This window comes from Eublepharis macularius, chromosome 16 (assembly GCF_028583425.1).
Source record: "Eublepharis macularius isolate TG4126 chromosome 16, MPM_Emac_v1.0, whole genome shotgun sequence".
NCBI lineage: Eukaryota > Metazoa > Chordata > Lepidosauria > Squamata > Eublepharidae > Eublepharis > Eublepharis macularius.
The window spans coordinates 2,602,127-2,673,942 of NC_072805.1; the positions used below are offsets into that span (position 1 = coordinate 2,602,127).

At 46.0% G+C, this 71,816-nt stretch overlaps 1 protein-coding gene across 2 annotated transcripts; it reads right to left on the minus strand.

The window, feature by feature from the left end:
- Positions 1-2,161: 2,161 nt before the first annotated feature.
- TTLL1 (TTL family tubulin polyglutamylase complex subunit L1) lies at positions 2,162-52,086 on the minus strand. Of its 2 annotated transcripts, none has more exons than XM_055000316.1 (10): positions 52,035-52,086; positions 46,998-47,114; positions 43,591-43,799; positions 31,529-31,709; positions 24,865-24,999; positions 20,965-21,073; positions 14,067-14,210; positions 8,388-8,474; positions 7,783-7,946; positions 2,162-2,648 (listed from the first exon to the last, which is right to left on the minus strand). In XM_055000316.1, the coding sequence occupies exons 2-10, from the start codon at positions 47,108-47,110 to the stop codon at positions 2,519-2,521; spliced, it is 1,272 nt and encodes a 423-aa protein (XP_054856291.1). In that variant the 5' UTR covers positions 47,111-47,114; positions 52,035-52,086; the 3' UTR covers positions 2,162-2,518. The 2 variants fall into 2 exon arrangements, with proteins under 2 accessions (XP_054856291.1, XP_054856290.1); XM_055000315.1 differs by lacking the exon at positions 52,035-52,086 and adding an exon at positions 47,882-47,999 and having other exon boundaries at positions 2,163-2,648.
- Positions 52,087-71,816: the final 19,730 nt, after the last annotated feature.

Consider the following 71,816-nt stretch of genomic DNA (forward strand, 5'->3'; position numbering starts at 1 on the left):
CAATAGTAGTCCCTTAACTAGGGTTTCCCTGCCCACATCTGGCACCCTTGGAGCCAGGCCGGGCACATTTTTTGTAATAGGCTTTCCCTTAACTTGGGGTTTAAGGGCCAGCTTGATTCCTGAAGAGGAATTCAGCTGTTTGGTGTAGGTTTAGATTCACATACATAAATAGGGCCCTTTAAAAAGATTGAAGTGACCATCTCCAATGACAGAGCCCCCCCCCAAAAGTTTAGAAATAGGCAGATAGGCGATAAATTCATACTTTGGGCTAGGCTTTAGGGTTTATTTTTAAATCAACTTAATAGCTGGTAGTTAGTGTAGGGTCAAGGGGGGGAGCATGAGTGAGAGGAAAGCTGAGAGGGGCCCTGGGGGAAAGGCTAGCGCTAAGACCAGAGGGGTGGAGGGGAGGGGGAGTGCTGCGGCTATCCCCCCACCTGAGGAGGCCCCCCCCTGCACTGCTGCCGTTCACCAGCCTGGCTTCTGGTGACAGCAAGAGGGCTCGCAGGGCCCTCTTTGCTGAGGCAGCTGCTGGAGAACAACCCTCAACCCAGGTGTCTGAGGCAGGAGCTGGCACTGGGCGGGGGCCTGCTGCTGAGGCTCCCCCTTCTCCAGCAGTTGAGACCCAGCTGCTGGAGGAGGGGCAGCATGTGGTGTCTCCTGGGATGGACATGGGCCATATGACTTCCAAAGCTTGCCACTTCAGAATTCACTTTATTCTGATTTTTTTCCCCGATTTGGGTAAACCAAATCGGGAAAACCAAATCACCCTGGCACTGCACACCCCTAGTCTGAAACATCTATCAAGAAATTTACATAACATAAAAGAACATAAAAGAATCTTGAATCAAGCGATTACAGTACAAGAGATCAATTCTACAATAAAAAAATTTAAAGTAGGTTAAACACCCATCCCGGGTGGACTGACAGCAACATATTATAAATGTTTTGAAGATATATTAACAATACTCTTGCAAAAATTAATGAATGAGATTCAAGATAGAAAGAATATACCAGCAACATGGCAAGAGGCGAACATAACCCTAATACATAAAGAAGGAAGTGATCCATTAATATCGCAATCATATAGGCCAATTTCTTTACGGAATGTGGACTATAAAATTTTTACAATACATTCATGCCCAAAGCCTCTCTCACAGCTCAGTTCTCCAGGCAGAGAAATGAAACAAAAGGGCTGCCCTCATTGGCTCGTGTTGCTGCGGCACGTTTCTGTGCTTGTCACACCAGCTTTCATATTTTGACATAACAAGAGCTGGAAGAATCTCACACCCTTGCTGAGTGACCTGATGGCTGTTTGGATTGGACCTTGTTTTAAACTAGCCTTTCTGTAACATCCCTTCACCCCCCGCCATCACTTTCTGTTGTGTATATAAATCAGGCCTGATGGATTTGTACTTCATGCACATGATGAAGTGAGCTCGGAGTCATGCACTCTTATGATGGAATAGACTTTGTTAATATTTAAAGTGCCACTGTAGTCCTGGTTTATTTTGCTGTTACCTAACATTGCTTACCCATCTGGAATTCTCATCCTCTTATGTAATTGCTGAATCTTTCCAGATTTATATATTTAAGAGCCATATGTGGCCCCAGAATGCTCTTGTTGGAAAGGTCTTAAGAACTAAGCAACACGAATTTGTGTGTTTACAATATTTATGTGCCACTTGTCTCTTACATTACAGAACTCAAAGCCACTTGTGTATAAAGTGCCATCAAGTCACAACCAACTTAGGATGACCCTCTCCCCCCAATATGTTTTGAAGGTGAGAGATGTTCAGAGGTGGTTTGCCATTGCCTAGCTCTGCATAGGGACCCTGGGCTTCCTTGGTGGTCTCCCATCCAAGTACCAATCAGAGTTGACCTTGCTTAGCTTCTTAGATCAGATGACGTTGGGAAAGCCTGGGCCATCCACTTACAAACTTTAAAATAAAAACCCTATTCAAACCAGACATTTAAATCAGCAGAAATCAATTCCATTTGTAGTTGAATTATGCACGTTTACATCAGAGCACATCTGCCTAATTGATAAAAGGCAGCATAACTAAACTCTTCTTTAAATGCATCTGATAAATACCAGTATATATTCATTAAAAAATATGTACATCAAACACAAGTTTTTCTTTTTACAGCCAACAAACTTGGCGTTTCCTAACAGAAGAGACAGAAATGCAAACTTGTTTTGTAAAGGTTTAATCAGAATCATACAGCATGAATTAATAACATAGTTTAATACTACATGTAGCATAACAATCTGACAGTAAAACCTAACACACTGATCAATAAAAGATGTTTATATATGCCACTAAGTCAATTTTGTTCAGACCTCCACTGTACTTGTCACCACAGTACAGAAAACGTTTTTGTTTGTTTCAGCAACATTACCTTCCCCTTTCAGGGCGTTCAGCAAAAGAGAAGAGAGTCATCCAAAATCATTTCAAAAGAACTACCAAAACCACAGCCCTTAATTTCAGGAAGTATCAGCCTCTAGTTCATGCTGCAATTACTTCCATGTAGTAGGCCCGGGTTTCCCAAAGTCTCTGGCTCGGTTTCCTTTAAGTCCGATAGACTGTCCAGAGCGGCTTCTTAAATCGCGATCTGGCCCTTCGCTTTGGGCCATCTCTTCATCATATCTAAGAAAAGACAGACAGACAGCTGTTGGCATCTAGACGTTAGCATTTAATCTAGAGTGATTAAATTCAGGCTTCAACACAAGGTATTTATGAACACAGAGGTTCCTTTAGTAGCTCACTTTGTGGAAAAACAACATAGGGAAACAGATTTCGCTTTAATGTATTGTCGAAGGCTTTCACGGCCGGAGAACGATGGTTGTTGTGGGTTTGCCGTGGTCTTGGCATTGTAGTTCCTGACGTTTCGCCAGCAGCTGTGGCTGGCATCTTCAGAGGTGTAGCACCAAAAGACAGAGATCTCTCAGTGCTAGTGAGAAACCATATGGATGCCTGAAATTGGCTTGATATTAACAACTTACTACTCCAGTAAGAGGCATTTGGTATCCACACCATACATACAACTCAGAAAGCTAAATGACCAATTACATTTCCCTCCATTATAAAGTGATTCATCTCCTAAATAAAGACTACATAAATGAGCCCTCAGTGTCCATCATAGCTCTTGGTGTCTACTCAAGGTGCCTTCCCTCAGCCACTCAAAGAAGTGGTTATTTGTCCACTATAAAAACAATTCCAAGGAAAAAATGATGTAGATAATTATTGCCCCATCTCTAATCCACATTTTCTGGGAGAAGTCATCAAGAGAGCAGTAGCAGGCCAATTCCAGGTCTTCTTGAATTATTCTGGTGCTCTGAACCCTTTCCAGTCTGGATTCAGGCTTGGCTATGGGATAGAGATGGCTCTAGTGACTCCATCTGAATGTAGACAAAGGCCGTGCTTCTTTGTTGCTCCTCCTGTACCTATCTGCAGCTTTTGATACTGTAGACCATGCCATCCTGTTGAGGCGTTTGGGGGCAGAATTAGGTATCAAGGGACATTCTTTGGACTGGTTTCAATCATTCCTCGTGGAATGAATTTAAAGGGGTTGCTTTTAGAGACTAGCCATCTTCAATGTCAGAATTATCTTGCAGGGTCCTACAGGGTGCAACCTTAACCTTGTGTTATTTAACTTCTATGTAAAGCTTTTAGGAACAATCATTTATTGCTATGGAACTGGATGCCATCAGTATGTGGATGACACCCAGTTCTATATCCAAATCCTGTGGTGATACAGTAAAGTCACTACCAGACAGCTGTGGTTAAGTGGCTGAAAGCAACAAAAAAAAATATGAAACTGTGCCCAGACAAGATGGAAGTGATGCTGGTTGTGAAGGCAAAAATCTTGAAGGATATTGTGCTTCCCACTTTTGATGGGGTTTGGTTGACCCTAGCAGATTTGGTTAAGAGCCTGCTTGAGAAGAAAATCAATGCTGCTAGAGAAGAAAATTAATGCATCTTCTTCCAACTCAGTCAAGCACAAATTATGGTACCCTACTTTGACATGGCCAATCTGGACACCAAGATACATCATAGTAACATAGAGATTAGAGTACTATACATAGAGTACAGGTCCATAGGTCCCCCCCTCAAAGTCCATATGGAGACTCCAGTTGGTGCAGAACACCACAGCTCCATTATTATCAGGAGCTAGGGGGAGCATGCATATTACTCTCATTCTGCAATCACTTGACTGGGCTCAATTCAATGTTTTGTCTATAACATACAAAACCCTTCATGGCCTTGGTCCCTTATATCTACAAGCCCACCTCTCTCCCTATGTTCTGCCATGGCAGCTTCGCTCATCTCAACAGGGCATTCTGCAGGTGCCAACCTGCTGCCCACACATGTGCATTTTATGTGGTGGCCCCCATCTTATGGAATGGTCTACCTGAAGACACCAGGAAAGCACTCACTTTTCTGGACTTCTGCAAACTATGCAGAACAGAATTATTCAAGAGGGGTTTTTTTACACAGGTAATAGGGCTGTGCTGTAAGGAAATGGTTCATAGAGGTGCTTTGATAATGGACTGGGATTGTAGACTATACTACTTTATACCATCTGATGCTGTAAGTGTGTTCCAACTGGGTAGTTTCCATGTGATTTAATATGTCGTGTCAAATTGCTTATCTTTTGTTTCAGCACTGTATCATATTTCTGCAATCCATACTCTATTGTATTGTTTACTGAATGTCCCCACATGTTGATCATATTGACTTCCACTGTGTAATCCACCTTGACTCAGTGAGAAAAGCAGACTATAAATAACTTAAATAAAAATAAAGAAATAAAATAGTTATTTGCAAGCTACTGATAAAATATGCTCAGCTGCTGGATCATGGCTGCAGCCTTGATGGAAGTAAATGTAGATGTAGATTACTGGATGTAATTTATTTATTAGTGCAAATACATAACAAAAATAAGAAGTAAACAAGAGAAAAAACAGGAGAAAGAAAAAAGAGAAAGAAAACAGTGCTGGCTAAAAAAAACACCACTGGAAAATCTATGCATAGATATCTATATGTTTTAATCATCATACATTTATGTAAATCCACAAATGAAAAATGCAGATATAATTTCCCTTGGTAGCCAAAAAGCCTTCGATAGATTGGAATGGCATTTTTGAAAAACTTTAAATTTGGGACCAAAATATAATTTGAAAATGATTTATTGTATCAAGCAATTATATAATTCCCAAACAAAATTATGTATCAACAGCTTCAGCTCATTATTCTATGTCTAGGCAGCCTTTAGTTCTGGCTATCAGAAAAAATAAAGGCATTATTGTTATATTGTCGAAGGCTTTCACAGCCGGAGAACGATGGTTGTTGTGGGTTTTCTGGGCTGTATTGCCGTGGTCTTGGCATTGTAGTTCCTGACGTTCCTGAACCACGCACTTCAGGCAAATGGCTACTCCAGAAATGAAATCCGAAGAGCAATCAAACCCAGGATGAATCAAACAACCAAGGAAAAACAGTCTCCTACAGGAAAAGTGTTTTTGCCATATATCAAAGGAATTACTGATCAGATGGGAAAGCTTATGAAAAAGCATAACCTTCAAGCAGTATTCAGACCCACCCGAAAAATACAACAGATGCTACGATCAGCAAAAGACAGTAGAGACCCCCTCACCTCTGCAGGAGTATACCGTATACCCTGCAGCTGTGGACAAGTTTACATCGGGACCACAAAGCGTAGCATCCAGACAAGAATAAAAGAACATGAAAGACACTGCAGACTAGGACAACCTGAAAAATCAGCAGTGGCTGAACATAGCCTAACTCAAACCGGGCACAGTATCTTATTCCAGGACACCAAAATACTGGACAACACTTCCAACTACTCTGTCAGACTGCACAGGGAAGCCATTGAAATTCACAAGCATAAGCAAAACTTCAACAGGAAAGAAGAAACCTTAAGAATGAACAGAGCATGGTTTCCAGTTCTGAAAAACACCAGGCTAACAAAACACTCTACACCCGACAATAGCCCTGCAGAGAAGATTAGCACATCAAGCACCAATCCATATGCAAAAGAACCTCCTCAGGATACAGTGAAGCCTCCTGCCATTAGCATTCCATACCCTGGGAAACTCTTACAGGATGACTCAGCTCAACCCCACCCCTCCTGAGTAGATACAAATGACCTGCCAACATCTTTTCCACACTGTGAAACTGAGAGATCTCTGTCTTTTGGTGCTACACCTCTGAAGATGCCAGCCACAGCTGCTGGCGAAACGTCAGGAACTACAGTGCCAAGACCACGGCAATACAGCCCGGAAAACCCACAACAACCAAAGGCATTATTAATTATTATGAGGATAAAATTAATCTATATGCTGATAATGTTGCAATCTTCATATCTAACCCAGGAACTCCCAAAATAATTCAGGAAAGTTTCATGGTTTAAAAGTAAATTTATGGTGCAATCCTAAACAGAGTTATACCAGTCTAAGCCCATTGATTTAAGTGGGCTTATACTGGAGTAATGCTTCTTAGGATTGCATTGTTTGACCCATCTAAGATCCTAGAATAGACACACTTTTAATAAAGGAATTTCTTAATAGAACAAGGAAAAGGAGGTTCAGAGTTCTGTTTTTATTATCAATCATTCCACAGTACTTGCACATAATCTTCTTGCACATAATCCATGTTTATTCTGAAGCCAGTATGCACTGGTACAGTATAGACTACAAACTATTCCAATTACTGAGCTTCCTCTTCTCTAGATACCTGTTAATAATTGTATTGGTAATCCGTTGCACTTTCAACACTCAACCTGTTGAAAATAGGCTAAAATATTAACTCCTAATTCATCCAGGCCTGCACCTTTAGAAATATCCTTAGCAATGGTCAATGTAATCCACAAAAACACACTTCTAACTAAACTAGGTGGTCAATATATAAACTGGTGTAAACATCTACAAATACAGTACTTCATTCAGAATTCTATTTCCATAAATTCCCAGGGACCAAATTCCTTCTGAATTAAAACTGATCCTAGTTGAGGGGTGGGGAGGTTGGAGGTCCTCATTATATCATTTACCATTAATTCTGAAATGGCATAACTCAAAAATTGTTTTTACAAAGTGGAGAAAAGATTTAAATATATGTGTTGATGAGAAAGACTGACAGACCTCCTTTGTCAGTGGAAAATGGAATCTCTGTCAACTAGGGAACAAACATGTAGGACTATAATGTGCTGGTACCTCACTCTTCAAAAATGCAGCAAAACATTTAGAAACACATTCAATAGCCGTTGGAGTAGGTATCAGGAAATTGGCACAATGGTTCATGCATGGTGGATCTGTTTGATAAGAAAACATTTCTGGCAATTTGTATTGACTGAGATCAACAACATTATTATTCATTAGTTGTTACACTTTAAAAAATCTTATAAATAAAAGGATTTTTAAAAAGGAACTCTGGGTGAAGCTATGTTATTTATGATATAATATCCACCTATGACAGTGAAAACATCTCAAGACTGTATTTCACGCGTCTCTTCTTTTCCACCTCAAGATGACTACCTCGAGTCACTCTATGGCAGAGTTCCGCACACATTCTGGTTTACAACTGGAACAAATGTAGTCTATCAACAAGCCAACATAGTTTAAGGGACTTGCACACACTCTTTGTGTTGGCTTACAATCCAAATTGGTACTGAGTCGTAACACCACCAGGATTCTGACAAATCTTTGTCACAATGTAACCCCAGAATGTAAACTTGCAGCAGGACAAACAGCTGTCTGATACTTACAAAATCTCATAATTTCCAAGGGCTTCTTTTGGGGGTGATTTATTCCATTTATTATCTGGAATTTCCCCATTGGGTACAGCAATGTTAAGAGTGTCATTAATAAGATTATATTTGAGAATACGGTCATTCGCAGTACTGGAAGTAAGAGATGGAGAAGCATTGACCTATGGAAGGTGCAGAAGAGAAAAAGAAGTTGTTCGCATCTGTTATTTATCCTACAAATAAATAAATGGTTGTTGAAGCAACTCTGAAAAGCTGCTCCGTGAGGCTGACTACCTTGTGTGGTTTTACAGCTTGGTCTAATACATCATATGCTGCTTCTTGGAATGGCAACATTTAACATTGAAGTTGTTGCCAAAATAAATGGCTATTATTTGTAGTTGTTTATAAACATTTATTTAATCATTATTTAACCATTAACGAATTTATTTAATCATTAAAAATCAGCTTCATATGAGTATTCCTCAAATACTAAATTATTAGAATTTCTAACTGTTTTGCTGTCCACTGTTGTTCTGAAAAGGGGAATCTTTAGCTTTCAAGAAGAAGGACTCTTTTCCTTGCACTTTCTTTAAGAAGAAACCTGCAGAGCACATAATGTTTACCTCAATAAGCCAAGGCTTAAGCTTGTCATCAATTATGATGTCATATCCGTAGCATTCAAAGCAGTGTTTATCATTGTTCATTACAGGCTGAAAGAGTTCAAAGTACATCCGTCATCATACATAAAGTCAGAGAAGAATATTTACTGCCTACTGAATACTGACCTCAAATTTACTGCTTATTGAATACCAACTATACACACAATTTCCTAGGCATTGCAAATTCAACGGGCCACCAGTCGGCCACCCCTGATGTGCCATTCCAGCAACAGTACTGGGCCCACATATTTTGTCTGGCATTGGCTGCCGGTTATACTCCAGTGGTCCTAGGAGTAGGGCAGTCTTTCTGGCCCTGTCTCTGAGCAGGGCATCTTCGACTACACTCCAGAGAGAGCAGTGGTCCCGGCATTTCTCGGACGAACAGATAGCAGGGAAAGCCACAGGCAAGACCACAAGGGACAGAAGAGCAGCTGCCCCCCCTCTCCAATTGCTTTGGAAGCAAAGGTGAGCACCAAGCCAACAGCCCTAGGTTCTCCTTGGTCCAAGGCCTCTGCAGACTTCAGCTGAGATCTCCAGCCTTTGGGCTGGGAGAAAACCTCACACCCGCCCCTCTCTCCCAATCTTAGAAGAACCTGGATGTGGAAGAATTTGCGGCAGCCCAACATGGAGCAACAATGGGGCAAACAGAGCCTACATCAGCTCTGACGAGCCAATAGAGGGCTCCTACATTCTAAGGAACATTGCCAGTCCCCTTTCAGCTGACAGAAGCGCAAGAAAGACCCGATGGGGGATGGGGATGACGTAGAAGTAAAGGAGAAGCCCTTTATCTTTGCTTTCGGGATGAGGGGGTTTTCTCTCAGTTTGGGTGGGAATGGTAGTCAAGACAGGCCTTGCCGCTTCCGCAGGCCTTGCCGCTTCCGCAGGCACAATCTGTGGATTAGACCTGCCCAATTCTCCAGCACCAGCCTGCTCCCAACAGTCCCAACAGGACAAAGGGGAGAAAGCCCCTGAGGTGGATCTTTCAGGTGAAGATCAAATCTGCTGTCATGGATTAGATCAGAAATTAAGGCGGATTTTAAAGAGATCCTCAGGGAGCAAAACCAGAGTGGAGAGGTTTGTGGACCTCCAGGTAAGAAGGGAAAACCTCCCAGTTGAGGGTCTGGGTCCAAAAGGACCAAAAGGGTTGATACCTCCCCTTCCCCCAGATCAAAGAGGAGAAGGACAAAGGAGCCCAAAAGCCACAGGGAACACAGCCCCCAGACAGACAGACAATTGCAAGATTCTGGTCAGATTCCTCTTCAATTAAGGAAGAAGGGGAATTGCCAGAAGAGGAGGACATGGTTTTCCCAATGCAAACAAGGCTCTTCCCACAGGAAATTTATGCCCAAGGTACTAAGGGTAGTGGAGATCTCCCACAAGTCCAAAGGGAAAGAAGAAACAGACCCAGCTTTCCCAGAAGGATCACAGAGAGCCCTACCTAAGTTGGGAGTAATTCCTTTAGGGGTTCCCCTCTCAGCAGCCTTTTACAATCTAATGAAGGCTGAATGGAAAGCCCCAGTTAAACCAAAAGCTAATCATTCCATTTGCAGTAAGTTCTACTCACTAGTGCCAGAGGCTCCTAGGAAACTTAAGTTACCATTGGTGGATGGCCTGGTAACCAGCTTGGCGTCCAATTCAGTGCTACCAATGAGGGTCTGCCCAAGGATCCCTGAGATAAGAGAATAGAACAGGCCCTCTCACACAGAAACTCTGAAGCCTCATCTATCTCACTTAGAGCTTCAGCAACAGACTCGCTCGTTGCAAGAGCAGCTTTCTCCTGGGCTTCGGATCTGGCGGCAGTGGAAAGTAATATTCTCAAAGAAATAAAGGACAAAGTGAAGAAGATAGCCTTGGCAACAGCTTTTGCAGCAGATGCATCCTTAGACGCCTTACAATTATCATCCAGAGCCATGGCCTTTAACATGACAGCCAGCCATAACACATGGCTGAGGAACTGGGAAGTGGATCCCTTGGCCCAAGCTAAAATGGCAGCAATTCTTTTCAAAGGTACCAATTTATTTGGAGGGGCCTTGGATAGCTATCTGGTGGAAGACAGAGAGAAGAAGGTCCTTCCATCCAAAAAGAAGGAAGTGAAAACAAAAAGGAGGTTCCAGTCCTTTTGTGGTTTCAAATGCCCTCCCCACTTGGGGAACTCCAGACCATTCGAGGGACAGTGGCAGCCCAGAACCCGAGGGGAGAACAGATTTTCCACCTTCACAAGACCAGGTCAATACACCAAAGGACAGAGAAAGGGAACCTCAGCATGACGATGTCATGACAGCAGAAGTAACTGGAATCGAAAGGCGATTACCAAAATTTGCAACCGGGTGGCAACAGACTGTAAAGGACAGACGGGTTCTGGATACAGTGACTAACAGGTATTCATTGGAATTCCATTCTATGCCACCCAATAATTTCCTGAAGATTCCAAAAAATCCATTGAATCAAAAACACCAACTTCTAAGAAAGACCATTCAACATCTGCTAGAGATAGGGGCCGCAGAACCAGTACCAGAAGTACACAGAACCCGAAGGGTCTACTCAGTGTTCTTCATAGTCTCGAAGTAAAACGGGGATGTAAAGGCCATACTGGACCTAAAATGGCTGAACAAATATATCAGAACACACAAATTCAGAATGGAAACGTTAAAAACTATCATAGCAACAATCTAGAAAGGAGATTTCTTAGTCTCCATCGATCTCTCGGAGGCTTACTTGCATAACCCAATAAAAGAAGCCCATCAAAGGCTTCTTCACTTTGTGTACAGTGAGAAATACTTCCAGTATTGTGCCCTACCCTTCAGTCTAAAATCATCACCCAAAGTGTTCACCAAGATACTGGTAGCCCTGATAGCACTCATTAGGCTGCAGGGAGTATCATTGTTCCTGTATCTGAATGGCATCCTAATCAAGGCTCCATCGCTAACCTAAGGACTGGAAGCAGTGAATCAAATGACGGAATGGCTTTGCAATAATCAGGGGAAAGAGCAGCCTCTTCCCAACCCAGAGGATCGTACACCTAGGGGTTGCGACAGACACAGTTCAGGATACACCAATAAACTGGTGGATCCTGAAGGGGCGCTTACTTGTTTTACCCATAAAGGTGCCAGTACAGTAGATTACTGCCTGGCACCGGAAGAGGTGCTAACTAGGATCTGCGATTTTAAAGTGAGTAACTTTCTTGGGGGTAACCATCTCCCCTTTATGCTAACTCTACCTGTAACAAGCAGTTAAGCTACCATCTCCACTGCGTATGTAGAGAAGACCAACCAGAGTCTAAAAATAAAGAAATGGACACCACTGGTATCACAAGAAATTGGTTCAATAAGCCCTTCAAAGAATGTCACCTCTTGCACAATAAATGTGCCTCAGCGATCGATGTGACATCTTATTATGATCCTTTGAATCAGATAATAGATCTTTGTAAATCTGTATAACCAGCTACCTTGCTTTAATTGATCAAAGCAAAGGAAGAATGATTGGTATGATTATGAATGCTGGACCCTCCTAAGAAAAGTGACAAACTATCTCAAGGAGTTTAGACTGAAGAGATCAGAATATACTTTAACCAGACTTAAGATGGCTAAGGAGAGATGGAAAGGACTAGTAATCTATAAGAAAAGGGTAACTTTGATGAAAAAATGGAGAGCTTTGATATCGGCTACTTATGATAGAAATAACAGGCAGTTTTGGTTTATTGTAAACAACAGTGCCAAGAATGTTTCATTTATCCCCTTTTGCATCTCCTTGGATGTATGGCTTACTTCCTTTAGTCGTCTATGTGACGGGGATAAAACCAGTAATAGAGAAGAGGAAATTCTGGTTGAGATCAGGGAACTAGAATCGTGGCCACCAGTCAGTTGAGACCATTGAACATCTAATAAAGAAAAGCAGCAGGAATGGAAGGAGTAGTGAAACATCTATTACAATCAAACCCAAAGTGGTGAGCAGAAGTTTTGAAACCCCCCCTCTTTTCTATGATAAATGATTTGAGATGTATTCCACCTGTCTAGAAGAAAGCTCTGGTGGTACCGATCTTCAAGAATAAATGGAAAAGGCAGGATCCACGGAATTATTGCCCAATTACCCTCCTCTCAGTAATTGGGAAACTATATGAAGCATATTTAAGCATGAAAGAATGGATGGAGAAGCATGCATCTGATGAAGAGAACTGTGATTCTCGAAAGCTTATGCTACAGTAAAGTTGGTTAGTCTTAAAGGTGCGACTGGACTCTTTTCTATTATGTCTGAATTAAGAGCATTATCAGTAGTCAGGGAGATCTGCATTTTCCAAAACAACAGAGTGGTCTTCCAAAGGTAAATTCCACCTTTCATAGGAGCAAAGAAATAGTTCTACCAACATTCTGACCTAATCCAAAACATAAAAAAGGGAGTGGCATTGCCTTGATGTTCATAGAGCCTTGAGCTTCTACATGGATAGAACAAAAGTCAGAGATGCTATCTGTGTCCTGTAGAAAATCCTCCCTGGGTCAGAGAGTATCTACCTTAAGTAGGTGATCCACCTTAAGTAGGTGGATCAGAGGGTTATCATTCTGGCATACAAAGCCAGAGGTCTGGAACCGCTAAGGATATTACAGCACATTCACTTAGAGGGTGGTGAGTTTGGCAGCATATAGGTCCTTCCCTTCTTTAAAGATGATCTGTAAGGCAGCCACCTGGAAGTCGGAACATTCTTTCACCAAGTATAGAATAGACAAGATAGCCTCGGCTGAGGCGGCCTTTGGCAGGAGGGTACCCACTAACTCTGAGCCGAACAACCCCCCTTTGGCATACTGCTTTTCTATGTCCCAAACATGAGGATTGCCCCACTCCTAGAACTGCTGGAGAATGGAAGATCTGAATCTCACTAACCGTGAAGCTTCCTTTCTTGGTGGCCCAGGAGTGGGGCAGTCCTACTCACCCTAGAATTGCTTTGGGAAGTGTGGGGTGTGTGCTAACATGGTAGTAGTGACTCCCTAAGATTGCTAACTGGGAAAGGTTGGGAACTCAGACTAGATCTGGGAACAGAATTATGTATATAGTTAGTTCTGAACGGTTCAAGAAAGTTAACTTGATTGCGTTTAGCCAAAAGCTTTGATTGGTAGGTTGGAAGAGGGTGGTGGGGAATTTTGGTGTCCCTACAGAGAATCACGGCTTGAAAATGGACTAGTGATCTCAGGGATAAGCATCTCTGGGATCAAACAGATGGACTGACCCTGTCTCAGAGAGGAGCTACACCCCAAACGTGAGGACTGCTCCACTCCACTGGACCACTGAGAAAGGAAGCTTCACAGTAAGTGAGACTCAGGTCTTCCATTACTTATGCTGGTCGCCAGTCATGCTCTTCTCTTCCCAAGATGAAATTAGTGGCTCACCAAAACTCAAGAATATGGTTACCACTGGAGATCAGTAAATATATCGGCAGGGCCTTGGTTATAAACAGATTCAAAATGTGGAAAAATATAAATAAATAATAAAAATCTGTTGAATATACACAAACTCTTATATTTCTTATATGTATACAGTCTGTTCTTTCTCAGTTTAATGAACTGGGCCCTGACAAAATAAGGAAATCATTACAGCATGGATATTTATGACAAGGAGGTAGGAGGCCTTTAAAAGGTCACTTTTCTCTCTACTTACTGCAACAGCCTTCAATGACTGCACAATTATCCAGTGTATTTCATCGAAGAGCTTACTGGTGACATCTTTCCCACGAGTGCTTTCTAGATACAAGCGCAGGTTGCTTACAGTCCATTTGCCACCGTGGATATGATTGTAATCATCCTACAAAGTTAAGACATCAAGTCAAAGTCTACAGATCTGGTACCATATGCAAATGTTGCAAAAAAACAGGTCACGTTTGGACACATTAAAGCGGGTTAACCAACAGAAGATTAATTGACTGTGACGCAAGACTTTCAAGACTATGAAGCAAACTGCTCCTTCCCACAGCAATCCTAAGACATAAAAGGCAACGACGACTTACTTCTTATCCCCGTGCAGGTGCGGTACACGGAGATAAGAAGCGAGTCGGGGACAAAACATTTTGCCTCCCTGCCTCCTCAGGGCTTCCAGAGGCCCAGAAAGGCCCAGCACAGCTGCTGGATGGTCCAACGCTGCTCAGGGCTTCCAGAGGCCCGCAAAGCCCTGGCCGAGCAACGGGAAGGCACAGTGTGGCTGTGGAAAGGCCCAGCACTGCTCAGGGTTTGTGGTGGCCCGAGAAGCCCCAGCCCAGCGATGGGAAGACCCAGCGCCACAGTGCTGGGCCTTCCCACTACCTTGGGGCTTCCAAGGAGCCTGCCACCGCTGAGAAGCCCACCACCAGAGCCCAATGAGCCCGCTGCTGCTACAGGAAAGCTCAGCATGGTGGTGAGGCCTTCCCAGGGTCCCACAGTGGCCAGGGGGGTGGGGCTCCCTGCCACCTCCTTGGGGCCTTGGGCCACGCCAGTGTGGCCGTCCCAAGGCCCTGCTGCTATAGTACAAGCCAAGCAGCGGCAGAGAAGCCGGAGGAGGCGGGAGCCTCCCCCAATCTCTTCCCCAATTTCCCCCCTTGGCTAATGCAGCAGGGGAGGCGCAGGGGAGGATGCTGCTGGGGCCCATTGTATTTTTCCAAACCATGGGCCTGATTGCTATTCCTGACATATTTTAATCAAAGGTTTGCTTGGGCCACACTCTTTAGGAAAAATCACTTTCAAAAGCTGCAAAAGAAGAAACAGACTATCAACAGGACATCTCTCTTTAGGTTTGGTATGTAACACCCCAGCAGACTGTTAGCTGGATAAGTAAAAGGATTCCACACAAGGATTTTGCCCCACAAGGCCAGCGGGAGGCCCCTGCTATCTGGGAGCCTCCACATAGCATCTTGCTCATTCTGAGTATGACTGGCTGTTCCCTCCTGTACTCCACCTTAAAGAAGGATGGGGGGGTGGCAATCCCCACCAGCCTCCACCCCATTCATTACAGCTTCCACAGTGGGGATACCCACAGTGACATCAGACCCCAGTTCAGAAGTCATGGCCAAACCATGGCTTGTCCACTGCAGAATGTTTGCTTAACAAGACACTTGCCTAGTTACACAGAAGAGCACTCACCAAATATTGGATAGCCCCCACTTCCTTGCTGGCTTGGTACCTTCATTGCTGGTTTTGTTGCTTAAAGGTTAAGTGGTAAGAAAGGGTGCTTACCCAGGTATGCAGAATCCAGTACCTGGAAGGCCAATGCAACCTACATCGCCCAACTCTAAATTCACGCAGAAGCTTCACTTGTATGTCCTTTATTTGCCTCTAGGGTTGTCTCTTGTTCCCCCGTCCACACTTAACTCCCTCTGCTTGCACACACCCCACACTGCTGTCTGATTTCTTGGCCTCTGATGAGTTCTGTGCACAGCTGGGACCAATGGCTCCTCCTGCAAAGCTCACGCAAACTCTATCAGATTACTCAGCCCAGTCATCAGAAGGCCCTACCACTGGAACCATGTGCTAGAAGCAAGCTTCAGGAACCCCAAAGAGCAGAAGAATAAACAGGTATCAAAAGGAAGAGGTCCAGGGGGAAGGCTACAAGGGGAGGCCATAAGTCCAGCAATCAGGGTCTTGCATTACAATGCAAAGAACAAATGAGAACACAATCCACTAGTCAGAGAGGAAGTGGACCTTTCTCAGCAGGTGACAAAGTGGCAAAATAAGCGGCATAATATTCATCAACCTCTAGGAAAGGATAATTACTTTCTAGTGTGAGCTACCCCCACCCACCATCATGTCTCCTGAAGGAATACAACACATTCCAACACATTCAGTGCATAAAACTTTAGATGAGAGGTACAGATTGGGGCTGTGCACGTGCAGACCAACCACAGAGATTTCCAGAGTTTTCTTGAATACTATGAGCGCCCCTTCTCCCTTTGGCACTTTCCCGCCAAAAACATCACATGACCCGGAGGAAGGCGCTATTCCCTCAGTTCTCTCCATGCCACCACTGGAGACCCCTCTCCAAAACTAATGTTCCAGAGGGGCAGGAGGGAAGGATGCATGGCTGCACAGAAGATCACCCAATGAACAACAGTTACAGGTAAGTGCAACCCTGTTTCATCTTTGTGGCTTCTGTGCAGTCCCACATTGGAAGAGCAGCAAGCTCACTCACTGAGGGAGGCAAGTGTGAAGCTCTCAAGTAAGAGACTATGGAGGACCACCTTCCCAAGAGATGCTCAGCGTCTCATTGACATTCCCCCAGAGGTGCTTCTCAACAAGCACCTCTTAAAGTATTCCTACCAAAGTACAAGCCGGAATGCAGCAAGGAAAAACAGTGCTCTGGTGAGGAGAGCTGGGCTAGGTAAACGGCATTGAACAGTCATGCACTAAAAAGAGTGTGTGATCGCCTCTACAAACACCCACAAAGGAACCCACTGTGACACTCAGAGATCTCTGTCTTTTGGTGCTGCACCTCTGAAGATGCCAGCCACAGCTGCTGGCAAAACGTCAGGAACTACAATGCCAAGACCACGGCAATACAGCCCGGAAAACCCACAACCACCACCACAATGGAAGGGTTGTGTGAGGACACTGCCAGGTCTCTCTTGGAGCCTGATGCAGAGGAGTTAGCCGTGTTAGTCTGTAGTAGCAAAATCAAAAAGAGTCCAGTAGCACCTTTAAGACTAACTAATTTTATTTTATTGTAGCATAAGCTTTCGAGAATCAAGTTCTCTTCATCAGATGCCTGATCCGAACTGGTCAAATACAGAAGAGGAGGGGAGGGGGAAGAACAGGACATATATCACAAGAAGACAGGATGCAATTAGTGTGAAGGCAATCAAAACATTCCTTTGCTTGTAAATGTAAACATCTCCTTTTGGTGTGGAGTCAGTTTGCCGCAGTGAAAGTATACAATTCCTATGTAGTATAAGCCCTCGATAACCACAGCTCTCCCTGCCAGCTGCATCTGACAAAGAGAACTGTGGTCCCCGAAAGCCCACAGGCACTCAGGCTGAGATAATTGAAATAAAATAAATAAAATAAAATAAAATTTTAAAATAAAATAAAATTTTAAATAAAATACAATAAAATAAAATTAGTTAGTCTTAAAGGTGCTACTGGACTCTTTTTGATCTTGGAGCCTGAATGACTAATAGTGGTGTGAAACATGAGGGCTGGAAGCCAACCCCTGGCAGGATATCCTGAGCAGGGCATTGGACACATTCATACTGTGAAATTCTATGAATGAGGGGACATAGGTTAGAAACCGCAATGTCCTTATTCCACAAGTGGAAGTGGTGCACACTAAAAATGAAGCACCAGGGAGGTGCAAAAAGTAAACAAGGGGTTACACCGTGACTTAGGTCTTTGGAAATCTCCTAAAGAAGAGGAATGTTTAGAGTGTTTGAGTCTCAAACATTATCAATAGAACAAGGAGCAGGATCTAGGTCCTGCTATAGTCTCAGTAGAGACGCTTATCTACTTAGAGGTGCAAAATATGGTAGTCAAGGAGTAGAGTTGCCACTCAGGAAAAAAACAAAAACCTGAGACGACTGCTACAGTGCAGGAAAAGGAGCAGACCAAAACTGCCAAAGCCATCAGTAGGAGTGAAAACACAGCAGATCCACACCAGAATAATGAAAACAGTGAAGCAGGTGTGATGGGGCCAAAGAAAGGACAAGCAGTATGCACCATCAATGAACTTTGTGCTGTTAGGAGTATCTAGGAGTTGGCGCCAGTAAGAGGGGGAAACATAATTGCAATGCACTGTAATGACATGGAGCATTATTAGTAAAACAAAGGAAAGGCCACGTATGTCTAGTACTCTTGGTAAAAAATAGTAGTAGTATGACAAAGCCATTTTGCAGAAGATCAGGCGCCACCTGGAGGCACTCCCTCAAAGTCGAGCCCCCACGGATTCGGTTTCGTTTTCGCAGCCATGTCGGACGCTCCTCCCGGCAGGTCCGAGAGGAAGCGGCCGAGCCGCCTGGCCGGGCGGCTGATCTGCAAAGGTTAGCCCCCAGACTCTCAGGCAGGGAGTCTGAGTCCGGGACGCGGCGGGAAGAGCCCTCTGACAGATCGAGGCAGGGGGTAAATCGCCCGTTTGTCCCTATGGAGGCCGGCAGACGAGCGCGGCACCCAGTGTGCTGCCGGGCTATGGAAAACGACAAGGAGCAGGATTAGGCGAAAGCCTGCAAGTAAGCGAATCCCTTCTGTTACTACAAGCGCATGCGAGGAGTAGTGGGGTCTGAAGGTTAGAAGACTCGGATTTTCCCCCCCTCATAGAGTCTCGGAAGATTGGCGGTTCCCCCCCCCCTAAAATGGCAGCGAAAAAGCAGAGTCCTTCTCTTGGCAAGTCAGTTACGGCGGCCTTGCAGAGGGGCGAGACGCTTGAGGAACTGGTTAAAAGAGCGGTTATGGAAGCCATAAAACCCTTTGTTGACAAGCTGAATGAAACAGATCAAAGGGTGGGCTTAATTGAAAGCGATGTGAAAGCCATTAAAGAAGCAGCGGGGGGGGGCAGAGAAGTCTGCCCGGGAAAGTGCGTCACTTACGAGAGCAACGAACAGGGAATTAAAGTTGGTGGAAAACAAGCTGATCGGACTGCAAGTGGAGCGAACACAAACCATTTTGCGTCTCCAGAATGTTAAAGAGGAGGAAAAAGAGGATTTATGGGATCTCGCCTCGGAACTTTTAGCGACACCCGCGAGGGCAACTAAAGAAGAAGTGAAAAGTGCCATTTTGGGAGTCCGTCGGGCATCTTCAAAATATGCAACGAAGCGGCAGCTGCCTCGCGAGATTGTTATCGAGTTTTCATCTAGGAGGGTCCGGGACAGTATCCTATATAATTCATACAATGCGGAATTGGACTTTCTGGGAAATAAAGTCAAGATATTGAAGGACGTTCCATTTTTAGTGCGGAAGAAAAGATTTAAGTACAAGATGTTGGCAGCTCTTTTGAGGGAACGGGATATAAAGTACAAATGGCTACTCCCGGAAGGAGTCGGGTTTAGTTATAAAGATAAAGCTTACAAGATTAATTCGGAAGATCAGCTAAGGGATTTTGTGGATAAAAATCCAGAATTTGGACCAGACACCAAGCAAAAAGAAGAGGATCCGAAGCCTGAAGGGAGGGGGGAGGCAATGAGCGCTCCAGCGGTAGCTGCGCAGAGGGAATTGCGCCCGAGGCCCAGGGGAGGGAAAAAGATTTAATTTGAACTGTAATTTGTAATTTGTATGATCAACCACTCCGTCACTATTTTATTAAGCTATTTTTTACTATGGCAGTATGAAGGGAAAGCATTGAAATGTAGTGTTTAGTGTTTGTAGGTCACCTTCCCCTTTTTTCCACCCCTCCTTCCCTTTCTCTTTTTTTTTCCTTTCTTTCCCATTCCTTGTGCTATTGTAGTCTTTTGTAGTTACTGTCTTGTAGGTTATGTATGTATGTAGTAGTTTTGTATGTTAGACATTGAAAAATAAAAAATATTATAAAAAAAAAAAAAGTCGAGCCCCCACATTGCAGAGGCAGCAGCCCCTGAGATGTCACTAAATCTCAGAGTCACAGCATCGTGAGAGTGACCTGGGAAGAACAGAGCACTGAGAGCATGAGAATGGGGCACAAATGCTCTTGTCTAGGAAAGAAGGAAATTTGGGTATCCAATGAAGTGTGAAACTTAAACCAAAGACCACATTCTGCCAAGGTGACACGTACAAGTATGTAAGAACACAGAGCTGCAATTGTGAAAGTGAAAACACTGAACAATCTTAGTAAAACGTGAATTAAGACTGAAAAGGCAAAAGAAACTCTTTTTCAAATAGCAGGACAAAAAAGGGGAAAGGATCTGTAACCAACCATCAGCGGACCAAAAGAAAAAAACGACATTGCAGCCTCAACTGGGATACCCTAGTTGTCGTGCATTTCATAAACATCCAAGATGTTGGAATTCTGCCACTAGCAGTATGCACCCCCAACAGCAGAGAGTCTCTCTGCAGGAAGGGTAGAGAGCCAGTTTGGTGTAGTGGTTAAGAGCGGCAGGACTCTAATCTGGAGAACCGGGTTTGATTCCTCACCCTCCCAATTTTGTCCACATCCTTTTTGAAGGGAGGCCTCTAGAACTGCACACAGTACTGCAGGTGTGGCCTGACCAAGGCAGTATAGAGAGGGACTATGCCCTCCTGCAATTTCGATGCAATGGCCCTTTTGATACAACCCAAGACTGAGTTTGCCTTTTCTGCCACCGCATCACACTGACTGCTCATATTGAGTTTACAGTCTACTCTTACTCCAAGATCTCTTTCGCATACACTACTAGCCAGAAGTGTATCCCATATCCTGCATTTGTGCTTCCCATTTTTGTGGCCCAGATGTACTACTGTGCACTTATCTATGTTGAACTGCATCCTGTTCACAACCGCCCACTTCTCCAGAGTGTTCAGGTCTTGTTGAATTTTAACTCTATCTTCTCGGGTGTTTGTCACTCCTCTCAGTTTGGTATCAGATTTCATTCTGTAAGTTAAGCTATATATTCATTTCAAATCATCTAGGTTGAAGTTATTTAAAAACTTTAACTTACCCCATGCTTCTGAATGGCAACATTTGTAAGATGCACAAACATGTTGTCTAGTTCACTTGTGCTTGGTGTATATTTGACTGTGCAAAACCGACAAAACCCAAGTTTATACCTTGAACACAAGAAAAGGGAAATTAATTTTAATTTAAAACAGGTATGAAAAAGATTCTTTTTATGTACAATAAATGATTTGTGCCTTAGATCAGTTAATCATGGAGCCAAAAAGGAAGATGAACTCAGATTCAACCCAATATCCTAGATGTGTCCTTGACACAGTCGGTGCATTCTCTAACTGATCCTGGACAGTGACCCAGATTAGGATCTTTACTTCCAGTTTTTGTAACAGGGAACATCAGAATCAAACTTGGGCTCAATGGCACCTCAGGGGACAAGGGCACCTATCACATGGTGTTCCAAAGTTTGCCCTTCCTTATCATCGGCTGCTGTGAGCCCTTTACTTACTCTCTTTTACATACAGTTACAAGGCTCCCTCTACTGAATGAGCCTTGAATTGAATTAGGCTCCTCCTCACCAGAGGCACATCACAGCCACCTGGGCTCTGAGAAGGAGCAGGAAAGGGACCTGCAGCTAGAAGAGCACTCTTGGAACATACGTGGAAGGAGATGATGTCGACAGAAGGCCCCTTTCCTGTCTCCTACATGGAGTGTGCCATGTTTGTTTTCCTCCCAGAAGGGAAGACAGACTTCATTTGTCAGAAGTGTAAGCTGGTCAGGCATTTGGAGGAGAAGATTCAGAGCCTGGAGGAGAGGATCAGCACCCTTCAGGAAATCAAGGAAGGGGAGGATTTCATTGAGAAGAGCCCCCCGGGGCTCTGCACAAGCATCAAGAAATAAGTCCAAGAGAAGAAGGAAGAGTCGATCTCCCTTCTGAGCCTCCTCTCAGTTCTGCAATACAAACCAGAAGACGTGGACTAAGGCGACGCTCTGGTCCACTGGAGCTCAAGAATCGTTTTGAGGTCATTGAGATGTTGACGGAGATGAGAGTACAAGAAGAACCATAAAGACCTGGAGGAGGGAGTGAAGAAGGCATGGGGCCACACAGAAGTGGAAGAAAACGGAAAGTGGTGGTAATTGGAGACTCTTTGCTCAGGGGTATGGAACGTCATGTGTCCAGGCCAGGTCCCCGACTCCGAAAGATATGCTGCTTGCCAAGAGGCAGAATTCAGGAAATTACAGACCAACTGCCGAAACTGATCAGTCTGACTGATCAGTACCCCTTTGAGCTGATCATGTGGGAATGAATGACATAGCTGCGAATACCATCACAAGAATTAAAGAGGCCTATGAAGCTCTTGGAAAACAGTTGAAGACAGTGAGGGCACAAGTGGTATTCTCTTCTATCCTTCCCGTCAAAGGAAAAGGAATTGGAAGGGAGCAGACCATACTCGAGGTGAATCGTTGGCTGAGGTGGTGGTGCCGGCAGGAGCGCTTTGGGTTTGGGGATCACGGGATAAGTTTTCTCAGAGAAGGCCTTCTAGCACATGATGGGCTTCACCTCTCAAGGTCAGGGAAGAAAATGTCTGGAAAGAACCTGGAGAGCTTCATCAGGAGAGATTTAAACTGATGCCGCAAGGGGAAGGGGACAATCAACATGGGGATTTCAATGAAGAAGTGATAACAGTGGGGGCCCACCTGAGTAGGACAGATCAAACAAAGGTACAAGGCTACAAGTGCCTATATACCGATGCCCAAAGTATGGGTAATAAGAAGGAAGAGCTTGAGCTTCTCTTGCAAAAAGAGGGCTACGATATAGTAGGAATTATTGAGACTTAGTGGGATGATTCCCATGACTGGGATATGGTAGTGGATGGGTACGAGTTGTTCAAGAAAAAACGTGAAGGGTAGAAGAGGAGGCGGAGTAGTATTGTATGTGAGGAGAAGGCTTGATTATCAGCAAGTTCTGGAGAATGTGATTGACAGCCCAGTGGAAAGTATATGGGTGGAAATAAGGAGAGGAAGGACGAAGGGTATTGTTGTAGGAGTCTGCTACAGACAGCCTGACCAGGGAGAGAAAATGGATGCTGCCCTCCTTGAACAGATTGGTAGAGTATCCAGACATCAGAACCTTATAATTATGGGTGACTTCAACTTCCTCGATGTGTGGTGGGAGACAAGCTCAGCAAAGCGTCATGAATCATGCAACTTCCTGACCTGCCTGGCTGATAACTTCCTTTTTCAAATGGCGGAGGAAGCTACAAGGGGCTCGGCCATACTAGACTTAATATTAACCAACAGGGAACAATTGGTAGATGGGGTGAAGGTGGTGGGGACCTTAGGGGGAAGTGACCATGTCCTCCTTGAATTCCAGTTGCTGTGAGGTGCCAAGGAAATTCGTAGCCAGACTTGTAGGTTAGATTTTCATAGAATCGACTTCAATGAACTCAGAGGCTTGATGAGAGTCATTCCGTGGGGGAGTGTGCTGGAAGGGAAAGGAGCGACTGAAGGGTGGGCTCTTCTCAAACATGAGCTTTTGCAAGCTCAAGCCCTCACTATCCCAGCAAGACAGAAACATGTTAAGGGCTCCAAGAAACCGATGTGGATGAAAAGAGAGCTCAAGAATAAGCTAAGGGAGAAAAAAGAAATGTTCAGGATATGGAGAGAAGGACAGACCTCTAAAGAGGAATATATGAGGGTTACTAGGTACTGCAGATCAGCCATCAGAGACGCCAAAGCTCAGTGTGAGCTGGGTCTGGCCAGGCGGGCTCGCTATAGTAAGAAAAACTTCTACAGATATGTGAGAAGCAAACACAAGGTAAAAGAGGCAATTGGACCACTGTTGGAAGTAGAAGGAGTTTTTCCCGGTCAGAGTAGTTGAAAGGTGGCATCAGCTGCCTAGGGAGGTGGTGAGCTCCCCTTCACTGGCAGTTTTCAAGAAGAGGCTGGATGAATATAGGCCAGGGATGCTTTAGGCTCATCCTGCACTGGGCAGGGGGTTGGACTAGAAGGTCTGTATGGCCCCTTCCAACTCTGTGATTCTGTGAAAGAGTGCTGACCCTTTTGTTTGAGTCTGCAGTCCCTTCCCTAGGTTTGGATCCTACTGGTCCTACTCCACCTAGGAAGTAGCTCTACCTGATATTGATCTCTGCTTTCCGGTCCTTTTAGTCTTCAGTCCTGGAGCCTTTCCCTTCCTTGAGAGCTGCCTCTGCTCCTCCCTCAAATGAGCCACCTGCAAGAAGTCTTCCCTTGGCGGTCTCCTTTCCTTGCAGTCCTTCCTCCGTTCTCCCAGCTACACCCGTCTTCTTATCAGGTCCAGTCTGGGGAAGGGGAAGCTGCCCCACCAGCTGCAACCCCACCCCAGCTGCCCCACTCAGCTGGCTGGTGGTGACGCAGACTCAACACACAGCTCTCCTCCCTCACACCGGTTTTCACTGAAGGGAAGCAGACACCACATACTACCCCTGTCTGAATACATAACTATTTAAGTTATTTATAAATAGTCCAGTTAAAAAGCAGGGTACCCAATATTTCAGGTGACGCCAAATTCTTCAAAAGCAAGGTTTTGCAAATACACCCAGCTGTAGAAAGAAGTCAGCAGAATACTGCAATGTGAGGATATCTTTAACTATTGGGCCACAAAGGTTTTCCCCAAGGGAAAAATAAACTTTTGGTAAGTACATAAACACTTCATCCTTGTTTAGTTTTGTTAAAGATCTGGCCTGTCTTTAGCATTTGAACAAGAGCACATCTGAATACTATTGTTTTTAGCATTATCAGTACATACGTCAACTGTTAACAGAATTGTGCTTCCCTCTTATCAATATGCCATGTAGAATCTAGACAAGTTCAAAGGTACACATGAATGAAGAGTACTCTTCACCCACTTTTATACCCAGAGTAATACAGAGAGGCCTTATGAGAAACCAAATAAAAAATGCCAACTTACATGTAACACCTCAGAGGACGATAAGTAGATACTAATACATACAAACGCAGATCAAATTTCTTTCCTCCAATCAGTAGTGGATTATTGATATACAGAGAAATCACATATGCTTCTTTGGAGGACTGGGATATAAACCTAGGGAAACGATATTTTAGTTTCTGGCATGCATTAGTTGTTATAGGGTATTTTTTTCTCCTTCTAAACACAGCTATAGAAATGAAGTAGGTAATGGTAAAGGTAGTCCCCTGTTCAAGCACCAAGTCATTACTGACCCATAGGGGGACGTCGCATCACAACGTTCTTTTGGCAGACTTTTTTGTTATGGGGTGGTTTGCCATTGCCTTCCCCAGTCATCTACACTTTACCCCCAGGAAACTGGGTACTCATTTTACCAAACTCGGAAGGATTGAAGGCTAAGTCAACCTTGGGCCGGCTACTTGAACCTGGCTTCCGCCAGGATTGAACTCAGGTTGTGAGCAGAGCTTGGACTGCAGTACTGCAGCTTACCACTCTGTACCACGGGGCTCTTGAATAGAAATGAAGACAAACACAAATTACATTTTGGTGCTAGTATGCAGACCAAATGAACAGAACCGCTTAAGACTTTATGAGAAAGCACTTTTCAGGATTAGAAGCAAAAATGGAAGATTTAAATGCACTTACCGTGAAGCTTCCTTTCTCTGTGGTCTGGGAGTGGGTCAGTCTTGACTGATGGGAAGTAGCTCCTCCTCTGTTTCAGGGTCGGTCGAATCAGACGATCCCTTAGGGGAGGGCTCTTCCCTGGCGCGCCATTTGTTTTCTAAGCCCTATAACTCTGCTGCCTTCAAATCATTTTTCCACGATTCTTCTTCCATCTGCAAACAGAACTTCAACACTAACATAACATTTAACCATTAAACAATAACTCATAACCACTAACTTGGGTGGGTTAGACTGACCCACTCCCAGACCACAGAGAAAGGAAGCTTCACGGTAAGTGCATTTAAATCTTCTATTCTCCTGTGGACTGGGAGTGGGTCAGTCTTGACTTATGGGATATACATCTAGCAGTACCCCATAGGGCGGGTCCAATTAGTTCACAGAGTGTGCTGCAGCACCCTCCTTCCAAACGCCGCCTCAGCCGATGCTATTTTGTCTACCTTGTAGTGTTTAGTGAAAGTATGCATGGACTTCCATGTGGCCGCCTTACAGATCTTATCTAGGGATGGGAAAGCCCTGCACGCTGCCGATGTAGCTGCCCCTCTCAAAGAGTGAGCCGTAATACCTCCTGGGGGCATCAACTGCCTAGCCTTATATGCTACTACAATGCAATCTCTGATCCACCTACTCAAAGTGGCGGCCGTCACCCTGTCCCCCAATGAACACTTCCGAAAGGAGATGAACAAATTTTCCACCTTGCGAATAGGCTTAGCTCTATCTATGTAGTAGCTTAGAGCCTGTCGAACATCTAGCTTATGCCATTCCCTTTCTTTGTCATGTTTGGGGTTACTACAGAAAGACGGTAGTACAATATCCTCTCCCCTATGGAAAGCCGAATTCACCTTCGGGATGAAGGCTGGGTCAGGTCTGAGTACTACTCTATCATTATGGAAAACGCACAACTCTGGATTTATTGGCAACGCCCCTATTTCTGAAACCCTTCTAGCTGAAGTAATCCCCACTAGGAACAGGGTTTTGAGTGTTAGTTCCTCGAGTGGACAAGTTGCCATAGGTTCGAACGGGTCACCGGTAAGTGGCCTTAGTACCACATTCAAGTTCCACGTGGGGAACCTATGGACCTGAGGGGGATTGATGAGCATGGTTCCCCTCAGAAATCTCCTGATGTGTGGGTGTCTGGTAAGCGATATTCCCTCATTAGACCCCCTGATAGCAGATATGGCTGCCGTTTGTCTCTTTAACGTACTTGTGCTAAGTCCCTTATCCAATCCCTCATGGAGGAATAGAAGGATTTCCTTCACTGAAGCGAGTAAAGGATCAGTGTCTCTCTTTCTACACGAGTTGTGGAAAGTTTGCCACGTTTTACTATAACTCTTATTCGTAGACCCCTTCCTCGAGGCTAACACAGTAGCTATCACTCTGTCCGTGTATCCTAATCTTGATAGTTGCTCACGCTCAATCTCCAGGCTGTTAATTTCAGGGATGCCGGATCTGGGTGCAATATCTCTCCTTGTGACAGGAGGTTCACTTGCTGTGGCAGACTCCATGGATCCGATCTCGAGAGCCATCTCAGTTCCTGGAACCAGGACCTCCTCGGCCAGAATGGAGCAATTAAAATAACTTCCGCTCGCTGTTGTATAATCTTTTGCAGTACTCTGTCCAGGATCCTTACTGGGGGAAACGCGTAGAGCAGAGCGCGGGGCCAGTCTTCGTTTAGAGCGTCCATGCCAATCGCTCCTTGTTCCTTCTGTCTGGTGAAGAACTTCGGCAGTTGTGTGTTCCTTGCTGTGGTGAACAAGTCTACTTCTGGTTTCCCAAATTTCTGACACACCTGCAGAAAAATCTTACGGTTCAGCTTCCACTCCGCCTGGTCCACTCTGTTTCTGCTCAGCCAGTCCGCAACCGTGTTCTGCACGCCGGCTACATGTATCGCCTTGACTGATCTGACGTTCTGCTCTGCCCATAGCATGATCTCCCTTGCCTCCTGGTTCAGCTTTTTGTATCTGTTTCCACCCTGTCTATTCACGTATGCTTTTGCGGTCATGTTGTCTGTTTGTATTAACACGTGATGACTGGACAGCACATCTTGGAGTTCCACTAAGCCCTTCTTGATGGCCCTCAGTTCCAACCAGTTTGTGCTGTTTTCCTTTTCCTGTGGTAGCCATACGCCTTGGGCCATGACGCCCTTTACATGCGCTCCCCATCCTGTTTGACTCGCATCTGTAGTCATCACTATCCTTACCGGTTCCCTGAGGGGGAACCTCTTTGAATCTGTCCAGCATCAGCCACCAGTTCAGTTCCTCCTTCAGAGACTCTGGGATCTGTACACGTCTGTGTCCCTTGTTCGCTATGATCCGTTGAAAGGGTCGCAACAGACTCTGTAAAGGGCGGGTGTGGAACCTGGACCACGTTAGGTTGTCCTGGCAGGATACCATCATCCCCAGTGCCTTGGCTAGTAGCATGACTTCCACTTCTGTGTTTTTTTTTTAAATCGCTCTTATCAGAGACACGATCTTCCATTGTCTCTCTTCCGAGACAAAAGTCCTGTCCCTGATCGTATCTATCGTCACTCCTAAGTGATTTATTCTCTGTGTAGGTACCAAGCTGCTTTTCTCCCTGTTGATCACGAACCCATGACTCTCCAGGCAGTGAATAGTCATTTGGATTGCCGTCATCCCCTCCCCTGAGGTGGGGGCTTTTATCAGGATGTCGTCGAGGTACAGAAAAAGAGCAATTCCCTGCAATCTGAGAGAGGCTATCAGAGTGACTGGCACCTTTGTGAAAACTCTGGGAGATGACTTGAGCCCGAAGGGCAGTGCCTTGTACTGAAAGTGTTCCCCATTGTATGCGAAGCGGAGGAACCTCCTGTGTGTTTCCCTGATCGGGATATGTAGATCGGCCTCTGAGAGATCTATGGAGGCTAGAAAGTCCCCTTTCTGTATCGCCCCCGTGATTGACCTCAGTGCCTCCATCTTGAATTTGCATGAAGTGATGAACTGATTTAGCCAGCGCAGATCCAAGATTGCTCTGATGCCCCCATTTTTCTTCGATATAATGAAGAATACTGAGTACACGCCTTTGTTCCAGTAAGGTGTCAGTACTGGCTCTAAGGCCCTTATAGCCAGAAGGAGTTGAATCGCCTTGGTGATCTGTAGATGTTTTGAGTTTATGGAGTTCTTTTGTATGTGAACAACACGGTTTGGGGGTCTGTTCTGAAATTCCAGTAAGTAGCCCCTGAATACCGTCTCCAAGGCCCACTTGTCTGTAATTGTTGCACGCCACTGGTTCGAGAATTCTTGTAGCCGACCCCCGATTAATATGATTGAGGATCGGCCATAGTCATGCTTGATGAGTCTTCTTCTGTCCCTTGGGCTGTTGACCAGTTTTACGAAAGGTAAAGGAGCTGTTGTCATTCCTGGGTCTGCTTTGCCATCTGTTCTTGTAAGGTCTCAATGTGCTCTGTCTGAAGGAACGCTTGGAGTCACGAAAGGAATGTCGATCCTTAGCTTTAAAGTCCCTTTTCTTAGATAGAAGCACCTTTTCTGCATTCTCCACCAGATATCTGTCTAGGGCTTCTTCAAACAGTTTGGCTCCGGTGAATGGGATCGCAGCCACCTTGCTCTGTGCTGGGGGGTCCACATCCCAGTTTCTTAGCCAGGTGTTTCTTCTTGCCGCTACATTAAAGCCCATCGCCCTCGAGGACATTTGGAAGGCATCGAGCGTCGCGTCAGCGGCAAAGGCCACCGCTAGGGCTATTTTCTTGACCTCGCTCTTCACTTCCTTTGGCACCTCTCTGCCCGCTGCCATCAGGTTTGATGCCCAGGTGAAAGCTGCCCTAGGAAACAGAGAACCAGTAGCCGAGGCCCTGAGGGAGGCTGCCGACGCCTCAAAATTTCTTCTCAATGATTGTTCTATCTTTTTATCTGATGGATCTTTGGGCATTCCTTCTGAGTCTACTGGAAGCACTGATGTGGTAGCCAGGCTAGTAACTGGATCGTCTACTACTGGCAGTCTGATCTTCTTAGTAGCTTCTGGAGCTAAGGAATAAAATTTGCTAAACACGGACTGGTACACTTTAGGTTTAGCTGGGTTTTCCCATTCTGCTTTTAGAATGCTGTAAAAATTAGCAGGTAGGGGGACTCCAGATTGAGAATTCCCCACCTTAGGGAGAGCTTTCTCTAGTCCCTGGGGAAAGGCCAGGTCAGGATCCTCTTTCCCTGTGTTTGTCTGAGCAATTTCCAATGTTCTCAGAACCTTGGGAAGCAATTTGGCATAGATTTCCTGTGGGAAAAGTCTGGTTTGGATAACACCTGTAGTCTTCTCTTGTTCATCAGAGAGTTCCCATTCCTCACTTCCAGAATGTTGTTCTGAGATCTCTGAATCAGACTGTGGTTGTTCAGATAGACTAGAGTCTTCGTCAAAGTAATCCACTCTATGTCTGCGTCGCTTGGCTCTGGGGGGAGTAGCAGGACGGTGGGCTCTAGATTTCTTACTAGGCCCAGGCCTAGGTTCTCCCTTTTTCTCTGTTGTTTGATTCTTACGTGTGTTCCTGGTTTCCTTCAGGACCTTGTCAAGTTCCATTCTGATCCAGGCCAAAAGGTTGTCCTTTGCCTCTGGTCCTGCAAGATCTAGCTGGCTACCCCCCTGGCCCCTTTCACAGTGGTCCTGATGGGACTGATTAGAGGCAGGAGAACTGGAAAGGTCTAGGTCTTCAACCATTTGTGACATAGATGTATGCCCCTCCATTCCCTCTTTGGCCACCATTCCTGCCAAGTGCTTTCCCGCCTAAAAGAAGAAGGGGGGAAGGGGGAAGGGAGAAAGAGAGAGAGAAAGAGAGGGGGGAGGGAGAACAGAGACAATGCAGGGGTCTAATCAGGACTAATAACTACGCCCTTCCGAATGGCCAAGACCTCCCCTGCCTGTCGTTACATGCGAGTAAACCCCCTCCTCACCCAGGGCCCCAAGGGGCCGCTTACCGGGCTTCTGTAGGGCTTGATATTCTCCCTGCCACCGCTGCTGCAGGTGTGCTTCGGCAGCGCTCTCTCTCTCTGTGTGGCCGCGTTGTTCTCCCCGCCGTTTGCCGCTTGGATCTCTCTCCTGGTCGCGGCCACTTGCCGCGTAGTAAAGCAAATGGCGTCCTCTGTGTGCCCGGAGCACACTTTGCCGCTGCCGCGTCTCCACGCTTGCCTCGCTGCCCCCGTTCGCCTCCCTCACCACAGAGCGTTGTCGGCATTTACCTCATGCCAACAGTAGCCTTCCTGTTGTGGCCAATGGGTGAGGTGGAGGGGGGGGTTGGGGTGGAGGGACAAGCCCTTCCTTTTCCCTGAGACCTTCCGTGTCTCAATTGCCGGTTCTTCTTCTTTTCTTTCTTTCTGTGGTTTTTTTTCGGGGGGGATTGTTGCTCAGAGGAGAAAGACGATTTGACTCCCTGCTAGAGCAGAGCCAGTAAAAAACTGGCGCGCCAGGGAAGAGCCCTCCCCTAAGGGATCGTCTGATTCGACCGACCCGGAAACAGAGGAGGAGCTACTTCCCATCAGTCAAGACTGACCCACTTCCAGTCCACAGGAGAATGATCAATATGCATCTAAGATACTATAATGAAAAGTTGTAAGTTTCATGAATACAGAGATACATTTTAACCATGATTTCTTTTTGCCTGCACCTGTTAAAAACCAGATTATGATCTTTTCTCCCTTATAATGGCCATCTGATGCTCGCCATAGGGAAGAAAATTTTCCTTGACGAATAATACGACTAGGAACCTATGCAATTAAGATAATTAGCGTCAAAACAAATAATAAATAAAATGTAGTATTATTCTTAATACTAAATTCTTTTTAATCTTACACAACAATAGGTGCCTGTAACATGCAATGGTTACAAATGGCTTTCAAGGGAAGATTTAAAAAATCGCTTCTTTAATGGATGTGACCAAGTCACACAAACATGCCAGACCATAAAATGATGCCAAAGAGAGAGAAATTATTCCTTTTTTACAGAAACTTACGAAGATGTTTTGCTGTCTCGAGACCACTTTTTAATTTGTGACAGTTTATTGATAAGGAATATCCCTTTCCCTTGAGCTTTTCCACAGGGTTTCATAATCCAGGTACTGGATGGGTTTTTACGGAATTCTTCGACAAATAGATTGTAATCCGCTGGGAGCATAAAGGTGACAGGCACAAAGTCTGAAAGGACAGCATAAAATTGTTGAATATGTCAACATGTTTAAAAGGTCCCCTCCTTGACTTTCCATTTCTACCTAGTTACAACAAAGACAGCGTGCCCCCCCGCCCTCCAGGTCAGTGTTCCGCTTCAACACGGGAGCAAAGAGAACTTTGTGCGTAACTCAGTAAAAATAAGGTGGAGGAAGAACCTTTTTATTCACTGTTGTATCTTGCATTAAATTCTAGTCGTTCCTGTATGGCAACTGAGAAGCGGCAGAGTTGTGACTCAGGAGACACAGGCTGCTTTCAGTTTCTTACAATGCATCCAAGTGTTCCTTTTCTTTACACATTTTAAATCGATTGGATCTCGTATATAGTTTACTTTGTAAATAAATATTGCATTCTCACAACACAGAACTTAGGTAGACTCAGCCCTTCTTACTGAGTCACCTGGTGGATTACAGGATAAAGCTATGCAACCAGAAAGCATAAACCAACAATGAACAATACAACAGACTAGGAATTACAGAATTAGAGAACAACGCGAACAACATATCTAATGCAGAGGAGTTAGCCATGTTAGTCCGTGGTAGCAAAATCAAAAAGAGTACAGTAGCACCTTTAAGACTAACCAATTTTATTGTAGCATAAGCTTTCGAGAATCAAGTTCTCTTCGTCAGATGCATAGTACAGAAACTGGTCAAATATAGAAGAGGAGGGGGGAGGAGAGAGAAGATGCAGTTAGGGGGGGAGAGAGAGGGATGCAACCAAAACATTCCTTTGCTAGTAAATGTAAACATCTCCTCTTGGTATGGAGATTAATTAACATATCTAAGGCAAGGTATATTACCCAACAATATAGAATGTGGGTCACAAAGTGTAAGATGATACACAAGTGATAGATTGTGGCAGAGCACGCTCCTGTTCCATTATAGATGTGCCCTCCCGGACTGTCCCATTCTACTACAGTTCTGTTTTTTAAAATGCACCATTGAACATTACTGTTTTTCATATTCTGCAGAATGATGACAGTATGGGAGCCTTCCTCACCTCCCCAAGTGAGCTGTTCCACAAGTTGGGAGCTACCCCGCCCCCGCCCCCCGAGAAAACTGCTGATCTCATCCATTTGCATAACAGCACTTTTAAAAGACTTTGCTTAGCTGAGCGAAGACTGTTGCAGTCTTACATGTGCGTGCATCCAAGGCTATAAATGATCCTAAAAGCAACACTGCACATAGATTCATCCCATGGAGGGCAGTAAACAATAGTCCAAGCTTTGCCTATGCTAAATGCAACTGCTGTGGACATGGAGAGCATCAGTAGGAACATGGAAGCTATCCAGAAATGAAGCAGGGATACTGTAAGCTGTAAAGATCACATTTTCAAAAAGTGCTTGTTTTTAAACTGCCTCTAAACAACGCTGCTTTCTTCTTGAACACTGAGAAAGTATTGTTAAGTGGTTGTGCATTGTGAAAACTGCCCAGAGAAACTGAAAAGGACCATGACACCCTGCAATGTAGACGACGTGCCCTGGAGAGGGCAAACAGAGAGCTTAAAACAGACTGTAACATTCCGGCCCCCCTCCCCGAGCAAAGCCTAAGCAAGGGGGTTGTTGCCATTCCTCTGACTAGGCCTGGAAGCTAGAGGAACCCCTTGTCTCCCCCTTAACAAGCAGTGTTAAAGCAGTGCAACCAGAAAGCGTAAGCCAACAATGAACTATGCAATAGAACCAGGAATTACAGAATTAGAGAAGAATGTGAACAACATATCTAAAGCAAGGTGGGACCCTAGGCCAATTATAGCTTTCTGACCAGGGTTAACCAATAGGAAGGTCAGCTTCTGGTAACTTTCACAGTAGTGCTCATCCCCCTTCCCAGCACTGCAATTAATTAATGCCCCTGTTTTGGCAGATCGGCTGATAGCTGGAAGAGAACAGCTCTGTCCAGGTGCACAGGGCTGGTAGGACTGAGAGCCAAGCTACAAGTGACGAATGACGCTTGAACGGCAAGTGAACAGACTCACGCGTATTCCTCCCTGTTCACTTGCGCTCCACTTGCGCTCCACTTGATCACATAGTGATCACGTAGTGATCAAGTGGATAGTGATAGTAAGTTAGGCAACGTTTACACAGTTCTGCACATGTTAAGATTCAATGAAAAGGTTTTATTTTTTAATACAGAAACATTAAACAGCAAACATTCAAAACAGGACTGTGGGTGTTTCCTTCCCTTTAATAACAGCCCTCCCTCATTTTGAAGTTTCTCTACTGTGGGGACCTATTTTAAAATAGCTGCAGTTATCATTTCCCTCAATGACGGACACAGTGGCATATCTCATGTGGCTCTGAGCATGGCTTCTGAACATGTGTTGGAGTACTTGCTACTAGAGCTTAATCTTGAGAACGCTCAACCTTGAAATTCTTGACCCCTAAACACTACCACTTCCCTCTACAGCAGCTGCCTGGCGCCTCTGAGATGGAGCTGTACTTGGCTGCAGTGCATGTCAGGCAGCACTGGAAGTCTGATTGTCATCGTGGGCACTCCATCGCTGAGAATTTTGAAGCAGTAGTTCATTGAGTGTACTGAACTGCACTCTGAATAACTGCTACATGCTATGTCATTACCTCCCTAATCATTTCCATGTCCTGCCTAGATATCTGTGCCATCCCTCGATGGCAGATGTGCTCTGCTGTCATCCACTCAATGTGCCTCTGATTTTTCTCTCGTATTGTCTGCAGGTGTCTGGTTAGCCTCTGAGTCCTCACGTGCACAATGATCGATAATATGCTCAGCAACATCATGCAGAAGAGCAATGTGACGCTTCCTGTTCCTGGCATCCATCACCCTGGTAGCTAGTGAAAGTCCTGCTGCCGACAGGTTGTCCCTTGAAGCTGGAGGTGCAGAGCTGCTATCTGCTGGAAAGACAGAAAGGCTTTAGAAAGTGTCTCCCACAGACTCAGCCCTTCATTAAAATTTCACTAGTCACACTTCTGTGAAACTTTTAGGTAGTTAGCTGTGCAGGTCTGCAGTTGAACTGTGGCATTCAATTCATGTTTGAAATAGGAGAACTGCTGATTTTTCTTGGCGTAAACTTTCTATAGCCAAAGCTCCATTCTTCAGATATTGGGTGTGCGTTCTGTAAGTGACGGTGGAAGATGGTGGAAAGCCTTTTTCACAGAAAACAAAAAGAGTCCAGTAGCACCTTTAAGATTAACCAGTTTTATTGTAGCATAAGCTACATGCATCTGACAAAGAGAACTTGATTCTCAAAAGCTTATGCTACAATAAAATTGGTTAATCTTAAAGGTGCTACTGGACTCTTTTTTATTTTGCTACCACAGACTAACATGACTAACTCCTCTGCATCTTTCACAGAAAACAACTCCAGTGTCTCTTTATTAATCCAATTTTGACCAACTAGTAGTTCAACACAATCAGGGTTTCAATCGTCTGTGAAGCCATACGTATGTAACCATTTTTTACCATTGCAATGTGACCTCATTTGTGTGCTCTGCAGGAATCCACACCCTCGGGTTCTCTGACTGAAAGAGACTCTCCATGCCATCTGGAACGCCCCATTAACAGCACCATCGCCCACTGATTTCATGTACTAGATGATGTGCTTGCGATAATCTGCAAGTTTGGTATGTTGATGGGCTGTCCACAAGCCACAGCCCCAATCCTCTGCTGTGCAAAACTGCCTCCCTCTTTCTGCAATATGCCTGGTTAGAGACAGACCCTTTCCTTGTGCACACAGTTCAAGATCGTATGTGAACACAACTGTAAGTGAGACATTAATAGGATTCTACTTCAAACATCCCATAGATAAAATTTCACTTACTGTGAGAATTTCCCTGAGCATTTCCAGGTTTGCGCATCTGCCCATCCTCTAACACATCTGTGGTCCTTGCTTCAGGTTCTCCATCTGTTGAGTAAGACTGCATGGAAAGAAGACATTGAGGAAAAACTGACAGTAAGGTAGGGTTAACTTACAACAGCAGTTTGGATCTGGAAATCAATATTGTCACTTTGTGTAGGATGACATTTTAAAAATCAAAAGCTGTGTTTCTCACGGCTACATTATTCCAAGAGCTCACACTGCTGTCTTTATTGCAACATTAACCACACAATTAGGATTGGACATCAAAAGACAGGAAGAAAACATTTTTGTGAAAGGTGGTGAGGGTGGTAAGCTGAGACACACAATGTAACAGTGAGAAAACTTCACTTTTGGTGTAATACTAGATTTCATTCCTGTTTTAATAGACCGCATTATGGAAAATCATGTCTTAAAGTATGTGTTTCGTAAGGCATCGGCAGTAGCATCTGTGGACATTTTTAAAGATGAGAACAGAGCATTCTCTGTCAATTTACTAACCTTTCTAAGTATCTTTACAACATTGGTCATCTATAGAAATAACAACTGAATATACACTAACCAATAACTTAACCTTTATCAACTTCTCCTGCTGAGTTTTCCCTCCTCAAAACCAAGGCCAGGCATGCTGTCGGGGTGCTGATTCGTTCTTCTGTAAAGGCACCTAAAAATCAACCTGAACCTATAAATCATCGAATAGGAAACACATGCCACATTCACAGCATAAAGTAGCCTGGAAATCGCTAGCAAAGAGCACTTTACACGTACATTTCTTACCTCTATAAATAGGCATTGCCTGTTAAATCTCAACTCACCTTGACCGGGAGGAGGAGGAGGAGACAGGTCTTGTACATTGATGGTTGTGAGGTGTTGTTTGAGAAAAGTTCCTTTGATCCTTCGGTCACCTCCAATTGCTGTCTTGGTGAGACTAGGATTGTTCAGAAAGGCAGGCTGCTTGCAACTTGTCATGGCTTAATACTGGCACCGCCCCCAGCATATGATGAAGTTGGATGAAAAGGGCATTGCTGCTGGAGAGCTGTGAGACGTGCTGCTATGAGCCACAACCCATTCATATTCCTGATGGGGGGATTTTATCTTTGTACAGCACTCTGCTGTCATCCTCCCATGTCTCCTTGCATTCATCTGTTCTGCAATCCTCAAGAAGACGTCTGTTACGGACAGCACTTTTTCTTTCCCCCCATAGCTCAATTAAGTAGAGAGTTTCCTTTTCTCATCAAGAGACACCTACTCCCGTTCTGTCCATCCATTGTCTCAGAAGTGCAGCGGCTGAAATCTCAGAGCTGAGAATTCAAAATTTGCTGCCCACAGTAACTCTTCTACAAGAGTACCAGCAGTCAAAAGTTGAGTCAAGGAACAAGGGAGTGGGGGGCCTGATAGTATTCATATCTGTTGATGTTAATGCTGATGTACAGACCTTGGAAGGCGGGTCTCAGGACTATTTTCAGGTTCTATTGATCCAAGGCCAACATATTGGGTCTCTCCTTTGAATTCATGTCTACATTCCACCTAAACTCTTAAAACACAGAAAATTCTGGGGATCTTCTGTCCATAACTCTAGACAATAGAACTTTGATTTCCCAACTCTTTCCTCATGCTATGCAGAGATTTCACTGCCAGAGTAGGTCCCAGTTTTTCAGATTTATCAGCCCACGTTAATAACCAGGCTGGCGAACAAGCCTGTTTCCTAAACCGGTTATCACAAGATGAAGTTATAAACAAGCCAGGCTGAAGATTAGTAGAACTGCTGTAACTCCTTCAGCTGCACATTCTCCACAGCACAAGGTTGGTCTCTCTGGGAGTATGTTTACACATCTGCCCAGGAAGCCCGCACATTAGCTTACTCAGCAGTATCATTCTCACTCCTGCCCCAGGCCCTTTATTTTGGCAACAGAGCCCAGAGTGATTCCTGCCCAGTGTCCACTGAGGCTTTTGCTTCAATTCAGGGGTAACATCTTGCCTAATCCTGCCCACGAAACCCACCCCCCCAGAGGGATCTCAGTCTTGCACAAGGAGAATCGAGAGGTCCATGCAGCTACACTGCAGCTTAGCTCAATCTCTGGTGAAGGACGGACTCTGGCCTCTGCGCCAAGAACTAATGCAGGACGGTTCTAATGCCAGCAAGTGGTTTGAAGGCAAAACCCAGTTCCTCGAACTTCTGTCCTCTATCAACAGACCCCCCCCCCCCACAACTCATCTTGGCAGAAGGCAGTTTAATCAGGAATGCAGAACTGCCAGAAAAAAGGCTAGTACACCCCACTGGACAGATTCACCATCAAAAGAAAGAAACACCTATCAATCATCTCATCTCTTCAAAGGCAGCTTACAAGAAGTTCCTTAGGCAGAAGAAGTTTGACTTTACTAAACTGTGATGGCAGAAACTGGGTCTGGCAGCCCAAGAAAAGAGGGAGTTCCAGTTCTGGGAACTTGTTTGCTTCAGTTCAAGCATATCCCCTCTTTATTGGAAGCTCAGATCTCAGCAAAAGAGTGGCATACTCACTACAGCCAGGTATTTGGGGACCTCCTTATTCAGGGGAGTGAGGTAGTGAGGTAGACACCACTTTTAGATTTGTCCACCTCACCGCAATGGCCTCCCGTAGCATCATCTGAAATAAGAGGCCTCCTCTCTCTCCTATGGGAAGTCCCCTAGCAAAGACCTGATCTCTCCCGAGTTGTTTAGAGTGGACTGGTGGGTGCCCATCTTTGCAAAGTTGTTTACCCAATCGATCAAACTGGCATTTTCCCCTCGGGTGGAAACAAAGCACTGACGTCCCAGTATTTTAAAAGGGCAGCAAATCGGTGCCCCCCAATTACTGACCAATTAGCCTGCTGGACATAAGCCTCCAAGTTGCACAGCAAATCTTTGCTGCACACACCGGAGTACTGGGAGACCCTCCAACGACATTATCCGTCCTGAGCAAGCAGGGGGTTTAGGCAAGAGGTGGGCACTATCGATCACTGCCTGACCCTTTACCAGCTGGCTCAACGAAGCATGAAGGGCCCCACAAAGGCTATGTTTGCAGTGTTTGTGGATCTGACTGCTGCCTCTGACTCAGTAGATTGGAACCATGGGCAAAATTAGCAGGCACGAATACCAATAAACTGCTGTTGTTCCCGATTCAGGAACTATATTCCAATATACCTGCTAGAGTTAAGGTAGGCCCCACAGGCTCTTTAATAGAGGTGATTCATACAGAGATGTGTTTTGGCCCCCTTATGCTTCACTCTCTACTTAAATGACATAGTTCCAAGCTTGTCAGTTCTTTCCTCCATCTCTGGCGGGTGGAGTAAGACAATATCAATTCCCATATATGCACATGACAGGGTCTTGGTGTCTGTAACTTGTCTTGGTTTGAGGAGGATGCTGAACAAACTGGGCAATTTCCGTAAAGTCAAGGCCTTAAACATCAACATTGCTAACGTAATGGTCCTCAGGAAGAGACCTCAACAATTTAAATGGTCAACAGATGGCAATCCCATTGGACAATACAGAACCTTTAATTATCTTGGGGTGACGTTTAGTGAAACCATCTTGTGGAAAGCCCACCCGGCCATAACGAAGGCCTCAGTTTTGAAAACCACTGGGACCGTCTTTAAATTTTACGCCTCGAAGGGAGGATTTTTAGTTCAGCCAGCCTTGAAACTGTTCCAGCGTAATTCCAGCCTGCAGCTTTTATATTGTGCAGAGATCTGGAGGTGGAGGAAACATCTGACCTTGACCCTGGAACCATGTGTTTTAATATATTTTTATGTGTTTTTAACATCATAGCTTTGTCGTTTGGTTTGGTTTGCTTGTTTTATTTGCTTGATTGAGATGGCCTTTGGCCACATGCAATAAATATTCTGAATTTAAAAATCTTCTACAATTGGTCAGGTGTGATAATGTCTCAGGAGAGGCCAACCTCCAAATTACTGATATCACTGTTATTCAAATTTTTAAAGGGAGGGTTAGATAAGACTGTACATAAATACTCACAGAAAGGTCTTCCTACACATTTGGTTTGGAAGGATAGCGGCAACACATAATGTCCGATCTGCCATCCTGCATATCTGCCATGTACGTATTCCATGTTATGTGCTGATCCTCTGAGGGCATGGGAAGTTTCTTATCGATGCTAAGCCAGTCGGTTTTCTTGCAAGTATTTACTTTCTCTTTCCCTGCCACTTCGAGCAAGTGTCCTTGAAGGCCGGCTGCAGCCAGCTCGAGATGTATCCTTCTTGGGAACTGAGATGATTTCATTCTCTGCTCTGTCTAGCCTAAACCTATTTTCTCCCCTCCAACCCCCCTGGCTCCTTCGCGCCGGAACTTTAACGGTCACTCTCCCAAGGGCGAGAATCTTCCCTATAACTAACACTACCAACCCCATTTACGTCACTTCTGCCAATTCAGCTGTCTGAGCACCTTGAACTTGATGGATCTCTAATAAAGTTACTTCAACCAATACACCTGCGTGATTGCTGTGGAGAACTGTTGGGGGATCTACCTGCCAGGGACTGACACATAATTAATGAAATTGTTGTAACAGTTTAGGCAGGAAAAGAGAAAAATAATGCTGACATTAACACAATGTCATGTGTGTGTGGGGGGGGGGGGGTTCTTGGGTTTTTACCATAGAGATGATCACTAAGAAAGAGTATATTTCCCATAGTAGCAACAGTGCAACGTTTAAAAAATTTTTAAAAACATGGACCGTGAACAAGGGACTTATGGCCATTTCTCACAGTAGCAATGCTGCAACTTTTATTCATTTTTAAAAAAAAACAAAACAGGACTGCCAGAAAAGGGACAACATGGGGGATAAAAGCCATCTGTTTCATACAGGATGCACAAAAAAGAGCACAATCGTAGTGGCTGAGGAAGAAGGTGGGAGGTGGGTGGGTCACATTACTGTTTGACCAATCAAGATGCTGGGAGATGAAAGGGAGGGCGAAAGACAGGGCCCAAACATTCACCAAAGAAAACATTCTGCACCGAAAAGAAATCGTTCTAACTTTGCTGGAAAAAAAAAACCCCAGGGTATAACTGCAAGGAGGAAAGCCACAGAAAAGCCAAGGGTAGATGGATTCCGCAGCAGCCGAAGACTTTTACCTCACAGAACTGGTTTGAGAAAGCAAATCACTTTCAGAACAATATCAAGGTAATGACCATGCAGAATACTGCCCCCCCCCCCCCCCGCCATGGTATCTGCCAGCATCATTTTTTAAAGGAGTGGATAGGGGAAAGTGCCCTTGTTCAGTGATTGATTCATGAAGGACTGCACTGATGTGATCCTTACATGATTTCAGTAACCAGGATGGACAGGGATCCAAGATACAACTAGTGGCCATCACAGATACCAAGATCTTGTCGACATCTGTCACAATAGTGGGATTAAAATGCTCTAGATGAAAAAAAAATTAGGTCTGAGAATTATAGTGAGAGAATGGGAAATGGTACTTCAGAGAATCCTTAAGTTATCTTTGAATGTTAGGATCAGGAAAAATCTTTGAAGGTCTACTGTAGATGGTATGTATATGACACCTGTAAGAATGGCAAAAATGTGGGGGGGAGTGAAGATACATGTTGGAAATGTGTTGAAGAGTTGGAAGACCTTGTTCCATTATGGCAGTCTTGCACTAAAGTACAAAGCTTTTGGAATATGTTACACAGAGAGACAGAATTAATTTTGAGATGCTTCTTGGCATATACTCCAAGAATATATTTGTTGCAAGATATTCCAAATGGTCCAGATCTACAACAGAAGAAACTCTTGTTACAATTAATTATTGTGGCTAGAACGTCCTTAGCGCAAAATCAAAAGTTGCAAACACTACCACTGTTCTTTGGAACAAAAGTTAAATAAAGTTTTTTCAGAATACAGAGATATGTGGTCTCTAATTGTTACTTACTGGAATAACCATAAGAAACACAGTAATGTTCAACAAGAAATATTGGAACCTGTTTAGTGTCAATAGGGACGGTTCCATTTTAATTGAATTGAAATGAAGTATTGGCAGAAAAGTGTATGTTCAGACAGTAAGTACACAGTCGTAGTTTTTTCTGTTTAGAAGAGCTTAAAGTTACTGTATGGTGTTGGTTGTTGTATTTGGTTTGTCTTCTGTAATTTCCTTTTAATTAATAAAGTAAATTAAAAAAATTAAAAATCCATAAACAGATCAGGCAGTGTACTGGACCCTTCTAATATATCAGCTATATTGCAGCCAATGTCCAGACTGGAAGGTATTTGGAAGATTTTCTCAGCAAAGAACTTTACAAGAGTCACAACTAATTGTCTAATCCTGAGAATTTAAAGACTAACCGTGCAATTCTAAGAAGAGTCACTCCAGTCTAAGCCTACTGCAGTCAATGGGCTTAGACTGGAGTAACTCTGTTTAGGATTGCACTGTTGGACTTTGGATTGGACAAATGCCAAAATAATTTAAACAATGGAGCTGGGCATGAACAGAGCTGATGCAAGGCAAGTAGAGAAAAAAGATCTCTTTTCCGCTGTCACCACCACCACCACAACTACTTCAGTACATTCTATCAGATTCAGTTTAAGTTTTCCATCAACACTGCTCTAGAACCTACCCACTGACGAACAAACCCAACCCCTGCAGTCATCTGTGGAGGCCCTGCTTCGAGTGTCCCTGCTGTCTGAGACTAGATGCGGGGCAACCCAGCAGGACCACATAACCAAGTGGAGTAAAGTGAGATACACTGAACACACCATCGTTCTCTCCCAGCCAGATCCCGATGCAGGCCAGATCAATTTTCTCCAGTAGCCAAGACAGGGGTGCAGTTGTATTCCTTACTGATCTGGCTGCCTAACATTAGCGAAGCAGAAGCAGAAGATGTCCTAGTGCAAGCCTCTCTCACGATGGAATGAAGACTGAATAAGCAGCATGCCTGGTTATGTCTCACAGTCCAATTTTTAAAATCCCCACCACAATATTTCCCAGTTGCACAGTGTCAGGCAGGCAAGCCAGCCTGCCTGCCTGCCATGACTGGGAATGGGGGGGGGGGGAGATGATGGGCTTTCTTCCTGTCGTGTAGCTTCCTTCACTACGCTTTGCTAAGCTATGCTTTGCTAAGAGACCTTATCAGTGCTGCTTGTAGTGTGTGGGAACTTCGGCTGGGCATCTTTTGCAGGACTTTTGCTGACTTCAACTGACTTGTCTGGGCTGGGGGAAGGGAACTGGAGTATAACCTCTCAGGGAAGACTGTCTTTCAGCATTCTGGGCAATCTCTATGTATCAGCGCACTTCTAGGGAGTTTTATCTGAATAAAGACACTTTTAATTCATACCACTGAAGTGGAGAATCTGAGAGAATCCCCTAGCCAGGCCTGACACACAAGAATACTATCCTATCCCACCAATATAACTAGGAAGCCTACGGCACTCCCCATCCTCTGCAATCCAAAGAAGCCATAAAGCAGTTCAAAATAAAGAGGAGCCAAAGCTGATGTCATTATCCAGCTTTCAGAACATCCACCCCAGTATGTTCCCACTCCCACCTGCAGAGGTGTCTTTACCACACATCCCGCCCCCATAGAGCCATACGGTGCTAAATTTAGGGGTTCCACAACACTCAACACCCTGTCAACACTAAGGTGTAAAGCAGTGATGAGCAAATGTGCCTTCTTGTGCAAGCACAGTTCCCAAGTATTCTAGCAGACAATGCAGAACATCCACCATCTAAAACATCTTGTCAAAGGTATCTTTAGGAGAGTTGTCATGGGTTTAAAAATACCTACAGAAACTCCCTGGTTTATACCCCAAATCTCAAGGCAGGGCAAGAAAGCACTGAGGGTTCAAAATACTTCTCTTTTTCATTAATAACTATGCTGGAGAGCCTGGAGAGATGAGTAAGATGCACAATTCAATGAAAATGCGAAGACAGGAAGAACCAAAGCAGCGACAATCCAGTATGCTAGACATACCACTGATATGTAAAACCCAAATATTTAGCATTTCTCATTTTTCAAGTGCACAAATTGCTGTTCCAATCATCTAAACCAACTTACCTAAATAAAGATATTTTCCATTTTCATCTTTCTCAGCAAGAGGACTACCTTCTTTTTCTAGTTCTTTTCTATACCTCTTGATATTTTTGACCATTAAGTCTTTTCTGGTGAGTTCATAGTGGTTTGGGAAATGGTTGACTATCTGGTCATCAGAGAGGCGGTAACCAGTTTCAACACTGAAAACATTTCGAATAGTTTGCACACTCATCCTGTAAAGAGAAAATGGTAATAGGCTCATTTGGGTAAATGCAATCACTTTTTAAAAATGATCAGAGATCTCCTGTTGCTCTATCAGAAAACCCGTATCAGTCTTCCTACCATCACTTCTCCCCACCCACTCCCATCAGTTATTAACTTTTAGAAAAATATTTTCTAGGTGGTTGATGTACTCCCTAAAGTTTGGCACACCTTTCGTAAACCCCTATACTTACAACTAGGGATGTGTGAATTGGGTTTCTGATTAGGGTAAAACACCTGATTAGGGTAAAACACCGGACCCAATTCACAAATATTTAGGATTTCCAGATCGGGCCCAGCATCCTGGGCCCGATTTGGAAACCCCAAATCTAAACTTCCCAAAGTGATTCGTATCCCCACCAAGCACCTGATCCACGTCGACAGCCACAGCAAAAAGGTCCCTTAAACTCCACCTGGGTCGCAGGCGGGGGGCTTTTCACTGCCGTTTGCATTGCAAGCAGCGGCGAAAGGGCCCTTCCACACTCCACCTGGGTCACAGGGGATTCCCCCCGCGACCCAAATGGAGTTTAAGGGGCCTGCTGCAAACCCCACCAAGCAGCTGATCTGCGCTACCAGGGTTTGAACTCCCCCCCGCCACTTATTTCACCCGATGGGAGGGGAAGGAGGGGTTTCCCTCCTCCCCCTCTCATCACGTGAAATAAGCGGGGGGGGGGGGTAGTTTGTCGGTGTGTTGCGAATCTTTACAAAGCACACCAAAGCGGGTCAAACAAGGGATTCCTGAAGCGGCTTGCACTCCTGAAACTGTGCCTCCTGAAATATCAGAGATAGGGCAGGCCTGACCCCAAGGGCAGCCAGGAGGAATTTTCAACATCTGATTCGGGCAGATGGGCAACCCCTCCCCCCCCCCCGGTTTAACGCTGCAGGAAAGGTGCAGCAGCAAGGTTAGGACCTTGAAAACTTGGGAGAAAGACCCCACTGGGGCAAATGGCCATGGCAGTGAGGTATAAACCTGTGACAGTGAGGAGATGTGAGCTGACAGGGCCACAGGGTGATAGTTAGCTTCTGGGACTGGTGCTGTACAGCCATTTAAGTGCAAGCTTCACAGTTCTGATCTGTTGCCTCATCCTCGACAACAAGAAGAAAAAATGTCCCCTCCCCAAAGGAACGTGGCCCCTGGTCCTGGGGCTTCACAGGTCACAACCGTTGGCTTCAACTTGATGGGACACACACACACACACCCCTCCGGTATCAATTAGAAGATTTTTGGTTCAGATCATCCTCAACACTCAGCTGAACCCTGGATCTCAATTCTGGAAGACAGGGCTGCTAAAACCAGCAGGACCATTACAGATCTCCAGCACCAGAAAGAGAGATGGCCCAAAAGCGAAGTTGCTTGATATAGACGGGCTAGGAGTCTAAGCCCAGCCCCAGAGTTCCCACGCACCCACCCCCCTTTAGTAAGCAGTCAGCTAAGTTTAATAAATGAACAGCAGGACACAACAGAAATGATGTGTGAGAAACTCCAAGGCCCTGAGGCCTTCTCTCAGGCGAAAGAGAAACCGCAGGCTGAGGAAGATAGCAGTGGGCTGTCTCATTCCAGGCAAAGAACAGCTTCTAACATCAGAGTCACACAGCGTCTGGCCTTACAGAATCAAACAGGCCATGCCGAGTGTGACAGGAGACATCCTGACAGAGTCTGATGCTGAAACCTCAACCTTGTGAGAGCCAGCCTGGAAGTGCAGAGGGCAGGGAGTGGCAAGCTTTGGGGACATAGTCCCACATGAACTTTTAGAGCCGCCAGAGGCCTATTAATTGCAAATACAGAGAGCTCACTGTGCAATAGACCGACTGCTGCCCCCACCCCACCCCAGAGAAAGCACACGCTAGAGGCTCTTTGAAATCAGATGAGAACAACCAGGCACTGTATTTGTTCAAGGGTTCCCCCCAAAAGTTGGGAACCTCAGATCCAGATGAATCTTTCAGCAGGTAAAATTACTAGCCAAAGAGAAGAATCTGGACTACTATTTCAAACATTCAGCAACACTATGTATTCGACTCAATAATCAGCTGAGGTGATTTAACATACCGAATGCTGCAAAGGAATATTTGAAGCTGCTCTGAGAAGTAACTGCCCAGACTTTGGCCACTGTGCCAGAACTCAGCTGCTAATTGTTTTTAAATGTGCATGCTCAGATAAGTGTTTCAAATGCCATCTAGAAGAGATTTGGGAGGGGGGGGGTCCCTTTCTTAATTCTGTGCAGGGTTATATGACACACACTTTGCTGCACTCCTTTTAGCTAACCTGGATGAAAATTCGGAACATATTAAAAAGATTGTCTTGATTGGGAAAGTTGTTGTATGCTGTTCTGTTCCATTAATAAGATAACTATTGAAAGTTATCACGTGCTAATAGTAAACATCCTTGTGCTGCCAATAACTTAAAAACAGTCAGATTTTGAGGTACAGATTTTGTACTGTTCATTTAAACTTAGCCTATTAGAACTGCATCTTGTATTGGATGTATCGTCTAGAACTATGTTATATGAATACTGAAGAGAATTATTTGTACTTGTACCTGCACAGTAAGCAATATGCTTTTGTTCTGCCTGGTACCACAACAGCGGATGTGGCACGGATTCATCCTCAGTCTAAAGTATGTTGCTTAATTGTGCTAGATCTTTGGGTAAATCTTCAGCCCCACCACTCACCACACAGTCAATGCCCATGATCAGATCAGCATATACTTAAACTGCAACTACTGTCAATGAAAGTGAAAACTCTTCTAGCAAAAGCACTCAGCTCCTAATCCAAGCAATGCTGGACAGCGCCAGTGGTTAGTAAAACAAGGGAAAATGAGCTATTCTCCAAACACGAGCTAAAATAAACACGGACGAAGGAAAAAAGAAAACAAGATTTGCAATAGTACATCCAACATAATTCCAGAATCCACACACACCACACAGTAGTGTACTACTGTGCAAAGGCCACTAGCTCCCAATAGATTTTTTTCAGAATGTAGAGGGCTCAGAACTCAGCAGGCTACAGCACCTCTCATAGAAAAATGTTAAACACTGAACAACTTCTGAGCAATTTCTTCACACAAAGACGAGGAAATGTTTGCCACTGCAGGAGCAGCTAGAAGCAGCCCCTGTATGCTACCCCCGATGCTGCTGATGGGGACTTCTAAGAGGAAAGAAACGGCTGCTCACCAGTAGAAGTTCCAGTCTTCATTTTCCGACACTTGGATCCAGCCTCTCTTTTCAAAGTTGTTTATTAGCACTGATTTCTCTATGTCAGTCACCCATTTTACTTTTCCTGCCATTGTCCTAAAAGAAACAAACTATTTAGAACCCAGCACACAGAATCCTTCACGTGTAATCCTCCAGTCTACTTTCAGATTGACTCGTGTAAACTTTTTCCCAAGCAGACATTGTTACTTCCTAGGAACTCATGCGGAATGTTTGATCAAACCTGCACTATAAGAAGTGCTAATATTCTGCCCAAGAGGAACTAAAAATTAACAATACACCATAATGTGAACTATGCTAGGAATTAAAAATCGAGGTTTAAGATCTGACTAAATTATTCACAGACCAGCAGGAAAGTTTTCCAAAAGTCTTTTGTTTTAAAAAAAAAAAGCCACGCTCAAAGAAAGGCAAATTGGACGGTGGCGTCTCTTGCCTCTTAGCACAAAATGCGGTTCAGTGGCAAGAGCACATCAAGCTCCCCTCATCTCTTCATAAGCCGCTACTTAACCAAAGCAACACCCAGGCAGAAGCGAGGAAGCCCCCCCCCCCCCGAAGTACTGTCCTTTATAAATACTATATAAGGAGGCGGAGGCGGGCGGCGGGATCGACCAGCCGGCTCCAAACGGCACCGGCGGCATTTCGCGGCTGAGCTCCGCGGGGCTTCCGGGGCTCTTCCGCTTCCAGCATTTCTATATCGCTGCAATCGAGGGCGGAAAACGCCGCTGGGCTCGCCTCTCGCTCCGGGCGGGGAAACCCGCAGCCTACATTATCCTCCAGGCGGGGCTGCCTCGGGGCGGGCCGAGCCTCCCGCCTCTGCCTCCCCGCCAGGCCTCCGCCGCACTCACCGCAGGAAGGCCGCGCCGGCGAGGCTCCCCCCTTCCCGGCAGGCCGGTCCCAGCTGCGGCCGCCTCGCCCTCGCCCTCGCCGGTGCGCTCCGGTCCGCCGGGCCTGGCCTGGCCTCACGCCGCCCTCCAGTCAGCGGCCGGCGACGCCCCGCCCTGCGCTGCCCCTCTGCCCGTCCCGCGGCGCTGACTGGGCCTGGGCAGCCGGCCCGCCCCCGCGCCCGCGCCCGCCTCCTCCGCAGCGCCGCCGCCTCCGCCTGGCCAGGGCGGGCCTCGGCTCTTGCGGGGCCTCCGGGCCCTTCCCCGCCGGCGCGGCCCGCGGCGGGCAGAGGCGAGGCGAGGCGGCCGCCGGAACGGGCTTTCCCGGGCGCGGGGAAGAGGCCGGCTGGTCGGCGGCGGAAGGCGGGCAGGGGGCGCCTGGGGCGAAGGCCGCCTCTCCTCCGGGGGGCCGGGCCCCACTTTTCTCCGGGCTTCGACCCACGCCGGCCTCGGGGAGGGTCTCTCAAAGGACCTGCGGAACTCGCTGCCGGAGGACGGGGCGGAAACCCCCTGTGAGATTGGTGCCTCGGGACATTACAGGCCTTCGGTGGGAGAATAATCGATTCACAGGGGTGGAAGGAACCTCTAGATTCATCTAGTCGGACCCCCTGCACAATGCAGGAAATTCACAAATACCTCCATCCCCCCCACACACCCCAGTGACCCCTGCTCCATGCCCAGAAGATGGCAAAACACCTCCAGGATCCCTAGCCAAATGGGGCGGAGGGGGGGGAGCGGAATTGCTACCTGGCCTCACCCTGGGCACGGAAGAAGGGGCACTGACGTAACCCTTCCTGCCCTCCTTCTCATGATCTACCCAGGTTCACAGAATCAGCATTGCTGCCAGATGGCCATCTAGCCTCTACTTAAAAACCTCCAAAGGGGGAGAGCCCACCACCTCCCAAGGAAGCCTGTTCCACTGAGGGATTGCTCTATCAGGAAGTTCTTCCTAATGTTTAGCCAAAAACTCTCTTGATTTAATTTCAACCCGTCTGGTTCTGGTCTGACTTCTGGGGCAACAGAAAACAACTCTGCACCATCCTCTATATGACAGCCTGTCATGTACTCGAAGATGGTTATCATATCCCCTCTCAGTCATCTCCTCTCCAGTCTAAACATTCCCAGCAACCTTTCCTCATAGGACTTGGTTTCCAGACCCCTCGCCATCTTCATTGCTCTCCAGTTCATGGCTGTTCTTGCAATTCCAGAGCACCTTAGGGTCCCAGGTACCCTAATTCCACTCTTACAGCCATCGTTCCAGTGTTTGGGCAGTTTAGATGGTCATAGGGACTGTCATTCCACTCTGGCAGCTGTCATTCCAACCATGAACCAATTAGCAAGTCAGAGGGATGATCATTCCAGCTTTGAGAGTATTATTAACAGCCCCAGAGCAGTTTAACTGGTCCCAGGTACCATCATTCAACACTGAAGGGTGTTATTCCAGCCCCAGAGTTTAGCTGGTCCCAGTGAACGCCATTTGTTTCTTGGCACTTTTATTCCAGCCACTGAGCAGTTTGGCTAGACCTTGGGGTTATAACTTCAGCTCTGAAGCTGTCATTCAAGTCCTGGCAAATGTTAGCTGGTTCCAGGGACGACCAGGCTTCTCCATGTGCCATCATTCCAGACGCAGATTAATTTCACTGGTGCTAGGGACTGTCATTCCACTCTGGGGCCCATCATTCCAGCCCCAGAGCACTTTAGCTAGTCCCAGGAACTGTCATTCCACTCTAGGGGCCATCATTCCAGGCCCAGAGCAGTTTTGATCATCCCAGGTAACCTATTTCCACTCTTGTAGGTGTCATTCCAGGCTCTAGGCAATTCAGCTGGTCCCAGGGACCATCATTCCACTCTGGGGGCTGTCGTTACAGGCCCAAAGCAGTTCACTGGTCTTAAGGTCTGTCATTCCCGTTGCATTGCTGTCATTTCACTCCCAGAGCAGTTCAGATGCTCCTAGGGACTGTCACTTGGGGAGCGGGCGTCATTTCACCCCCTGAGCTGATTAGCATTTCCCAAACACTGTCATTCCTCTCTGAGGTACATCATTAACAGCTCCACAGAAGTTTAGCTGGTCCCAGTGACCGCTATTCCTCCCTTGGGGCTGTCATTCTAGCTCTGGAGCTGATTAGCATGTCCCAGCTACCATCATTCCTCTCTTGCAGCCGTTATTCCAGCCCAAGCAGTTTAGCTGAACCCAGGATCTGTCATTCAATTGAGGCTGTCATTCAAGGTCTGGAGCAAATTAGGTGGCCCCAGTGACCAGCAGTCCACTTTCAGGGCCATTACTCCAGCCCCAGAGCAGTTTCGTTGGTCCAAGGGACCATAGTTCCACTGCCACTGGTGCCATTCCAACCCCAGAGCAGTTTTGATCACTCCAGCTACACTAATTCACCAGCTCCTGCAACTGTCTTTCCAATTTCTGAGTACAGTTGGTCCCAAGGACTGGCTTTCCATGCTTGGGGCCATCACACCATCACCACGCTGGGTTCTGTCATTCCATGCCCAGAGCAGTTCTCTTGTTCCAGGGACTGTCATTCCACTCTGTGGGCAGTCAGTCCATCTGAAGAACACTTTGCTGGACCCAGGGACCATCATTCCATACTGGGGACCATCATTCCATTCTGGGGACCATCATTCCATTCTGGGGGCCATCATTCCACGCCCAGAGCAGTTCAGCTGGTCTCAGGGATTGTCATTCAACTCTGGGGGCTGTCAAGTCTAGCCCCAGAGCAGTTCACGTGGTCCAAGAGACAGTCCTTTATCTCTGAAGGTTGTCATTGCAGCCCCACAGCAGTACAGTTGGTCTGAAGCACCGGCATTCCACTTGTGGGCCATCATTCTATTCTCTGAGCAGTTTGCTGGTTCCAGTGACCGCCATTCCACCCCAGAGCCGTGTAGCTGGTCACTGAGACCGTCATTCCAGTCTGGAGGCAGTCTTTGGGATTCCAGACCACCTTAGCTGGTCCCAAGCGCCCCAATTCCAGTCTTTCATCCATCATTCCAATCTCTGAGTAGTTTAGCTGGTCCTAGGGACCCTCATTCTAGTCGGGGGGGGGGACATTCCAGCCCCAAAATTGTTTCACGGGTTCCAGGATTTCATTCAACTTTGGGGGAAGTAATTCCAGCCCCGTCACATCTGAGCTGGTCTCAGGGGTCTTCGTGCCACTGCCTTGGTGGTCATTCCAGGCCCTGAGCAGTTTAGCTTGTCCCAGAGACCGTCATCCTGCCGAGGGGAAAAGTAATTCCAGTCCCAAAGCTGGCCCCAGGGACCCTCGCTCTGGTGGCGTGGCTGCCATTCCAACCCCACAGCAGTTTAGCGGTGCCAGGGGGCGCTGCTGCCTCTGGGCGCTCCCCTCCAGACCCCGAGCGTAGTCTCCGACGCCTCCACCCCACATTTCCTGGCAACTTTTCCGCGCCCTTGTAGTTCAGGGGCGCCAGCGCAAGTCAATGGACGTTCGCGTCTCGCGTGACACCGGAGGGCCTGCGAGCCTCTCCCGCTGCCTCCGAGGGGCACCCGCTCCTCTTTTGTTCTGGGGCCTAATAGGGAGGAGGGCGGCGCAGGGAACGCCGCCCGGGCAGCGCGCTGGGCGTCCCGGGCAGGTGCTGCGCCTGGCACGGCGGCCGCCAGGGAACCCAGCGCCGCGCTGGCAGCCTCGGGGAAAGGCCGGGCGAAGCGCACCTCACGGCCCGCCTCTCCCAGGCCACGGCAGGCGGCCGGGCAACGCCCCAGCAGGGCCTGGCCGGCTCGCGGCTGCCGGGGAGGGGAGGGGAGGGGAGGGGCGGCGCCTGGCTGCCCTCAGAGGCGCCGCTGGAGCCGCAGCGCGGCGGTAAGTGAGGGGCCCCCGGGCGGCCAGGCCGGCCCGCCACCCCCGTCCTCGGCAGGGCGGCCGCCCCCCACCCCCAGCGAGCGCGGGGCGGCCAGGGGGGCCGAGGGCGGGGCGCGGCGGCTGAGCGCCCCGGCCCCGGCAGGCCCCTGCCCGGAGAGCCCCGCGCTGGGCGCGCTCCCCCAGCCCCGGACCCCGCCAGGCCGCGCCCTTCCCGCCGCGCCAAGGCCGGCCTCGGGCAGGAGCCCGGCTCCCTCCGCCTCCCTTTGCGCCGAGCCCCGCTCCCCCGCTCGCACCTGCGCCTGCCGCGCGGAAAGAGGGAGGCGCGCGCGGGCGAGGGGCGAGGGGCTGGCGCGCCGCCGACTCCGCCGGCGCCCCCCGGGCCTGGGGGCTGCTGCTGCTGCCGCGCCGCTGTCTTGCCGCGCGTTGCCTTCGCGTCCCCGGGGCTGTGACACGCGTTGCGGCGCTTCCCCCAGCAGGTGGCTCGTCGTTTCTGCCAAAAGAGAGCCGGGGCCGCTGGCCGGGGCGCTTCCCGTTGCGCGTCGAAGGAGCCTTTGGGCTGCGGTCGGCCGAGAGGAAGAGCGCTCGGTCCGCGTCCTCTGTACTGGGGGGGGGCGTCGCTGGGAACGAGCATGAAGCCCCACCAAGGGCCCCCTCCTCTCGGGCGGAACCGGGCGCAGCAGGGCTTCAGGCCAGCGATCTTGAGGGGAAATAGAAAAACACAGCAGGCGGATAAACAGTGCGGTGGCCTGTTTTTCTGCCCGGGAGAGGGGGGGGGGCCTCCTGGATCTTCTTCTTCGGGCCCCTGTTTGTGTTGGGTCTGATCTTTGCACACCTGTCTCTGAAGGGCAGTTCTGACGGCTTTGGCTAGTTCAACCAGCTCTCAGCCCCCCCCCCCCCCCCAGTTTCTGTTAAAAAGCTTTGAAACTGGACCTACAACTCTCAGGCCTTCTCAAGGGAGAAAATGTGGACTAGAATGCCTCCCCTCTCAATTTTCAAGACAGGTACAGAGAGCAACACTAACCAGTCTGCCTGGGAACCCAATAACCTGACCGTCCTGACGGGGCGCTTGGGCTGGGGGCTGGCCTCAGGTGTGCAGACTTTGTGCTTTACTCTCTTCTGGTGCCTCTCCTTGCATGTAGAATGGAGTGGTGGAACTGGGAAATACATCCATTATTATTGTATTGTCGAAGGCTTTCACGGCTGGAGAATGATGGTTGTTGTGGATTTTCCGGGCTGCCAAGACCACGGCTAGACAGCCTGGAAAATCCACAACAACCATCCATTATTATTATTGCTGCATGAAGAGTAAATGGCTGACCGCTCTGAACACTCATGTACATGCTGGTAGGAGAAGGGAAGATTAATTGTGTCTCATCTGAAAGAATACAAAGTAAAATGTCAAAAGAAAATCCTGTTGACACAGTGGCATTTTTGTGTGCGTCTCCCCTCTATTGTTATAATTCAGTACGCTTACGAAAAAGAGCAGGGCCAGGGAAGTCCTGCAAAATAATATCTGCCCACCCAGAACATTCATCCAATTTTAACCAGGTTCGTGTAAAAATGTGGTCCGCAGTTTCATGGAAAGGTAAAAAAGACTGTTTTCAAGAGGGGGGGGGCTGCCATATTAGCTCTCCCTTTAGACTGTGTATGTAACATCTTGGTCATGAAGTAGCACATTGGGGTGTAGGAGAGCCAGTGTGGGGGAATGGTTTAGTTGGGCTAGGATTTGGGAGACCCAGGTTCAAATCCCCACCCTGGGCCAAACTACACATTTTGGTTTTGAACTAGTTGGGTCCACGTTCCTGCAGCCACACAGCAACAGCAGGGAGTGGCTTTTGAAAAAATAAAGGAGAACCCAGACAAGCTCAGAATGCTGCCGTAGGGGAGGAAAGGCTCCTCCCCCCCCCCCAGCTGTCTTCCTGTTTGGAAACAGCCCTGTGGGAGGTGGTGTTTCCTTGGTTTTGCTGCTCCATGTGCACAGAATATTCCACAAGGAACAGCAAGAATGGGGAGATATCTCCCGGCCCCCCAGCTCTGATTCCATGCAGGTAAATGCTGGGTAGGGGAGGCAGGAGCACGCACTCAGCCTACCCTTTCTCCCCGGGTTGTTGTAAGGTTAAAATGGTGGTGAGAACAATGCAGTCCACATTCTATATGCAATCCACTCGCTCCACTGGGGAGAAAGGTGGGGTATAAATGAAGTAAGTGAAGATACAGGAAGTCCTTACTGTTAGGTGGAATTTGAAATTACTCTAGTGTCTGACTGACTACTGGAGTAACAGGTAATTAGATGTAAAAGAACAATTGCTGTAATTTGAGACCAGAACTCTGGGCAGGAGCTCTTTAAAGTGTCAGGCAGGAGGCCTTCCTCCACCACTTATGGAAACAGCAATGCCAAGTTGAAGTTTTGACCTTTAGGCAAGTAAATCTTCTATTATTTCACTTCTCTGTATCTCTGCATATGATTCCCAGAGAATTAATGAGGATTCGAGAACCAGAGTGTTTTGAACATGTTTACTGCTGCACAAATGTGTTTCCTTATCTCCGCTATTAGCCAACCAGGAAATAAAAATTAAAAGGTAAGCCTGACATAAGAGTTTTAAAAAACCCTTATATTTAGAAGGAAAAAACTCATGTTGGAATGAGTCTTCAAATTAGACCAGCACAAAATAATAATAATAATTTAGAAGTCCTCATTTCTCTTCTCCTATAGTTAGCATAGCAAGGTTGCCATGTGAGGAGGGAGGGTATATGTCTCTTGTGTGTGCATATTCTGTACCATAGAACCCAGAATCCAGAACTATACAAAATTGTGTAAGAAACGTGTTTAATATCGGGATTTCTGATTTCTGTGAGAATTCTCTGGCAAAGACTCAAATGACCCAAGGTTGGTGGGAGGCAAAATATTAGCGTAAGTTTGAGAAGGGACAAGTGGTGATACAAGCAATGCAGAATCTCAGTTGACATCTCAAGCTGTGCCACTACACACCAGGCCTCTCCAGTAGGGATCCCGGGTTCCCCAGTGCAGGCAGGGGATCCCCCACTCTCACTGTCTGTCCCCTGCCATCACTCACCTGGCAGGTGGGGGGGATAGGCCCCTCTGGCATGCTCCTGGGGTGGCATAATGCCCCTTCTCCATCATCGTGCCACCCTAGGAGCACTCTCTCCATTTGCAGTGGGCCTAATTGGGCCAGTTTGGGGCCCAAATCAGTCTGCTGCAAAGCGCAGAAGCACTCCCGGTCCCTGTGCAATGACAGCACTTCCAGGAAGTGATGTCATTGGACAGCCTGGGAGGCTTATTCCCCCAACCCAAAAGTTGAGTCTCTGGTGGGAGGGTGGACATGGCAGGCCTGCATCCCAGTTAGGGCTGGAACTTGCTTGTTGGATTCTCACAAAGGCTTCTCAGGAAACCAAATAGCAAGTCAGTGCTGAAAAATTAACCCTCCATACATTTGTATGGTTTTTTAAAAAAATCTAAGCTTGTGCCCTTCACCACAATTATAATGGACTGAACTGTTCGTAGGAAATGCAGAGATCACCTGCCAATTCTTGTTTACAAGCACTGTCGGCCTGATCTAGATTTATGAGGCCCTCGATATTTATTTTATTTATTTCATTTATAGTCCGCCTTTCTCACTGAGACTCAAGGCGCATTACACAGTGTGAGATTAGTACAGTCAATATCGAGGATGTTTCCATAAACCATGCCTTACAGTGAATAAATACAAGTTTACAAAGACAGAGCATTAGCAGGAATCTGATACAGAGTTGAAGAAATGTTAAAACAGAATGTAAACTATTCCAGGGATGACATTAAACAACAGGGAGCACAGGGAGCTCACAGGAGCACATATTCAAAGCGTCAGATAGTACGTAAGGCAACATAGCGGTGAAGTCTACGGTCCCTAAGTTATTAGCAAAGCATCTGAGACCCCCTCCCTACAATCCATCCCTCCTATCTAAAAAGCCTTTTTGAATAATTTAGTTTTGCATCGTTTGTGGAAAGCCAGGAGAGTGGGGGCTCTCCTGACCTCCTCAGGCAGGCCATTCTACAGGATAGGGGCCACCACAGGGAAAGCCCGTGTACGGGCTGCTGTCAATTTGCCCATGTGCAGGGCGACATCTGCAAGAGACCCTGTTAGAACATGCTTGGCTGGAAGTTAAGCCATATGAGAGCTTGTGATCCGTGTGATTCTAACGGAGGCTTCTAGGGTTGGCTCTGTGGGAAGTTCTAGCATTGATTGGTCAAAGTTAATCGTCATCTTAGTGCCTTATTCTTACTGTACATTTTCGTAGAGCACATTTCAAGTGTCCAGATTGCTTACACAAAACTAGCTCTGGAATTCTTGATCCTGTAAAGACTAGTATTATCCCCATATTTCAGACTGAGGCTGTCCTAAGGATACCTTGTTACGTTTACGACACTTGAACCCTGCCACGCACTCTTGAGCCATCAGGTGTCACATTTTTATCCCACCAACGAGCTTAACGTAGTGTATCATGTTCTTCACTATTCTGCATATCATCTTTATGATGTCTTTGTTTTTCTCTTCTTGGCATTTTTATTTGCTTACCCACAGAAGTGGATCATAACATTTTCAACAGAAAACTTTCTGGTTCACATTATTTAGGGCACTGGAAAATTTTCTAGTTCATTTTTTCCCTCAGAAAACCCCCATCACTGGCTAGCAAACCATATCTGAGGCTGCAGCTCAATTCTAGGCTACATCAGCTAATATCTGTTGGCGGCTTCTTTGTTAGCCAGTTAATATAACAGGCATATGTTGTACTTCATGTGAAGCTTTGCCGTGGGCCCGTGGTATCATCTGCTTCCGTGTTTGGTTTTTGAGTCATGGTCTTATTCCTCATTATTTTCAGAACACGGTTTATTGTGTAAAAGTATAGACAGTTCTATTTTGGTTGCATGGATCCAAAACAAATACTTTATTCTGTAACAGAAATAGAATCATATTGAGGAGATGGTATTTACCAGACATATAATAGCTGGATTCTGGTTGAGTAGCCAGCTCAGCCGTCACAGATGGAGGGAGGGGGAAACGTTGAATAGACACTCCGGTGCCTTCTGGGCACGCAGGAGCAGATGTGTTGCCCTAAAACTCAAGGCTCTCTGGATTCTCCTTGATGTTCTAGATTTTTATCCTTTTGATATGTTTAAATACATTGATTTAATGTTTTTAGATATGTAAAATATTTGAGTCCTGCTACATCATTAATTTTATATATAAGCCACTACTTTATTGTTAACAATTTCTACATATACAGCAAATAGGCTATAAGCAACTGTAGTCAGAATTTTAGAGTTTGGATTGTTCTGAACCCAAACCCATAACAGAACTAAAAAGCAACTTCCAAAAGCTCTCACTTTTGGTTCATGTGCACTGAAACTATGTGAGAGCTGGCGGAAGTCTGCAGCAGCCTTTTGGCATAAATCAGGCATAATCTATAAAGGAGTATAAAATTGAGGAAAGGTATCCAGTTTTGACGTATAAGATTGAAAAGAACCCAAGCCATGATATATAGGGTAAAGTTCACTCCTGGCCTCTTTAGCTAATCAGAGAAGGACAGTCGTTTTGGGGCTTCATGAAGAATGCTGCATAATGCATTCCACTAGATACCGGGAATGGTTCCAAGCAAGGGCTATTCTAAGCCCCAAGGACAAGGAACACCTGAAGAGCCGAAGAACTGGCTCAAAGGGATCATGTTACCATCCAGGTTAGAAGGGAGCCACCTATGTTAAGGTGCCACTGACCAATCAACTGTCAAAGTGGCCCCAACCAATCAGCAACTAACCAATCAGAAAGTTGAGGACTACTCTATAAAAAGTCTAACCAAGGAGCTAGTCCTCTGCCACTCCTTGGGGAGACACGAGCAATTGTGTCTGCCAACTGGTGGTCACTGGGGAGCCCACAAGAAACCCAAGTTGGTCCAGGGGCTCTCCAGAAGGTAAGCTGGAATAGCGCTAAGAACTTGCTAGTTTAGCTAGAAGGGTTTAAAGTGTTAGGTGTTTCTATGTTGAGAATTTAGTGGAAAGTATAAGTGTAAGTTAAGGATTAAGTACTTAGGTTTATATAAGGATTTCTATTATAGAATTAAAGTAAGTTTTGTTTAAGGTTTTATATTATTAAGGACAAGTATTTCTTTTAGTTTGCTCTCTCTTCCTATCATAAGGTCTATAGGTTATAACTTGGTAAACTGCACGCTTGTATTTCTCTAACCATTACCGGTCTTGCCCTGCATTTGTAACCTCTAAGGGCGGACTGACCTGGTGCCATTTGATCTCAACATTAAATGTAACATTCCAGTGTAATATTTTGTTAGTCAAAATAAACCTTGAGACTAGTTAAGAGCTTCTCTACACAGGGGTGATTATTTATTCCACTAGGACAGACTAGCAAGAAGGAAAGTGAGGGGAGGTTAAGGGTTTCCTCTACTCACACCTCACAAGCCTTGGTAAGTGGCTCTCAGAAGCAAACAGACCGAGGGCTGCCAGAAGGAGACCCTGGAGAGCAAAGAGAAGGAGGGGTTCCCCATCTCCACACACAGCACCCAAAATTCCCACATCAGCGACAAAAGGCAAATGTGACTAGCGGCACAATCCTGGGGGGGGGCGCTGAAACACTTAGGAAGCCCACTAGCTGGTACAAGCCAGATTGCACCCTTGCACTGCTATGCCGGTCCCATCCACCAGCACAAACCTGCTGTGGCCACTCACTGGCAGGGCACCGCCATAGGTCCCTGCACCAGTGCAGGAAGGGGCAGGCCCAGGGCATGGCTGGAGTTAATCAGCTCCCTAAGCCACTGCAGCCCAGGAATGCCCCAACTACCTCAGAAGGCTACACTATCAAAGCAGACAGCGTAGCCTACGGGTGCCCATGCGCACCACAATTCCAACCACCAGCACCCCACCTGTGCAGCCCTGCTCAAAAGGCTGAGGAGGCGCACAGTGTGCCAACTACAGCCACACCCAATCATATCCATGTTGGCTTCTTTGCTATGTTCTGGATTTGTCCATTGATAATTAGAAATAAATATTAGGAATAATTCTGGGAGTGACAAGTTTTCCTGTGCATTCCCAAGGGATTTTTGAAGACATGGTGGAAGAATATAAATGGAAAAATAAACTCTGAAATCATATTGAACGATTTGGGGAAAAATCAGAAAGAAACATGATCTAATGTGGCTAACTGCTGGGCGGATGATCTGTGTTAGAGTTTATTGTCTTATACTGTACTGAGCACTGATGTCATTTTAGTTTACTAATAAACTGAATGGTTAACTGCTGCAAAAATGCATTATTTGAAACTAGACAGATAGATATAGCTTCATCAACAGAATGCAGACAATTGCACTTGTGACAAAATTGATATACTTTGTTAAATCATGCTATAATAAATAGATAGCTTTATTGAAAGGTGGGCTATGTTTGTCTTGTATTGATATAACAGTTATCAGCCTCATTAAAATATTTAAGTCTGGTCTAGTAACAGAAAATAGAAGTAAACTCTCTCGCTCTGTGTGTGCGCGCGCGCACGTGTGCATGCACGCTCTTGCTTGCCATTACCAGGTGATGGGCTGTGCTTGTGCAAGGTTGGTGGTTCTGCTGTTGTGTAGTCAGCGTGTTGGTACTTGGTCCTGTTGTGTTGTATTTACCACATCAGCCCTGAGTTATGCCTGGCTTCTGTGAGTGACCCTGGTTCTGTTGGGCTTGCAACAGTGTCCCTTGCTTCAGTTTAGTTCTGCTGAGATTCTCTGGTTTGACATTGGTTCTGTTGGGCTTCGTTCGTTCAGCTCGCGTTAGACTGGTTTTTGACCAGGGGTTGCCCTCTGTATTTGGTTAAGGTTTCCTTGCCCCAGAACGCCTTGGAATTCCCCCCCCCCTTGCAAACAATTGCGAGTGGCTGGGGGCAGCTTGTTCAGGGACCCATAGAATTGGACCTCTTCATCCAATCTTGAAATTTTGGAGGTCTGTACTGGACAGGAAGGTCTCGGTTCCCTACAGTTTTGGTGGAGTTTGCACAAATAAATGCAAACTCCAGCCTCCCAGATATTTTCTCTCTTAGGGAATAATGAGATTATCTTCACCAGCCCAGGCAGAAAGTTGGTTGGGCAGCAGAGTATACACCCGCAGAATCCCAGTCCTGTCTCACACCAGGTGCACACTCTCGAAACAGAGGGGGTGCTGGATAGGGCAAGAGCAGGACAGAGTCTTGCTAGACGGCTGTGACAATGCCTCCCTGCCCAGTAGGCCGGTACTGAATAGCCTGGGAAGGAGGGGGCAGGCCCAGTTGGGGTTCAGGTTTCAGGAGGAGGCCTAGAGGGAACCAGCACAAAAGATGGACACACATTTGATAGATATGTTTATTTTAGTCTTAAATTCATAGGAAGACATCTTTAGTACCCAGGAAAAATTATTGCTTTTATTGCTTATTTTGGTTTTCCTTTGCTGTCTAGTTGTTATACAACTTTTTGCTCATCTGTATGCGGTTTCTTTTTTTAACCAATTACTTCAATTACAGTAAAATTTTCTTTTTATTAATTCAGTGTTCAGGTAGTCGATCTGCACCCACATAAAGCCTCCCTAACTTGGCATACGTATAAAGAGAAGGTGGGAGAACTCCTGCACGGATCTGAATTGCATAACAGGTGAGATTCCCTGTAATCAGAGTAATTTGGAGCATGTGGCCAAGAAAAGCCTGGGCTTCTTAATTTGCAGAAGAAAAAGGGAACAAATGATGGTTTGTTTCAAGACAACCGAATCTTATTTCTGTTGGGCGGTACTAGAATAAGACTGGAGATGTGAAGTCCTCATTGGAAGCCTCTTGGATCCTGCACCGGCCAGGGAAGTTCCACGTCCTTCCTCGCAGGTGGGGGCTGTTTAGCCACAGTCTCTATGCCTGGTGGAGGGAACTGACCATCAATGAAAATACCCTCTATATCTCCCAGTAGAATTCTGTAGCAGTTCTCTATTAAATTGAGATGCAAGTACCTTCCGGATGTTAAAGGAGAGAGATGGACACTTAATTGAAGGCAGGGCATGCAAAGGCGGTGTGAAGGGTGGGCCGGGGTACAAAAGTACGGCAGGGGCCTCCAAGGACTTGAGCTGAGTGGGATTTCTGGCCTTTAGAAAAACTTCACTTTTGAATTTCCTCACATTCAGAAGTGGCTTGCTAAGTAATGAGCGGTGGGGGCTCTTGGTAAAAAACAGATGTAAGCAAACGCACATTGGGCATGCAGAAGTTGCCGTGCAGGACTTGGGATTCCAATCCATTTTAATACGATTGGAGTGTCAAGATCAAGTTTGCCATTAGCAGATTTGTTCAATACTGAATTAGTTTGGTTTTCCTTGTTGCCAGAATCTCAAAGAATTCTCCACATAATTCCCTGTTATTCAAGTCAGCCATTTTGTGACCCAAAAGACAAAAGGATTTTGGATTTAACCTAGGGTCATTGTAAAATGGGCATACGCCAGCTGCAGCAGTACCTGACAGGGATTCCCTTTGTCAGTGGGAATTGTCAAGCAGCAGAGCGATGCTGAATGTTTATGAATGTTAATTTAATTTTTAAGATGTTTATGAATTTTGATTTAATTTAAAAATTATTCCACTAAAAGATATTATCAACTGTTATTAACAAAATATTTTACTGCAGAGAAATCTTGTCAAGAACTCAAGGGGTTCACAAGGTCGGGGGGGGCTTCTGAAAGTACTACTGACCCCCAAATTTGGTAGCTGCCACCAGTTCCTCTACTAAGTCCTAGCCAGATGCTGGGGGACAACACCTCGGGCCTTACCAGACTGCACCTAGACAGCAGCTAGGCTGAGCCCAGCCAAAAGGTAGCAGAGGGTCAATTTGCTGAGACACTATTTTCATATTAAAACCACAAACCAATGAAACACCACATGGATGTAAAATATATTTATTAAAAAGGTGAATAAAATACTAATTTTAGAGATTATGTGGAAGGAAAAAGTAAAATAAAGAGCTAAATAACCTAATACCTAAACATATCTGACATGGTCACAGAATCACAGAGTTGGAAGGGGCCATACAGACCTCCTAGTCCAACCCCCTGCCCAATGCAGGATGAGCCTAAAGCATCCCTGACCAATATTCATCCAGCCTCTTCTTGAAAACTGCCAATGAGGGGGAGCTCACCACCTCCCTAGGCAGCTACTTCCACCTTTGAACTACTCTTAACTGTGAAAAAGTTTTTCCTAATATCCAGCTGGTATCTTTTTGTATGTAATTTAAGCCCATTGCTTCGAGTCCTATCCTCTGCTGCCAACTGGAACAGCTCCTTGCCCTCCTTATTTAAGTCTAATGGAGCAGCTTCCAGTATCAGACTTTCCAGGTTTCAAGACAAAGTTGTAAACCCAGGTGGCCAAGGATAGGGGGATCCAGGCCGGACCCAAACTAAGGGCAAAGGCATAACTGAACTGACCATTTTTATCCCTGCTCCCCCAGTAACATCGGGAGATCTGGCTGACCAACCAGAGCTTGGCAATGACACGAGAGGAGGCTGCTGTGCAGTTGCACCATGCCCAGATATCACTGTACCGGCCTCTCTCGAGAACCAGAACTGAGTTCTGATGTTTAATAGGATGGAATGTTCTGACCTTGGTTCTTCCCATTCTCCCACCTTAACGGTTCTAGACTTGTACCTGGCTCTAGACTTGTACCTGGGGCAGATAAGAAGCCCGGAGCTAACTCTGGAGCTCACATAAAATTAACAAGCATACCCAGGATACATTTTTACTCATATCATGCAGCACTAAACTTTAGGCCAAGGCAGGCTTGTTTCTTTGCAGGGCTTTTTTCAGCCGGAATGTGGTAGAAGGGCGTTCTGGCACTTCTTGAAAATGCTCATGTGACTGGTAGCTCTGCCCCCTGATTTTCAGACAGAGATCAGTTCCCTGAAAAAAAGCCCACTTTGCCCAATGCCAGAGGAATGAGGGAATCTCCTCACCCCTCTTGTACCGGATGAGGGAAGCGTAATGGGGCAGTAGGTTTAAAAACCTGCCACCCCACTTCGCCCGATGCCAGAGGGATGAGGGAATCCCCTTGCCCCTCTCGCACCAGGTGCAGGAAGCATCTTGCACCTTGCTCCAGCAAGGGGGGGGGAGTGGCATGGAGGGCAATTTAAACTTTAATCCCCTCTTGCTCCTGTTGACTGGCGCCAGTCAGCTGGAGCAAGGGGGGAGTTTAGATCACCCTCCGCGCCGCTTGCAAGCAGCGCAAAGGGTGATTTAAACTTAAGAAAAATGTGCTCCAGCTAACTGGTGCCAGTCAGCTGGAGCAAGGGGGGAGTTTCGATCGCCCTCTGCACCGCTTGCAAGCAGCGCAAAGGGTGATTTAAACTTAAGAAAAACGTGCTCCAGCTAACTGGTGCCAGTCAGCTGGAGCAAGGGGGGAGTTTCGATCGCCCTCTGCACCGCTTGCAAGCAGCGCAAAGGGTGATTTAAACTTAAGAAAAACGTGCTCCAGCTAACTGGTGCCAGTCAGCTGGAGCAAGGGGGGAGTTTAGATCACCCTCCGTGCCGCTTGCAAGCGGCGCAAAGGGTGATTTAAACTTAAGAAAAACGTGCTCCAGCTAACTGGTGCCAGTCAGCTGGAGCAAGGGGGGAGTTTCAATCGCCCTCTGCACCGCTTGAAAGCAGCACAAAGCATAAACTTAAGAAAAACGTGCTCCAGCTAACTGGTGCCAGTCAGCTGGAGCAAGGGGGGAGTTTAGATTGCCCTTTGCACCGCTCATGGCACCAGTCAGCTGGAGCAAAGGGAGTGTTTAGATTGCAAACACTGCAGAGGACGGTTTAAACTCTCCCCCCCGCCTTTGCAGGAGCGCTCCCAGGGAGTGCTGCACCCTGCACAATGATGTCACTTCCCAGAAGTGACATCATCACACTGTCACATCGCACACGCTTTGCATGCACACATGTGGTACCAGGGGCACCACCTCCTGCCTGGAGTTGCCCTGTGTGCTGGCAACCCACTGAGTTCCACCACCTCTTTTCCCAGAAAAAAAGTCCTGGTTGAAATCATTGCATTCATATATCTGTGTGTGCAAACTTGTCATGGCTCAAATGGAAAAAAATTTAATTTTATAGCTCCTTCAGTCAGAAGAAATGGCTCAAGCAGGACAAACCTCCAGATACTTTCTCCTCTTCAGCTACCAGAATGTTGCCGCAGTGCCAGAAGATGACATTCATGTGAGATCTGTAGCAGTTCCACATTTTGCAGAGCAAATGGAGATTAATGTCAGGTATCATATGACGCTAATTCTCATTTTTCTTAAAATTCATTTTTTTAAAAGCATATTTGTATGTAAGTTTGCTGTATGTTATGTGAACAAATATCCCATGTTACAGTTTTAGGTGACGTATGGTAGCCAGATCTCACCACCACTCATTTTGCACTGAACTGATGCCACTTTCTATTCTCCGTGGCTATTCGTTAGAAGTCTGGCTGTTATAAAACACAGCCATGTTTACTACATTCTCTAGATAACAGTGTCTTTACAGTCAGCTATAAAATATGTCTCCTCGTCTGTCGGTCCATAAAACCCTCATATTTCCTTGTTAACACTTTAAAAAAAAATCTGGATGCTTAGAATTAAGCAACAAAATGACTTTCTTACAAAGTCCTTTCATTTACTTTACTTCATTTAATGCATATCACTAGTATCTGCCTTTTCCCTCATATTGATTATTCATGGCTAAAAAAAGACTATAAAATCAATGGATACCTTACTATCCCCACAAAACATTTTTTAACTAGTCCCTCTGACAACACCTGCCATATTACTGTATTTAGGATATGCCAGCAATTTGGTGAAAAATAACGTAAGAAAAGACCTGCTGGGTCAGATCAAATGTCCATCTAGTCCAGCATCTTTTTTCACGCAGTAGCCAACCAGACGCTCCCACCACTAGGCCCACAACTGGGGCAGGGGCCAAGACCTTCCCTTGATGTTGTCTCCCAGCATGGGCAGTCAGAGGTTGGTTCACCTTGGCTGTTAGCCACTGATGGACCACACCTCCATGAACCTGTCCTATTAAAAGATATCCTTGTGGAAGAAAAAATAGCCCTTTCTTGTTCAATTTACAAACAAATTCCATATCTTGCTCACCTAGGAGCAATTTTTAACTCCCAGTATACGTGGCTATTTACAAGCCTGCCTTGAAGACCAGTCAGTCTGTTGTGGCATATGTGGCTAAGGCAGCAACCGCTTCCTCAGGTCACATCTGCATTCCTACAGCATATAGCAGAGCAGACTCAAGCTCACAAAAACTTAGGCTAGAGTAAGTATATTAAACTTCAAAGTGGGAAGAAAAAGGAACTATAGTGGACTGGGAAAGGTCCAAGTTCAGTCCCCTGCATGTCCAATTTGTTTTTTAAATAATCTGGGGGAACATTCCATCCCAGATGTACATTTTTGTCAGAGTGCATAGAGAAATGACTCAACAACTTTGTCCTTTTAGGACACTATCACCTTAATATTACTAAATGATGATGATGAAGAGTGCCCTCAAGTCAGAGTTGACTTATGGCGACCCCTGGTGGGGTTTTCATGGCAAGAGACTAAGAGAAGTAGTTTGCCATTGCCTGCCTCTGCAATCCTGGTATTCGCTGGAGGTCTTCCAGCCAATTACTAACCAAGGCCAACCCTGCTTAGCTTCTGTGTAGAGGTGGGCACAGACTAGGAAAAACCCATGGGCCATTGGTCCGTGGTGTTTCACAGATGACAGACTATGAATTTTTCACGGTCCAGCACTGGTTCACTAACCAACCAGTTTCTCGGTCTGGGCCAGCGCCAGGAGCGCTTTAACCCCCCCCCCCCTTGTTCCAGCTGACTGGCAGGCCTGCCAGTCAGCTCTAACCCACCCGCACTAACCCCCCCCCACCTTGCTCCAACTGATTAGCGAGCTGCCAGTCAGCTGGACCAAGGGGGGGGATGTAAATGTTAAAGCACTCCTGGCACCGCTTGCCAGTGGGGTGGGGAGGCGTTAACGGACCATGGACCAACGAACCAGCGAAAAGTCTGTGGGGTCCATGGAAAACGGGCATCCCACAACCCGCCAGTTTGTGAACGCCAAACCGGCCCAGTCCGTTTTAAATTATGGTCCGTTTTCAGGTCCATGCCCACCTCTGCTTCTGAGATCTGACAAGATAAGGCTCACCTGGGCTTTCCAGGTCATATTACTAAATAATGCTCCCAAAGTATGGACACATTCAGTTTTCTTTCTATAAGAAAAAAAGCACCAGGGATATAAAACATTTCCTTAAAATTCAAATGAATTTGCCACTGAGATGCTTTTGTACTCTCAGCTAGGGGTGTGCAGGGCCAGGGTGATTCGGTTTACCCGAATGGATAAAAAGTGGGGGCCTTCTCCTAACTCTCCTCTAACGACCCATCAAGTTTCAGAACGATTGGACTTTGGAGGGCCATGTTATGGCCCCCCAAGTAAAGTGCTCCATCCACCTTCCAGCCCACCAGCACCACTGCTGCCCTCGTGTTGTGGCCACCATCCGTTACCATGCATCCCATGTTGACGGTGCCCTAGCCTACCCAGCTGTCCAACTCTCTCCTCAAGGTAGCTGCGATGTTCTCCACAGTGTGCGCCACATCGAGAACCTCGGTGTGGAGCAAAGCCTTGTGGTAGCCGGCCTGGCAGTCTCCCATCCGTCTCTGCCTAACACTGGACACCTCACCCCCACCCTGAAGGTCCTCAGATTGCTCCCAATGAGCAGTAAACGAGAGGTATGCATGCTGCATACTAGAGCAGATCCAGACGTCGGACGTGAAGTGCATAGTTCTTCCAGCAGCGCGGGACAACTGTGCCTTCACGTGGTCCCTGGCAGCCCTGAAAAACGAGGGCACCACGGTCCTGCTTAACGTCGTGTGAACTGGGATTGTGTACCAGGGATAGGCATCATGGAGCAGCCTATTCTCAACTATGGAGAACAGCTGACCATCTACCACTATCATGTTGATGATATGGCACGTGACGCGCCGGCTCACCTTCTGGATCCCCCCTTTGGACACATTAGTGCCCTGTATACCAAGCATCTCTGTCAGAGAGGCTTGGCATCCCTGGCTTACAGGAACCCATGGGGGGAGAGCACCAGAGGAGCCTGCCTCCTTCTGGTTAGCTGGCATCCGTGTGGTGCCACTTGAAGTTTCCCCCTGAAGAAGTACCGCCTGGTGTTGCCTCTTCAGGTGGTTCTGCATGCCATACGTGGAGAGATGGTTCACACGACTGATACGCTGCCTACAATGCCGGCACTGGGCAAACCGGGGGTCCACCGGTCTCTGGAAGTGCTCCCAGATATCGGAAGTAATGGGGGCCCCACGCTACACAGGAGCTGCTCTTTTGGGCCCCCCAGGAGACACCTTCTGTGAGGTGCTCAGGGCAGACACACCGTGCCTCGGCTGGGCAGTCACAGATGAACAAGGACGAAGGGGCAGAGATGTGGGCTCTTCCACCACACCCTCTTCCTCCAGCACCCTCTCCTCCTGCACAGCCATGAGAGGCCTGCTGCTGGCCTCAAAGAAAACAGGGGAGGGCCGCCTAATGGGGGGTTCCTCCAACATCCGACGGGTCCCTGGGGTGAGCGTGAAGGATGGAAAAGGCTTTGGGAATACCAAATCTACCTGAATCAGGCCCGATTCTGGTATTTAACCCGAATCAGAAACCCGAAGCGCACATCCCTACCCCCAACCAATATAACATACTGGTATGAAAAGGATCCCATTTGAAAAGGAAAACTGATCCCAGGAAGCTCTGACGTGAAGTGTCATAGCCGTGTGGGCAAATAGCGAGCTTCTCTGTAGAACATTTACCTCACCAAAGATGGATATATGCTGGGGCAGGGAAAAAACCTCCCAAATACCGGCAATGTTAAATCTGTGCAGAGTTTATTATCTATAGCCATAGGCCATCACAAATTTTCGAACACCAGCAATGTTAAATAATGTTTCCCTTTACAATTTATGATTATTTTCTAACATCTTCGGTTCAAAGTTGGGGCACTGTGGATACACTAATTTCTGCTGCCACTAAAATAGGGATGAAACAAAAAGTGGAAAACCGCAATCCAGGGAATAGCATACTCACTGAAAATTAACTAATTAATTAATTATTTAATAGAAGGCATTAATTTGTTAACTTTCAGTGAGTTTTCCACTTTTCGTTTCAGCTTTTCTATCTGGGGAGGCTTGCCCTGTGTGACTAAAATAGGGATGGCAGTTGAGATTGGAGTGGTGAATTCAAAGATAATTTTCTTATGTGTGCTGAGTTCTTTTTACAGTTTCCAAAATGTTATCTGTAGGTAGCAGGGCTGGCAGGAATCTGTGCTTGAAGCCCTGGCGAACTGACCGCCTGAGGATCCTTATCCAAGGACTCCATAATCATATGACTTTGCACGATGTCCTCCTCTTTCTGTTATTTGCCTATTTTCTAAAGACGAATGCATTTGCCTTTCCCCATAAGGCAGCTGCTCCAAGCCCTTTTCTGAATCTTTTACAACCCCGTAAGATCCCTTTTAAGATGAGAGAACCACAGCCCGTGCTCATCATATGTCATATGTCTATGTGTGCTGAGTTCTTTTTACAGAGTTTCCAAAATGTTATCTGTAGGTAGCAGGGCTGGCAGGAATCTGTGCTTGAAGCCCTGGCGAACTGACCGCCTGAGGATCCTTACCCAAGGACTCCATAATCATATGACTTTGCACGATGTCCTCCTCTTTCTGTTATTTGCCTATTTTCTAAAGATGAATGCATTTGCCTTTCCCCATAAGGCAGCTGCTCCAAGCCCTTTTCTGAATCTTTTACAACCCCGTAAGATCCCTTTTAAGATGAGAGAACCACAGCCCGTGCTCATCATACGCACACTTATGTTCATTGTGGTCCCCCGTGTTATATTTTTCTTTTGCTATTGGGGAAAAATGGTGGTAACGATTGTCTGTTTTCACTCAATGCTTGCAGTGCTATGACCCACGTTGGTCGTCAGCTTGCAGTGATTGGGGACGAGTGTAACAGGACATACCGCAGAAAGCTGGAGGAGTCACTGTTCCGCGTGGCAAAAAGGTAAGCTCTGCCTAAGGAAGCTCCTCATATTCTGATGTCTGTAGTAACCCACATCAGCCTGCAGATGAGGGACGCCGTTTTTGAAAGTTCCTCTATATTTTTTTAAACCTGGGCACACATTTAAAAAAATAGCAAAGCTGAGCAAAAACTTTTCTCCCTGCAGGAATACAGTGTGGAAATGTTTCGTAAAATAAATAATGAACGGATACTATTGCCACTACAATGCTAGGCAACTTGTCTGTTTCAAAGTTGTTGTTATTCCTAGGAACTGTGTGTTTTACTCAGCTGTAAGGAGAGGGGGGGAGACCCATCGGACCAGTTGTGCAGGTTAGATCGAAACCAAAGCTACAATTCTTCTTCACTGTCTCTTCTCATTTGGTGGAAGGGATGATATCAAAGTAACGTAATGATGCCACAGAGAGGGACAGATAAATTGGTTTCCTAAGGTGACCTGGACGGAAGAGAGTTAAATTATGTTGAACAGGTGAATGAACCACATGTCCAGGGCATGTCACGCACTGTTGCTTGGGGGTGCTAAAATTAGTGTGTCTACAGTTTTTAGTGCCTTCAGTTTCTTAAATTTAAACAATAGAAGGGAAGTGCATGCTATATTGTCTTCAAAATTTTATTACTCCAATTATTACTCCAATTAAAATAACTTGCATTCAGAACAATTCAAAGTTTTATATGAAACGCTTTCCCCCCTTTCCTAATCAAATAGTTCAATTCACGTATTGGTTGCTATTGTGTCATAAAATTAACATGAGGTACTTTTAAAATACATGTCAAAGTAAACACTCTAAAATCAGATTGCGTTCTGCTTATGGCATTAGATAATTTTCTGGTTCTAGTTTTTCCAGGAAACCTACACATCCGTCTGTGGTGCGCTCATTTTCACTTGCACAAAGTTGTTATGTAAAGACTCTTAAAAAAGCATCCCCCTAGTTGTCAAAGTGTCACACTCTAGTCTGCTCTTCCATTCTATTACATGCGTAGAAGAAATCTGAGACTCCTTGCAGACATAACTGCTAGGAGGAAGAGTTGCAGGGAAAAGCCCCCTAAGCGGGATACACCTCATTGACAGCCCCCCAAAGTTGGTGGGCATAGTCTGCATGCTGGCGCAGAGTGGTAGTCAGTCACCCACAAAGTACAAAATCTTCATTCAGATGTACAACAAGCTTCTGAAGTTCTTTGGCTGATATGTTCCCACCCCTCTCCTCATAGGCAATTACTGAAGATTTCTGAGTTCCCGAGAAACCGCTGTTTGTCATGACATCCAAATCACCTAAAACAACTGTACTGTGTTGGTTGTTCTTTGCAATTTGGATATAGTAACAAACTATGGTTTCCCTAGAACCAGGAAACGTTCAGCATCCAGACTGGGAAGAGAGGAAGGCAGGCCCAAGGCAAGAGTCTGCTGAGGCTTCCTCTTGGGGAGGGAGGCCAGGTCACTAGCCACCTACACCATGGGTGTAACAATGATGAGGATGTCGGAAATACTCCTTGCCAAAGTCAGTTTGATAATGAGGAACCAGTCAGGATGCAGAAAGAAAAAAAATCATGTGTAATTACCTGTTCCCTTTACTTACCTTGAAAAAAAGAATCAGAGCTGATTTTTAAACTGAATTATAATAAGAGTAATCTCTCCTGTTCTTTTGTTACTTGATAGGATAGTGGCCAGTGTTTTCCAGACTTGTGTTTGTAGTAATTTAAAAGGTGTTGCCATGAACACTTTCGGAAGTTTCTTCAACAGTGGCTGGAGAAAGATTATTGGCTCTGGGCGTTGGGTAAGTTTATTTTATTGGCATCTGTAACTTTTTTTCTTGAGGAGTGAAATGGAAATAAGAGAGAGAGACTTTTGGCTGCATTCCAGAGAGTATTTGAACTGAGCATTCTTGCACTTTAGCCAGCTCTCATTATTTTACCAGAACCTAACAAGGTGCATTTTAGAGGTCTGAGGGTTATACCACTGATAGAACTATGCCTAACGCATCTTGAAAATTTTACATAGTGAATCATAGGGCAGATTTGCCGCAGTCAGTGCAAGACTGTTTTATCACCTTGGTATTTGCTTTCTCCTAATTTGCTTTTTAAAAGCTTCTCTAGGAATTATAGGAGCTTTCCTGTATTTTACTCAGACATATAAACTATTAGAGCAAGTTACTACTAGCACTAGCTGGTCTCCATCTAGGAAACTGGCCATACCCACTGCTTGTTAGCTTTAAAAATGCTGTGGTATCTGGGCCTAATATATGTTGCTTTTATATGCATACATATTATTTCCTGTCTTTTGGACTCTCTATCCTTAGTAGTGAGTAAGGTTGAGTTTGACTGGGGATAAGTGCGTAACACCCTTCTTCATTGCTTTAATATGTATGCAAGATTTACACTGCTGTCCTAAGCAGACTTATTCCTTTCTTAAGTCTATTGAAGTCAGTGGGCTTAGAAGTGTGTAACTGCTTAAAGTGGGACTGCAAGGTTACTTTCTACCACGAAAACTCCCTTTAGACGTAGAAAAGTATTGCTAGATTTTCATAGGCAGGGAGCTTTTCATGTTGGAGAGCAACCAAACATGCAATCAGTTCAGGCCCAAGTGGTTTTTCTGAGTGTCTCATTTAGTTCCTCCTCTGAATTTCTAATACTTTTAAAATCAAAATTCTCTATTCTCTTCATGAACAGATTCTTTGGCTTCCTGTTAAGTGTGTGTACCAGAAATGGGTGCCAGCCACCTTGTTTGTTCTTTTGATGTGGTGCCTAGTCATTTATGACCTGCAAGACTAGCACCAAGAATTGAAGGTCACTGCTGGACTTTGACCAACCTACATCACACCCAGGAGGTGCCACTTGCTTTTTAAAAATCATCTCTGAAGAGCTTCGTTTTTCTATTTAAACTATAGGCTAGTGCTGGATCACTGCTTTTTCATACATTTTTTAATACTAATATAGGGTTGTTGCTGGATGACTACCT

What these genes read in the sequence shown, in the direction of transcription:
- TTLL1 (XM_055000316.1), bottom strand. Translation starts at nt 47,110, where the DNA reads ATGGCAGGAAAAGTAAAATGGGTGACTGACATAGAGAAATCAGTGCTA. An exon ending in CGAGACAGCAAAACATCTTC is followed by an intron (nt 25,000 to 31,528) that starts GTAAGTTTCTGT and finishes TCGTTTCCCTAG; the next exon opens with GTTTATATCCCAGTCCTCCA. An exon ending in AGTCATTGAAGGCTGTTGCA is followed by an intron (nt 8,475 to 14,066) that starts GTAAGTAGAGAG and finishes GAACTCTTTCAG; the next exon opens with CCTGTAATGAACAATGATAA.